The sequence below is a fragment of the Schistocerca nitens genome, chromosome 12, assembly GCF_023898315.1.
Source record: "Schistocerca nitens isolate TAMUIC-IGC-003100 chromosome 12, iqSchNite1.1, whole genome shotgun sequence".
Taxonomy (NCBI): domain Eukaryota; kingdom Metazoa; phylum Arthropoda; class Insecta; order Orthoptera; family Acrididae; genus Schistocerca; species Schistocerca nitens.
This window is the reverse complement of record NC_064625.1, coordinates 88,595,607-88,667,695: the sequence shown is the minus strand read 5'-3', so window position 1 is coordinate 88,667,695 and position 72,089 is coordinate 88,595,607.

Here is a 72,089-nt window from a genome sequence, read left to right as displayed (position 1 = left end):
CCGCTCGGTCGGCTCCGTGCCGTACCGGCTGGAGAAAAATGGCGGCCGACACATGACGGATGTCTCGCTATCCGTCTCTGTCGCGCCGCGCAGGGGAAATTGTCGGACGTGGAAAAATAACCAGTCCTGTTGCCCCACCACCACCACCATCACCACCCACCCAACACACGGCGCGGGGGTGGAAACGTTGGCGAGAGGAACTAGTGAGGGAAGTTGAATGAGGAGCGGGAAGTTGTGTGGGAGGGGGGGGGGGGCGCAGTTGGAAAGTAAGCGAAGAAACGGGAAATAAAATCTATATTATGACGTGTCCATCATAAGAAAAAAAAACGTTGTAAACATTTCACCATTCATAACTGTTTGCTGGAACATCATTGGATTTCGTTTCACGTGGAGAGGAATGTAAACACTCTGGAATACAGTCAGCCTCTATAGTAATAATACTTATGTACTGTGCGTGATGCGAAAGTCACCTGAGCGCTAATACGGGGGCCCAGCTAACTCGGACAAAACTGGCTAGCTACCTGGTCCAACTCACTTGCAGTGACGTGAGCAGTTGCAGCTAAGACGAAAACGGAGACGAGCAGAGAAGCAACATAGCTTTGAATGTAATTTAATTTTGAAAGAGAATTAAATAATATTCGGCAAAATTCCAGCAATATCGCACACGAGTATAACATGCTCTCGTTCTTACAGGGCGACAGTTATTGAACTGTATGAAAAAAACGTAAATTAGCTACGAACTACGGCGTTCACACAGTTTCATTCAACATGTAAACGACACTAAGATATTCGGATTTAGATTATGACATATTCGATATGCCTGCCATCATTATGACGAAGAGCGAAATTCTGCATGAGCCACGGAGGTGTCAGAACATCGATACCACTGAAGGCGCCGGCGATTAACAGTGTTCCATGTGCGTGTTTAACTATGAAGCAAGAAGCAGCGTCAGCCATTTTCACACCGCTTCTTAATCACGTGACAATCAGAGCACAACAGTAAAGAAACTGCGATTGCACATAGTTTTTTCAGATAATAACTATACTCCTAAAGAGTGTTTAAGAAAAACATTGATGGCCTTTAATACATGAGACTGTCGTTATGTATCATTTAGCATAACTTAGTAATAAGATACCTAGTACATAAATAAGAAGGAAACAACACCAGTGAACATGTTCTACGGCTTCTGACTAATCGTCGCGATTGTGTTTACATCAGGCTTATACTCACGTTCAAGAAGGTACAGCGCTTACGCTGCTGAGGCATTAGTTGACTACGTTGCGAAGAGGGCTCATACGTAGCCGCCATAGTTGTTGTGAGTCAACGAGGATTGCGCTCATTCAAATGTATGGCCGAAAGAGTCAGCCTACAGGAATTGTTAAACGAACCCTGTCGTCCAGGACCGAGTACCACGAAGGGCGCAGATTCACCACGAGGTGCGGAAACTCACAGGCGTCTATTGTCTATAGAGGCCTAAGCGCTGTAGTGTGCGAGTGACACAGACGACAAATTATGTCACAGGGAAACCCAGTAGAAGTCATTTGTGGCCAAGGAGACGTAGCAGTGTTAAATATGGCGGACCTAAAATCGTCTATAGTGGGAAACATTTATGGAAACTAATTCCGTAGTAATGCAGGGAATCAAGCCACGGTAATTTTAATCTGTTATCCATAAATTTTCATGGTGATCCCAATAAAACTAGAATATTGATCATGTCTATAGTAGTTCAGGATTTACTGTTAAAGTGAAAGTAACAAGTTTTGTAACAAAGACCTTGATGCGAAAATCTGAACACTTTGGTCGATTTTGACTTTTCATATAGAAGCGCATCATTAAAATGACAAATGTTGTAAATAGCAACGCTGTAACTTTATTTGTTTAAAAGATATAGTATATTTAAATTATGAGTATTTACTCATCAGACCATCATTGCCTCCACCACAAAAGACATTGAACGATGACAGCATGACACCTTATTGAATCATTAAATATTTGTTGTAAAGTTTAGTGCATAATTTTTACTTTTGTTCTTTATTTATTTATCAGAAAGCAAATTGGTGCTAGGCTGCTGCCCGTTGCATTCAAAGCTAAGAAGGAAATCGTATTGGTTTTATGTAAAATAGTTTAACGTTTATTATCTAATGGATACTATTGTTACTTTATTTAGAACATTAAAGTGGTCAAGCTTTGATTATTTAAATGTAGAATAATCTGTGGCCAATCTGATGGACGGCTTCAGGATAGGGAACTGCGCTACTCAGCTGAGAAGATGTTCGGCGGGCGGGAAACGAGGCCGGCGACGGGCAGAGGGACAGTAATGGTGCAGAGGCGAAAGCGGACAGTTCGGCTGAGGACACGAAAGGGACAGTTCGGGTTGATAACCGAAAGCGGACAGCCGGTCTTTAGGCAGCTAGGAAGTGAAACGACTTAGAAAATTTCGCGCTGTGTGGTATCGCGGTGCGCAGCCCTGTGCCGGCCGCTGTGGCCGAGCGGTTCTATGCGCTGCAGTCTGGAACCACGCGACTGCTACGGTCGCAAGTTCGATTCCCGCCTCGGGCTTGGATGTGTGTGATGTCCTTACGTTAGTTAGGTTTAAGCAGTTCTAAGTTGTAGGGGACTGATGACCTCAGAAGTTAAGTCCCATAGTGCTCAGAGCCATTTGAACCATTTGATAACGTGCTTAGGATCCTGGAAGAGCAGCTGGACTGCTCGGAGCCGGTGGAACGTCACTACCGTGGCCGTACTAATGGGTCTGTCCAAAACTGTCAACTTGCTATTGAGAAAGGCCACTGAAGACTGCCAGTAGTCGTAGACGGACCACCACACCGCAAGGAGGAACAGACGTCTCACTTCCTGGCATATCGCTACAGGCCTTGCAAATGCTGCCGATACACGTGTCTCTGCCGGAACTATTTCGTGCTGATAAAATTAGCTTGGTTTGTATGCTCGGAAGCCTTTTAAATGCACCCCACGTCAACCAAGCCATCGTCGGGAAAGAGTTCGTTGGTGTAGGGAACATGTTGGCTGGGGTCAGCAATAGTCATCCAGTGTGATGTTCTCCGGCGTATTCCGCTTCACTGTGGCAAGTGATTCTGGTCACCAGTTATTGTGGAGAAAGAGGGGAACATGTTACACGCCACAGAATGTTCACGAAAGTCATCGGTATGTTACGAAGTGGTCAGTCATTACGCGCAATGGCCGAACACCGCTGCATATCTTTGTGCAGCATGCGGCATTGCAGACACATTATTCAGCTTATGATCGCGACTTTCTGTTTATGGACTGCAATGCCTGCAAACACAGGTCTGATGAGGTGTCGGACGCAGTGAAAAGTGAATATATTGAACGTTTGGACTGGCCTGCATACTCCCCAGACTTCACAGCTCATGCCTCGGATGCTCTTGGTAGACGCGTTTCTCAACCAACACGCTCTTCTTGAACCGTGCAAGAGCTGAAAACCGCCTTGAAAGAGTATTGTAACGATATCCCCGAAACTCTGGAAGTCCATCTTTATACAGATGACTGCCGGTACTCGGCTCAAATCGAACTCCTTCAGCTGTCTAAATCTACAGTTGTTACTGAGCAACCAGTTTCACCGCTACATTACGCAGTCAAAAGCCCCGTATAGGAAGAAGCACCACTCTGGCCCAGTAAAAAGAGGCACCAACATTCAGTGACAAGTGTCCACAGACTTTTGACACAGCGATCGCTTGCCGGCAAGTGATGATCGAAGGAATCGCTCTGTCAAAAATCTGCGGATATCTGTCACTGAACGAGGAGTTGTTCTCCTGGAAAACGACGCCTTCGCGCCCTCCCATCGGCATGAAGAAGGTATCGGGATATATCAGACCATCCAGTGCTCTGCCACTGCGCCAACGTCCAGTGTTTATGGTCACGTGCCCATTTCTGTCGTAGTTGCCGATGTCATGGCGTTAACATTGGCACATGCATGGTCGTAGGCTGTGGAGTCCCATCGTTAGGACAGCTCGGTGCACTGTGTGTCCAGACACACTTGTGCTCTGCCCATCATTATAGATTTTAGTTCCGCCACAGTTCGCCGCCTTTCCTGCTTCACCAGTCTGTCCGGTCTACGACTTCCGACATCAGTAATGCGGGGCGATCGCCCAACCCCGAGACGTCTGGACGTGGTTCACCATGGTTTCGCCGCGTTTTGAAGACATTCACCACAGCACTCCCCAAACACCCTAAAAGTCGTGCAGTTTCCGAAAAGCTCGTACCGTGCCTCTGGGGCTCACAGTCTGCCCACAGTCCAACTCAGATAGATCGCCCGCCTTTCCCATTCTACATAGGGACAGCACGCTCACTGATTGCATGCATCTTGCGTGTGTCTGGCTGGCAGTCATTCCTCGTCAGGTGGAGCTGCTAACGCCTGGACGGTTATACACTCCTGGAAATTGAAATAAGAACACCGTGAATTCATTGTCCCAGGAAGGGGAAACTTTATTGACACATTCCTGGGGTCAGATACATCACATGATCACACTGACAGAACCACAGGCACATAGACACAGGCAACAGAGCATGCACAATGTCGGCACTAGTACAGTGTATATCCACCTTTCGCAGCAATGCAGGCTGCTATTCTCCCATGGAGACGATCGTAGAGATGCTGGATGTAGTCCTGTGGAACGGCTTGCCATGCCATTTCCACCTGGCGCCTCAGTTGGACCAGCGTTCGTGCTGGACGTGCAGACCGCGTGAGACGACGCTTCATCCAGTCCCAAACATGCTCAATGGGGGACAGATCCGGAGATCTTGCTGGCCAGGGTAGTTGACTTACACCTTCTAGAGCACGTTGGGTGGCACGGGATACATGCGGACGTGCATTGTCCTGTTGGAACAGCAAGTTCCCTTGCCGGTCTAGGAATGGTAGAACGATGGGTTCGATGACGGTTTGGATGTACCGTGCACTATTCAGTGTCCCCTCGACGATCACCAGTGGTGTACTGCCAGTGTAGGAGATCGCTCCCCACACCATGATGCCGGGTGTTGGCCCTGTGTGCCTCGGTCGTATGCAGTCCTGATTGTGGCGCTCACCTGCACGGCGCCAAACACGTATACGACCATCATTGGCACCAAGGCAGAAGCGACTCTCATCGCTGAAGACGACACGTCTCCATTCGTCCCTCCATTCACGCCTGTCGCGACACCACTGGAGGCGGGCTGCACGATGTTGGGGCGTGAACGGAAGACGGCCTAACGGTGTGCGGGACCGTAGCCCAGCTTCATGGAGACGGTTGCGAATGGTCCTCGCCGATACCCCAGGAGCAACAGTGTCCCTAATTTGCTGGGAAGTGGCGGTGCGGTCCCCTACGGCACTGCGTAGGATCCTACGGTCTTGGCGTGCATCCGTGCGTCGCTGCGGTCCGGTCCCAGGTCGACGGGCACGTGCACCTTCCGCCGACCACTGGCGACAACATCGATGTACAGTGGAGATTCACGCCCAACGTGTTGAGCAATTCGGCGGTACGTCCACCCGGCCTCCCGCATGCCCACTATACGCCCTCGCTCAGAGTCCGTCAACTGCACATACGGTTCACGTCCACGCTGTCGCGGCATGCTACCAGTGTTAAAGACTGCGATGGAGCTCCGTATGCCACGGCAAACTGGCTGACACTGACGGCGGCGGTGCACAAATGCTGCGCAGCTAGCGCCATTCGACGGCCAACACCGCGGTTCCTGGTGTGTCCGCTGTGCCGCGCGTGTGATCATTGCTTGTACAGCCCTCTCGCAGTGTCCGGAGCAAGTATGGGGGGGTCTGACACACCGGTGTCAATGTGTTCTTTTTTCCATTTCCAGGAGTGTATATCGATTGCAAGTCGCTGGTCGTAATGTTCTGGCTGATCAGTATATGTCTGCAGTAGCGACACCTAACGAATTTACAATACAAGCCTACACTGAAAAGCCAGAGAAACTGGTATAGGCATGCGTATTCAAACACAGAGAGATGTCAGCAGGCAGAATACGGCACGGCGGTCGGCAACACCTATATCAGACTTCAAGTGTCTGGCGCAGTTGTTACATCTGTTACGCTGCTACGATGGCAGGTTATCAAGATTTAAGTGAGTTTGAACGTGATGTTATAGTTGGCGCACGAGCGATGGGACACAGCATCTCCGAGGTAGCGATGCCGCGCAGATTATCCCGTACGACCATTTCACGAGTATACCTTGAATATCAGGAATCCGGTAAAACATCAAATCTCCGACATCGCTGCGGCCCGAAAAAGTCCCTGCAAGGATGGGACCAGCGACGACTGAAGAGAATCGTTCATCGTGACAGAAGTGCAAACCTACCGCAAATTCTTGCACATTTCAGTGCAGGGCCATCGACAACTGACAACGTCCGAATCATTCAACGAAACTTCATCGATATGGACTTTCTGACACGAAGGCCCACTCGTGTACCCTGGATGACTGCACGACACAAAGCTTTATGCCTCGTCTGGATCCGTCAACACCAACATTGGACTGTTGACGACTGGAAACATATTTCCTGGCGAAACGAGTCTCGTTTCAAATTATACCGAGCGGATGGACGTGTATGGATACGGAGACAACCAGATGAATCCATGGATCCTGCATGTCAGCAGGAAACTGTGAAAGCTGGTGGAGTCTCTGTAATGGTGTGGGGCGTCTGCAGTTGGAGGGATATGGGACCCCTGATACGTCTAGATACGACTCTGACAGGTGACACGTACGTAACCATCTTGTCCGATCACCTGCATCCATCGATGTGCATTGTGCATTCCGACAGGCAATTCCAGCAGGACAAAGCGTCACCCCACACGTCCAGAACTGCTGCAGAGTGGCTCCAGTAACACACTTCAGCTTATTTGGGATGTCCTGCAACTTGCTGTTCAGAAGAGATCTCCACCCTCTCGCAGTCTTACGGATTTATGGACAGCCCTGAAGGATTCATGATGTCAATGCCTTCCAGCACTGCTTCAGACATTAGTGGAGTCCATGGCACGTCGTGTTGCGCCACTTCTGCGTGCTCGCGGAGGCTCTACACGTTATTAGGCAGGTGTACCAGTTTCTTTGGCTCTACAGTGTATCTTGTTTGTGGCAGCTGTACCTAAGTTGGTTAGAACGATAGTGCCGCCCACATCATGACTGTGTCGGCACTGTGGCCCTGTTCGCATCATATTTATATACTGGACGATTCCTAAATAATTTTGTGTGTCTCTTGACAATGCCACAATGGCTTTTTTATATTAGGATATGTTTTAAACAAGTAGTCTTCGTCACATATACAGGGCTATTACAAATGATTGAAGCGATTTCATAAATTCACTGTAGCTCCATTCATTGACATATGGTCACGACACACTACAGATACGTAGAAAAACTCATAAAGTTTTGTTCGGCTGAAGCCGCACTTCAGGTTTCTGTCGCCAGAGCGCTCGAGAGCGCAGTGAGACAAAATGGCGACAGGAGCCGAGAAAGCGTATGTCGTGCTTGAAATGCACTCACATCAGTCAGTCATAACAGTGCAACGACACTTCAGGACGAAGTTCAACAAAGATCCACCAACTGCTAACTCCATTCGGCGATGGTATGCGCAGTTTAAAGCTTCTGGATGCCTCTGTAAGGAGAAATCAACGGGTCGGCCTGCAGTGAGCGAAGAAACGGTCGAGCGCGTGCGGGCAAGTTTCACGCATAGCCCGCGGAAGTCGACGAATAAAGCAAGCAGGGAGCTAAACGTACCACAGCCGACGGTTTGGAATATCTTACGGAAAAGGCTAAAACAGAAGCCTTAACGTTTACAATTGCTACAAGCCTTGACACCCGATGACAAAGTCAAACGCTTTGAATTTTCGGCACGGTTGCAACAGCTCATGGAAGAGAATGCGTTCAGTGCGAAACTTGTTTTCAGTGATGAAGCAACATTATTTCTTAGTGGTGATGTGAACAGACACAATGTGCGAATCTGGGCGGTAGAGAATCCTCACGCATTCGTGCAGCAAATTCGCAATTCACCAAAACTTAACGTGTTTTGTGCAATCTCACGGTTTAAAGTTTACGGCCCCTTTTTCTTCTGCAAAAAAAAAGGTTACAGGACACGTGTATCTGGACATGCTGGAAAATTGGCTCATGCCACATCTGGAGACCGACAGCGCCGACTTCATCTTTCAACAGGATGGTGCTCCACCACACTTCCATCATGATGTTCGGCATTTCTTAAACAGGAGATTGGAAAACCGATGGATCGGTCGTGGTGGAGATCATGATCAGCAATTCATGTCATGGCCTCCACGCTCTCCCGACTTAACCCCATGCGATTTCTTTCTGTGGGGTTATGTGAAAGATTCAGTGTTTAAACCTCTACCAAGAAACGTGCCAGAACTGCGAGCTCGCATCAACGATGCTTTCGAACACATTGATGGGGACATGCTGCGCCGAGTGTGGGAGGAACTTGATTATCGGCTTGATGTCTGCCGAATCACTAAAGGGGCACATATCGAACATTTGTGAATGCCTAAAAAAACTTTTTGAGTTTTTGTATGTGTGTGCAAAGCATTGTGAAAATATCTCAAATAATAAAGTTATTGTAGAGGTGTGAAATCGCTTCAATCATTTGTAATAACCCTGTATAACTGCAAGTATCCTGTATCCATTTGTTGTATTTGATTTCCCCATTTTGTGCAGATCTGAAGACACTGATCACTGACCAAAATCGATAGTCTCAAGACATTTTTGTGATCAAATACTGGAAGTTAAGAAGTAAATTCTACTGTCTCTTTTCGCCGTGGAGGTAGGAGTGTCTTGCACATCTATATCTACACCCTGCAAGCCACCTTATGCTGTGTGGTGGAGGGTACCTCGTGTACCATTGGGACTTCCTGCTTTACAAGTACTAGTCACATAATGGTTCGCGGGAAGACCGATGTTGATAAGGCTCGTGATGCCTCGAATATCTCTAATTTCATAATCATACCATGGCCTTTCTGGGAGATACTCTTAGGAGGAAGCAGAACACTGGTCGAGTCTTCTAGGAACGTGCGCTTCTGGAACTTTAACAGTAGACCATACCATGGTGCAGAACGCCTCTCCTGCAACTTCTGCCACTGTAGTTGTCTGAGAATCTCCTCGACACTTTCGCTCTTACTAAGGCGCTTCTCTTGTTTGGATCTTCTCTGTTTTCACTATCAGCCGGCCGCTGTGACCGAGCAGCTCTAGGCGCTTCAGTCCGGAACCGCGGGACTGCTACGGTCGCAGGTTCGAATCCTGTGTAGGGCATGGATGTGTGTGATGTCTTTAGGTTAGTTAGGTTTAAGTAGTTCTAAGTTCAAGGGACTGATGACCTTACATGTTAAGTCCCATAGTGCTCAGAGCCATTTGAACCATTCTTGTTTGCAGTATCAGCCCTATCTGGTACGGATCTCATACTGACGAGCAATATTAGAATATTTGTCGAACGAATGTTTTGTAAGCTGCTTCCTTTGTTACCATTCAATAATGGCTATTTTTGTCTATGTGTTCGCAATACGTTGAATCTGATGTTGAGTTTCAATTGCCACCCCCTGCACCGTCTAGCCTCAGCATTTCGCTGGGTCCTATGGATCCTCTACGTCTTTAGGTGAGTGAATCATTCCTAATGATTGGAAAAAGCACAAAGCACTATCGTTTTCAGGAAAAGTCGTAGAACAGACGCACAAAACGTCATCATCATCATCTTCTTCTTCATCATCTTCTTCTTCCTCTTATTTTTCTTTTTCTTCTTCACTTCAAGCAGTACGCTTACAACGAGTTCCATCTTCACAAATGTCACCTTTTCCTCGGTCTTCCTACATCATTCTTTCCTACCAAAAAAGGAAAGAAGATTACGGTTTAACATCCCGTCGACAACGTGGTCATTTCAGACGAAGCACAAGTTCTGATTAGGGAAGGATGGCGGAGGAAGTCGGCCGATCCTTTCGCAAAGGAACCATCCTTGCACTTGCCTGAAGCGATTTAAGGAAATCACGGAAAACCTACATCAGGGTGGCCGAACGCGGGTTTGAACCGTTGCCCTTCCGAATGCGAGTCCAGTGTGCTAAACACCCTTTCTTACAGGTGTGTAGTCTATTACATGTCTAACTATCATTCCCGTCCCCATTCTTTCAATATGCTTCGTCCATTTTGTTATCTCGTTTCCTATTCTTTCACAGCTGTATTACAAGCAAATGTGGGTCCAACCCCTTACTAATAAACGATACCTAAGTAAGTGCAGGTGTTCAAATTATTTTGCCTATCCGCTGTACTTGTAATCCTTCGGAATCCTTCTCCTGCTCGCTAAGTCGTTGCAGGAGTTTATAAGCCATCTCATGTGTGCCATGTAGATAATTTTCCATGTTTGATATCATTCTATCCCAATATTCTTGATCAACTTCTCTCACTATTTTCTTAACATATATAAGATTTCCTTTATACTGCGATAATGTGCCGTAGATATGTAATGTAAATTTTTTGTTTTTCTTTAGTTTCAATTTCTATATCTACAGTTTATATTTCGACACCCTGTGTCCTCCTAGATATCCTTTTTTCCCGATGCTTCCGTCGCCACTTGGATTACACATACTTTCAGTTTTCCTATTCTGTATTTAAACAATTTTCTGTATATTTATTTTGTAAGTAATGAGTGAGTAGTCGTGGAAATAGGCCTCTTATACTCTCTTTTCGCATAGGGTAGACTGTGCAAACTTGGAATTTACTATTCATAATATTTAGGCACAAAACTATAGGCCTATATTTGTGACACGGATCTGTTGTAGAATTTTGGAATGTGTTTTACGCTCGCGTATTGTGATATTTCTGGAGGATGAAAAACTCCTCCAATAACGTGGGTTCCGAAACAACGATCGTGTGAAACCCAGCGCGCTCCGTTCGTCTACGTTAACCAGAACGCAATAAATACAAGCGCGTAGGTAGATGCCGTGATCCTTGACTTCAGGAAGACCCAGGAGCAGCTCCACACTGCCGCGTACTGAGCAAAATACTCTGAAGCGCCAAATGAACTCATATAGGCATGCGTATTCAAATACAGAGACATGTAAACAGGCAGAATACGGCGCTGCGGTCGGCGACGCCTATACGAGCTGCATTCAATTTCTAAGGCCTCCGATTTTTTTTCTAATTAACTACTCACCCGAAATCGATGAAACTGGCGTTACTTCTCGACGTAATCGCCCAGCAGACGTACACATTTTTCACAACGCTGACGCCATGATTCCATGGCAGCGGTGAAGGCTTCTTTAGGAGTCTGTTTTGACCACTGGAAAATCGCTGAGGCAATAGCAGCACGGCTGGTGAATGTGCGGCCACGGAGAGTGTCTTTCATTGTTGGAAAAAGCCAAAAGTCACTAGGAGCCAGGTCAGGTGAGTAGGGAGCATGAGGAATCACTTCAAAGTTGTTATCACGAAGAAACTGTTGCGTAACGTTAGCTCGATGTGCAGGTGCGTTGTCTTGGTGAAACAGCACACGTGCAGCCCTTCCCGGACGTTTTTGTTGCAGTGCAGGAAGGAATTTGTTCTTCAAAACATTTTCGTAGGATGCACCTGTTACCGTAGTGCCCTTTGGAACGCAATGGGTAAGGATTACGCCCTCGCTGTCCCAGAACATGGACACCATCATTTTTTCAGCACTGGCGGTTACCCGAAATTCTTTGGTGGCGGTGAATCTGTGTGCTTCCATTAAGCTGACTGGCGCTTTGTTTCTGGATTGAAAAATGGCATCCACGTCTCATCCATTGTCACAACCGACGAAAAGAAAGTCCCATTCGTGCTGTCGTTGCGCGTCAATATTGCTTGGCAACATGCCACACGGGCAGCCATGCGGTCGTCCGTCAGCATTCGTGGCACCCACCTGGATGACATTTTTCGCATTTTCAGGTCGTCATGCAGGATTGTGTGCACATAACCCACAGAAGTGCCAACTCTGGAGGCGATCTGTTCAACAGTCATTCGGCGATCCCCCAAAACAATTCTCTCCACTGTGTCGATCATGTCGTCAGACCGGCTTGTGCGAACCCGAGGTTGTTTCGGTTTGTTGTCACACGATGTTCTGCCTTCATTAAACTGTCGCACCCACGAACGCACTTTCGACACATCCATAACTCCATCACCACATGTCTCCTTCAACTGTCGATGAATTTCAGTTGGTTTCACACCACGCAAATTCAGAAAACGAATGATTGCACGCTGTTCAAGTAACGAAAACGTCGCCATTTTAAGTATTTAAAACAGTTCTCATTCTCACCGCTGGCGGTAAAATTCCATCTGCCGTATGGTGCTGCCATCTCTGGGACGTATTGACAATGAACGCGGCCTCATTTTAAAACAATGCGCATGTTTCTATCTCTTTCCAGTCTGGAGGAAAAAAATCGGAGGCCTTAGAACTTGAATGCACCTCGTATAAGGCAAGAAGTGTCTGTCGCAGTTGTTAGATCGGTTACTGCTGCTACAGTGGCAGGTTATCAAGATTTAAGCGAGTTTGGACGTGGTGTCGTAGTCGGATCACGAGCGATGGGACACAGCATCTCCGAGGTAGCGATGAAGTGGGGATTTTCCCATACGACCATTTCATTCCATGGTTGTACAGTGAATATCAGGAATCCGGTAAAACATCAAATCTCCCACACCGCTGCGGCCCGAAAAAAGATCATGCAAGAACGGCAGCAAGGACGGATAAAGAGAAACGTTCGACGTGACAGAAGTGCAACCCACAAGCAAATTGATGCAGATTTCAATGCTGGGCCATCAACAAGTGCCAACGTGCGAACCATTCAAAAGAACATTATCGGTAAGGGCTTTCTGACCCGAACGCCAACTCGTGCATCCTTGATGACTGCACGACGTAAAACTTTATGCCTCGACTGGACCCATCAACAACGATATTGCACTATTGATGAGTGGAAACATGTTGTCTGTACTCGGGAGAGTCTCGTTTCAAATTGTATGAAGCCGATGGACGTGTACGGGTATGGGGACAACCTCATGAATTCATGGACCCTGCATGTCAAGCAGGAGACAGTTCAAGCTAGTGGAGGCAATGTAATGGTGTGGGCGTTTGTAGTTGGAGTGATGTGAGACCCCTGATACGTTTACATGTGACTCTGACAGGTGATACGTACGTAAGCATCCAGTCTGCTCGCCTGAATCCATTCATGTCCATTGTGCATTCTGACGGACTTGGTCAATTCCAGCAGGACAATGCGATACCCCAATTGGTCCAGAATTGTTCAGAGTGACTCCAGGCATACTCTTCCAAGTTTAAACACTTCCGCTGGCCACCAAACTCCCCAGACATGAACGTTATTGAGCATATCTGGGATGCCTGTTCAGAAGAGATTTCCAGGCCTCGTACTCTTACGGATTTGTGGACTGCCCTGCAGGATTCATGGTGTCAATTCCCTCCAGCACCACTTCAGGCATTAGCCGAGACTATGCCGCGGCGTGTTGCGGCACTTCTGCGTGCTTGCGGGGGTACTATACGTTATTAGGTAGGTGTATCAATTTCTTCGGCTCTTCAGTGTATCACAACCGAGTGTTTCTGTCGAAGAGTTTCTGACAACCGTAACACTGTACATCAGTCTATTTTCTCTGCAGCAGAGCGCTTGGCTCTAACGCAGTTGCTCATAAGGGAATGTTTCCTAGATTCAATTTCCCTACAGACTGTAGAGAAGAAATGTTGGACAGAAAACAACGACTAACAGCGCCCACTAAACATACTGCACAGAAACAGCGGCGCCAGCCATGCTTCACCCGGCAATGGTATCGCCTGGGCGCACACGCAGAGTTGCTTCTCCAGAGTGCTACAGTAGATTGCATTGCCCTGTGCCGCGTAGCCTTGGCGAGTTCCTGACAGATACCCGTTTAGATTTACTCCGGGGCGCCTCCCGGACGCGCCGCCGGGAAACGGGAAAACGCGTCGCCGGTCCCCCGGAATCCGTCAGCGCAGAACGGGACTCTTTTTAGTCGGCTCCCCGGTTGCGCGGGACCCGGTATTAATCCGTGCGGGGCAGACCTTTCCCGGACGGCCGCTAGCGCTGTTGACTGCCAACTCGCGCGCGCCGCCATTACTCAAACGTTCGAAGCGAACCGGCGGGAAATAAGGGATATTTATCGGAGCCGCGTTCGCCTCCGACGGACTGATTCATCTTGTCTGAGGCACCGCCGCCAGACGTCTTTCGTAAATAACCCCTCCTTCCCTTCTCCTCTCCTAACTTCTCCCCTGCTCCCCGCCAATTCCGGTCGCTCCTCCAGCTTCCTCTAACGCCAGCGCCACGCCTTATACTCGACTCTTTCATTCTGTTCCTTCCCTCCCACCACCTCCCCCAACCCCACCACCTTTCTTTCCTCTCCGCCAAACAGGCTAAAATAAATAAATAAATAAATAAAAATTACTTTGCGCAAACTGCATACCTTTGAATTACTATAGCGGAGCATGGAATAAAACAGGACTGATTTGTTTCGTTCAACAAGGTAGTGTTATAGGAGCTTTCCTATTCCTTCTCAATACAGGGCTTTTCCGCAAGAGCGTGCAAAAATGTAACAGGGCATAGAGAATGCTCCTGGGACCGGAGAAGCCAGTTTAAGGAGTTACGGACGTAACCTTGTTTGGCTTTGTATAGCGTTACTATTTTCCAACTTATTTACATCTAACAGGCATACAAGTTTATACATAGTGTGCTTATTTCTTGCTAGGAAAGAAGGAGGGCGAGCTTGATTACTGGGAAGCCATGACACAGGTTTTGTTTACTATACTTGTTCGTAAGGTTGAGCTGCTGTATTTACATTGCCCCCTTGACTGTTCGTGTATACTTCCGCAAGGCGTTTGATACAGTTGCCCACAGTCGTTTAACAAAGTAAGAGTATATGGACTATCAGACTAATTGTGTGATTGGATTGAAGAGTTCCTAGATAACAGAAGGCAGCATCTCATTCTCAATGGAGAGGAGCCTTCCGAAGTAAGAGTGATTTCAGGTGTGCCGCAGGGGAGTGTCGTAGGACCGTTACTATTCACTATATATATAAATGACCTTGTGGATGACATCGGAAGTTCACTGAGGCCTTTTGCGGATGATGCTGTAGTATATCGAGAGGTTGAAACAATGGAAAATTGTACTGAAATGCAGGAGGATCTGCAGCGAATTGACGCATGGTGCAGGGAATGGCAATTGCATCTCGATGTAGACAAGTGTAGTGTGCTGCGAATACATAGAGAGAAAGATCCTATATCATTTAGCTACAATATAGCAGGTCAGCAACTGGAAGCAGTTAATTCCATAAATTATCTGGGAGTAGGCAATAGGAGTGATTTAAAATGGAATGACCATATTAAATTAATCGTCGGTAAAGCAGATGCCAGACAGATTCATTGGAAGAGTCCTAAGGAAATGAAGTCCGAAAACAAAGGAAGTAGGCTACAGTACACTTGTTCGCCCACTGCTTGAATACTGCTCACCGGTGTGGGATCCGTACCAGATAGGGTTGATAGAAGAGATAGAGAAGATCCAACGGAGAGCAGCGCGCTTCGTTACAGGATCATTTAATAATCGCGAAAGCGTTACGGAGATGATAGATAAACTCCAGTGGAAGACTCTGCAAGAGAGACGCTCAGCACCACGGTACGGGCTTTTGTTGAAGTTTCGAGAACATACCTTCACCGAGGAGTCAAGCAGTATATTGCTCCCTCCTACGTGTATTTCGCGAAGAGACCATGAGGATAAAATCAGAGAGATTAGAGCCCACACAGAGGCATACCGACAATCCTTCTTTCCACGAACAATACGTGACTGGAATAAAAGGGTTAACCGATAGAGATACTCAAGGTACCCTCCGCCACACACCATCAGGTGGCTTGCGGAGTATGGATGTAGATGTAGATGTAACGGTGCACCGCCTCACTTCAGTAAGGATGTCTGCAACCATCTCAATGCTGTATTTCCCGGTCGCTGCATGGAAATGGGAGCTCCTATTCCATGGTCTGCGAGGTCCCCTGACCTAAATACACTTTATTATTTCCTATGGGGCCGGCCGAAGTGGCCGTGCGGTTCTGGGCGCTGCAGTCCGGAACCGCGAGACCGCTACGGTCGCAGGTTCGAATCCTGCCTCGGGCATGGATGTGTGTGATGTCCTTAGGTTGGTTAGGTTTAACTAGTTCTAAGTTCTAGGGGACTAATGACCTAAGCAGTTGAGTCCCATAGTGCTCAGAGCCATTTGAACCATTTCCTATGGGGATATCTAAAGTCACTTGTGTGTGAGACCCCTGTGGATACGTAGATGCGACTAGTTTCCAGAATTGTAGCAGTCCGTGATCTGATTCGAAACACAACAGGGAGATTTCTCAGGTTGCGTCAGAATCCTGTTCGCTGATATCATTCTCAGTATGATACGTACGTAAAGAAGTGTTAGCTTATTCACATTATTGCTAAAAGGAATCTGTTAAATATCGGTTACACGATAAATCAGTCAAATCTAAAGGCCGTGAATTCATCTAAATAACTTAGAATTATAGTTACGAACAACTTAAATTGGAAAGAACACAGACAATGTTCCGGGGAAGGCGAACCAAAGACTGCGTTTTATCGGCGCAACACTTATAACATACAACAGGTGTACTAAAGAGACTGCCTACACTACGCTTGTCCGTCCTCCTTTGTAACACTGCTGCGTGGTGTGGGATCCTTACCAAATAGGATTAAGGGGCTCCGGAAAGGCTCAAAATCATGAAAAGTTCAACTTTTACTTTTTTGCGTTTTCTGAATCTGCAGACTATTACCTTTTAATAGATATATAATTTATTCAATTCCGAAGACTACAACTATTTTAAAAATTTTTTTGAAATGTGTTCTACATGGGCGTGACCCACTGTGGCGCTGTTAAACTGCTGTCAAATGGTGTTATTATTAACGTCCGTGTTCATCAGGTACATTTTAGTGATGTGAGATAAAGTATGTGTAGTGGCTAACCTGTGATGGTTCAATATATATCGCTGGTGTGATTGTCGATTGTTTCATGTTTATTTACTCTGTCGTTATCTCGAAAATATTCGTAATTAATTCTGTTTCTTGAGTCTCTCTTTTGTTGAAGTATAATAATGAGTAAATGTAAAGTTATTAGAAATCCTCTGAAGGCTTTTAAGAAAAGGAGAAATGTTGGAAAGCCAAAGGTATGTGTTATTACTGTAAACAATAAAGACGATGAAAACATAGCTTGTGTCCCAGAGAAGAAGACAGTTGGTGTAAATATAACAAAGGATTGCTAACTGGTGAAGTGTACACTCATAAGCATAGTCTGCCTCATGCAATAATGGAGGTGATAAAACCTATTTTCAGAGACTTAGCAGCACCTGAACTGTTGAAAAAGTGTATTCACGGAAAAACTCAAAACCCCAATGAAAGTGTAAATAGTGTTACATGGTCGAGAATCCCCAAGACTGTATTTGTTGGAATAGAAAAACTTCACTTTGGTGTGTATGATGCTGTTGCGACTTTCAATGATGGCAACATTGTAAGGTGCAAGGTATTTAGAAATATGGGAATGAAGATAGGTTCTAACATGGTACGAGCGATGCTTGCTTTAGACAATGAACGCCTTCGGGCTGCAGACAGGGCTGTAAAGAGTCTAGAAATACAAGCAAGAGTAAACAGGAGGAGGAACAAGAGGAAGCTGGAGGAGGAGTTTGCAGAGGATGAAGATAATCCATCCTATGGACCTGGAATGCACTAAAAAGTTAATCCAATCTTTGTCGCTCGATTCCCAAAACTTTTATTTTCTCATACTAATTACATGTTTTCTAAGGATCTTCCAAACATATTTGTTTCAAACTTTCAGTAAATGTTACACAGTACCTTCTGCATAATTTAACACAGCTTTTTCCAAAAAAACTGTATATTTTTGAATATATAAATAAAAAATTGCAAAAAATGTTGTGAATTTTCATTACAATTGAAAAAAAAATCATCTTTAATAACTGAACTAAAATTTTGTAAAATCCCTGTGTTAAGTTGTAGCCCATATTCCAATAAAGAATCTGTAAAATGTTCAACTTCCTACCTCAAATACTTTGTGAGGAAAGATGTAATTTATAAGAGTTATTTTAACATTGCAAGTATAGGGCGTTCCGGAGCCCCTTAATGGAGTACATAGAGAAAATTCAAATCAGTGGAGCCCGTTTTGTATTATGGAGAAACTGGGAAGAGAGTGTCACGGACATGATTCAGGCTTGAGTGTGGTCATCACTAAAACGAAAGCAATTCTCATTGCGACGGGATCTTCTTGCGAAATTTCAACACCAACTTTCTCCTGCGAACGTGAAAATATTTTGGTGACGATGACATACAAAGGGAGAAAGACTCATCATAATAAAATAAGAGAAAGCAGAATTCACACGAGTGGAATAATACAGAATCAGTGTGAAGGTGGTTCCAATTAACACTCTGCGAGATACTTAACTGTGATTTGTACAGTAAGCACTTAGATATAGATTTAGACGTGAATAACTCTTATGCGACTGAAAAATGTAGCGAATTGCAGGAAAACCTGCGGGTGATTGGTGCAAGAACTGGCAGTTGATTCCGAAAGTAAGTAAATTAACGTATCACGTGCAAATACCCGAAGAAATTCTTTAGTGTGCGGTTAGCCTGTTGCTAAAAAATCACTTGAATCAGTAATAAGCGTAATATAGCAAGAAGAAACCATGAGGAAAGTGATTACAGTGGTCTCACCACATAAAACGAATAGTATGGAAAGCAGGTGCCTCGAAATATAATTTAGTCATGGATGAAGTGGCTTACAAAGTACTCTTCGACCGATTATTGAGAGTTGTTCGTCAGCTAGTGACCCGCATTTTATAGCACTTTGTAAAGCCTGTAGTTCTAAGACGATGATTGCGTCAGCATGGGGGGTGCTCCCTACTATGAAGCAGCATCTATGTGGCTACGTCTTATACACAATAACTTTACTGATATGGACTGAACTGTCCAGAATTCCGATCCAAACCCAGTCGAACACCTCTGAGATGAGTTAAAACGTCAAATTCGCTCTAGATGCCAGCGTCCGAGATCACTGCCTTCTGTGATTTCGGCTCTCGAGGAAAAATGGGCTGACATTCCTACATAGACATTCAGACATCTGATGTCCCCAGTAGAGTTCAAACCGTCCGAAAGGGAAAGGATAGATACATTCTGTATTAAAGTCCACGAATATAATAACAGTGATAATATTATTGGGAACTAAATTAACGACCCATAAATGATGTAGGCAACTCACTTGCGATTTGGTTAAAATAATGTTTATTCAGAAAGCAAACTAATAGGGAATGAGGTCGCATTTAGAGTTACTGTTACACTCGAGCACATATCCACACACTCGAGCATTATCCATTTGACACAGGTCGGTCATTCACAATATCATCGCGAAATACAAGTTGCCTACCCGAAATTAAGAGTTCACACCAGGCGCGCGGCTGCTCACCGTTCAGAGACACCACACAACGCGAACTTTTCTAAGTCGTTTCACTTCCTAGCTGCCTAAAGACCGACTGTCCGCTTTCGCGTCTGCACCCTTCGGTGTCTCCAGCCGAACTGTCATCTTTCGCGTCTCCATCAGAACTGTTCCCTTTGGTGTCTCGATCAGAACTGTCCCTCTCTGACCGTCTCCGACCGCGTTTTCCCGCGCGCCGAACATCTTCACTCGATTGACTAGCGCATTTTCCTTTCCTGAAGCCGTCCATCTGATTGGCTACAGCTTGTTTTTTATTTTAAGATATTTAAATAATCGAAGCTTGACCACTTCACGTTCTAAATAAAGTAGCAAAAATATCCGTTACGTAATAAACGTTGAAGTTTTTTTACATAAAACCAATACAATTTTCTTCTTAACTTTAAATGTCACGGCCACTAGCCTTGCACCAGTGTGCTTTCTGATAAACAAATAAAGAACAAAAGTAACTATTATGCGCTAAACTTTACAACAAATTTTCTATTACGTAATGATTCAATAAGGTGTCATGCTATCATCATTCAATGTGTTTTGTGTGGGGGAAATGATGATCTGACGCTTAACTGAAAATAAGTTAAACTTACTACATCTTTTAAACAAATAAAGTTACAGGGTTGATATTTACTACATTTGTCATTTTAATGATGCGCTTCTATATGAAAAGTCGATCGTTAATATCGACCAAAGCGTTCAGAGTTTAGCATTCCCGTCTTTCTTACAAAAATTGTTAATTTCACTTTAACAGTAAATCCTAAACTATTATAGATATGATCAATATTCAAGTTTTATTGGGATGACCATGAAATTTTATGGAGGATGGCTTCATTCCCTGCACTACTACAGAATTAAATAGTTTTCATAAATGTTTATCTTTATGGTCGATCTTAGGTCCGCCATATTTAACACTGCTACGCCTCCTTGGCCACAAAAGCCTTCTACTGGGTTTCCGTATGACGTAGGTTCTCGTCTGTCTCACTCGCTCACTACAGCGCTTAGGCCTCAATAGACAACAGACGCCTGTGAGTTTCCCCATCTCGTGGTGAATCTGCGCCCTTTGTGGCATACGGTCCTGGACGACAGGGTTAGTTTCACAATTCCTGAAGACTGACTCTTTCGGTCTTATATTTAAATGAGAGCGCAATGCTCGTTAACTCACAATGTGTCGTGAAATGACCAAGAGGAGAAAATCAGAAAAACTGCCATAAATAATTTTATCGAGGGTAGTTTTTTCCATGCACCATTCGCGAATCAAACAGGGAAGAAGGAAACGTACGAAGTCTGTTCGAAAACATTCAGACCTTCGTACACAAAATTTTTATAAACTTACCTTTTACTTATTGTGCATGGTCTCCTTTGTAATACTCCGCTCCATAATTCATACACCGCTCTCAATACCGCTTCCACTTCCTAAAGCAGACTTGGTGCACCTCTTGCTGGATCACGCGAAACGGCGTCTGCGAATTTCCTTTTATTTCGTCCATCGTTGCAAATCTTCGTCTTTTCAACGGGCTTTTCGACTTTGTAAATTATAAAAAGTCAGCCGGGGCCAGATATGAAGAGTACAGAGGATGAGGGAGAACAGTGATTTCGTTTTTTGTGCAATACTCACTCACTAACAGGTACGAATGTGCGGGTGCGTTAACGTGATGATTGGTTTCGCCACATTTCAGGCCGTTTACTTCTCACATTTCCTCGCATGCACCACAAGAAATCCCGATAGTGACATCCACTAAAATTTAGTCCCTGTCGCACGAACTCATGATGAACTAATCCTTCAAAGTCAAAGAAAACTATCAGCACGGGTTTCACATTCGACCTGACCTGACAAGCTTTTTTGGTCTTGGAGAACCTTTCCTGACCCATTGTGAAGATTGAACCTCGGTCTCAATATCATAACCCTAGACGCACGCCTCATCATTACGATTCCTTCAAGGAACATCTCGTTCTCATTTGGGCGATCCAAAAGCTCTTCACAGACTGTGAATCGAAGGCCTTTCTGGTCTTGACTCATGATCCATGGGACGAACTTGGCGGCAACACGGTGAATTCCAAGATGCAGTGTTGGGATTTCATGACGTGATGCAACTGAAATGTTACATTCTTCTGCAATCTCTCGATCAGTCAGTTTTCGACTGGCACCAACAATTTTGGTGACTTTCCTGACGAGAGCGTTGTAGGTAGATGTCGATGGACGTCCTGAACGAGGCTCATCTTTAACATCCGTCCGAACATTTTGAAACTGTTTCAACCATTCGTAACAGCAAATGCGGCGTAAGCACTCATCATCGCAGGATTCCTGCATCATTTGCTGTGTCTCTGCAAAGGTTTGAGTTCCACCCAAAATTTAATGCAGACATGTTACTCCCCTAATGCTGCCATCTCGATATTCGTAAACTGTGAGACACAACGTTTTACTCAATCCAGCACGGAAAAATACCTTACAGACATACAGCAATGAAAGTTCTTGCAGTTACACGCCAAACACAGGAGTGGGCAGGGAAGCCAACCGCATTTCGCTCTAACGCATCAATGGTGCGAAATTACCAATGTTCCGGAATTTTCTGAAGTGACGTCGTATGGTGGTACTGTTCATGGGGCCCACACCTCCTCCCCACTTGGGGAGTGTAGATGAAGTTTTAGATCTGTGAATCGACTCCATCTCCAGACATCTCATTGTCGACGGCGCGTTAAAGCCCAATCTTTATTTCACGACAGATTGCCCGGTAAGTGTCTCGAAGCGTCTCGAAATTCAGAGCCACAACCAAAGCTGAGGAAGTACACGGACCTTGCTTTGAACAGGGAATGTGGCGCCCGAAGTAATCTTGTCGCTGATGGCTGTTTAATTTAGTCACAGCATAACAGCCCACTCGACACCATGTACTGTACTCCACAGTCTTTTTTTTTTTAACCTGGGAGGTAATTCCTCTGTCCCGCCCCACCCCTCGCGCGCTGGGAAAACTGTGGAAAGATCACGGGCCAGGAGTGCCAACACAGCGGCGTCGAATTCCGTTCCGGCAGCACAAAGGCACCGCCCCCTTATGAAGCCGTTGGCTGCCCCACGTGTTCTCGCAGCGGGGAATCCAGGACAAAAAGGTCTCCAGGAGAGGAGAGGGGTTGAGAGGACCTGGAGAGAGACGCACGCACTCACGCATCCGCTGACGCAGGGCTCACGCACCGCCGTCTCGCCGCTGAGTGATGGCCGCCAATCAGGAAGCGGCGCGGTTGGTGCTTGCTCTCCGGCCCGGAATTGAGCTGTCACTCTGGTCGTCCCTTTCGTCCTTATGAGCCGGCGCGGCTCCTTTGATCTCCCTCCACTCGCTCCCAGTGGGGGCGGGAGGAACGGTGTATCGTTCGCCAGCTCGTAGCAACCGAAACAGAACGCCCCTCCGGTGTTGGCTCCGAGCACCAATTAACGGGGTGGCAGCACTCAGTTTCATCCCGCCATTTGCGTAATTTTTCCTGAACACCTGCGAAAAAGGCTTAAGGTTCTCTAGCGTCTTGCGTCAATAAGTGAGCTTTAATTAGATAGGTATACCTTGTAGACCTTGGTACCATCAGAGGGTTAAAAAATTTTTTTTTTTTTTAATTTTGTCTAATTTGGTCAGTCTTGCTCTGTAATTCTATAACTTTCGTAAAAAAAAAAGGAAAAGTCCGCATAAGGGCGAGTAGGTCTCACGCACCGAGGGTTGTGTACAAAATTAATTACGTATATAGTTCATGGCCAACGGCCTTGTCACAGTGTTAACACTGCTTCCCGTGAGATCACCGAAGTTAAGCGCTGTCGAGCTTGGCTAACACTTGCATGGGTGACCGTCCGGTTTGCCGAACGCTGCTGGCAAGCGGGGTGGACTCAGCCCTCGTGAGGCAAAATGACTAGGTACTTGAAGTTAAAATCTTCTGGGTTATTAGGCCACGTCATGTTTCTTCTAAAATGATCGATGTTTCGACCCCTCTGCTGAGATCTTCCTCATGATCTTCTGGTGTCCACTACCGCTAGAACACTGGAGGAGGTACTTCATTGAGAAGTAGCGGCTCTGGTCTCGTAAACTGACACAAAGCCGGGAGAGTGGTGTTCTGACCACACGGCCCTCCATATCCGCTTTCGGTGACGCCTGTAGGCTAAGGATGACACGGCGGTCGGTCGGTACCTTTTGGGCCTTCTGAGGCCTGTTCGAATGGAGTTAAGTTTTAAATTTTATAGATAATTCATCCATCCTGGAACTCGAAACTATCGACAATTTTTGCTTTTCATCGATATCGATACTTGCAAAATATGCGTCTACCTGTTCCTGAGAAGAAAGACAAACAGATGGATAACAAAAGACAAAAAGTTTTTTTCGTGTGATCTAATTACAAATTGACTATTTTATGATTTATTTCCTTTTGTTGTAGTGTGAAGCCCTAGAAGTTGTGACGAGCGAGTCTGTGGCATAAATGGACGTATCTTTTGATTGCGCTGAATTAGACGCTTCAATTTTCGACACCGCCAAGGGACTGTAGACTCTAGTATGCGACGTAAATCCGGCCGGAGTGGCCGAGCGCTTCTAGGCGCTACAGTCTGGAACCGCGCGACCACTACGGTCGCAGGTTCGAATCCTGCCTCGGGCATGGATGTGTGTGATGTGATTAGGTTAGTTAGGTTTAAGTAGTTCTAAGTTCTAGGGGACTGATGACCTCAGAAGTGCTCAGATCCATTTGAACCATTTTGTGACGTAAACGTCCTTTCCGGAGAAAAAAAGAGGTCTTAACAGACGGACTGACTGACAGACAACATATTTTTAAAAAAATATTTTTTTCCTGTAATATAATTATAAATTGACAGTTTTGGATTTCTTTGCTTTACTTGCACTCTGAAAGCTTGCTTCTTCCCAAACTTCATGACTCTAGGAAAAGGGGAAGTCCCCTATAGTACTATTTTCGAGTATCCGAACACGATACATAAATGACGTGTAACTGCGTTTATCTAGAAGCCTACATCTATTACACGCTCAAGAGTTTTGGAAATTTGTTGTTAGATCTTATGGTACCAAACTGCTATGGTCATCAGTCCCTAAGCTTACACACTACTTAAACTAACTTACGCTAAGGACAACACAAACCCCCATGCCCGAAGGAGGATTCGTACCTCCGACGGGGGCAGTCACGCGGACCGTAACAACACGCCCTAGACCGTCTGGCTACCCCGCGCGGCATCAAGTGTCTGTAGGTCTTAGTATCCGACATAAATTTCACCTTTGTGTGTCCATCCGTTCATGAGAGGAATGGGTCTTAACAGACGGTCTGAAAGACAGATGGATAACTTTCTTCTTCTGTAGTGGTCAATCCAAGGATTGGTTTGCAACAGCTACAATGGCAGCTTGTTTCCATTCTGTGCGACTTTCAGCTTTTCTCTTCATTTCTTTATAGGTGTTACATCCCACATCTTTCACGATTTGATCCATGTACCTCAGTCGTGGTCTTCCTCTTGGTCTTTTTCCCTCGACATATCCCTCTATGATTGTGTTCAGGAGTCCTTTATGTCTTAATACACTCCTGGAAATGGAAAAAAGAACACATTGACACCGGTGTGTCAGACCCACCATACTTGCTCCGGACACTGCGAGAGGGCTGTACAAGCAATGATCACACGCACGGCACAGCGGACACACCAGGAACCGCGGTGTTGGCCGTCGAATGGCGCTAGCTGCGCAGCATTTGTGCACCGCCGCCGTCAGTGTCAGCCAGTTTGCCGTGGCATACGGAGGTCCATCGCAGTCTTTAACACTGGTAGCATGCCGCGACAGCGTGGACGTGAACCGTATGTGCGGTTGACGGACTTTGAGCGAGGGCGTATAGTGGGCATGCGGGAGGCCGGGTGGACGTACCGCCGAATTGCTCAACACGTGGGGCGTGAGGTCTCCACAGTACATCGATGTTGTCGCCAGTGGTCGGCGGAAGGTGCACGTGCCCGTCGACCTGGGACCGGACCGCAGCGACGCACGGATGCACGCCAAGACCGTAGGATCCTACGCAGTGCCGTAGGGGACCGCACCGCCACTTCCCAGCAAATTAGGGACACTGTTGCTCCTGGGGTATCGGCGAGGACCATTCGCAACCGTCTCCATGAAGCTGGGCTACGGTCCCGCGCACCGTTAGGCCGTCTTCCGCTCACGTCCCAACATCGTGCAGCCCGCCTCCAGTGGTGTCGCGACAGGCGTGAATGGAGGGACGAATGGAGACGTGTCGTCTTCAGCGATAAGAGTCGCTTCTGCCTTGGTGCCAATGATAGTCGTATGCGTGTTTGGCGCCGTGCAGGTGAGCGCCACAATCAGGACTGCATACGACCGAGGCACACAGGGCCAACACCCGGCATCATGGTGTGGGGAGCGATCTCCTACACTGGCCATACACCACTGGTGATCGTCGAGGGGACACTGAATAGTGCACGGTACATCCAAACCGTCATCGAACCCATCGTTCTACCATTCCTAGACCGGCAAGGGAACTTGCTGTTCCAACAGGACAATGCACGTCCGCATGTATCCCGTGCCACCCAACGTGCTCTAGAAGGTGTAAGTCAACTACCCTGGCCAGCAAGATCTCCGGATCTGTCCCCCATTGAGCATGTTTGGGACTGGATGAAGCGTCGTCTCACGCGGTCTGCACGTCCAGCACGAACGCTGGTCCAACTGAGGCGGCAGGTGGAAATGGCATGGCAAGCCGTTCCACAGGACTACATCCAGCATCTCTACGATCGTCTCCATGGGAGAATAGCAGCCTGCATTGCTGCGAAAGGTGGATACACACTGTACTAGTGCCGACATTGTGCATGCTCTGTTGCCTGTGTCTATGTGCCTGTGGTTCTGTCAGTGTGATCATGTGATGTATCTGACCCCAGGAATGTGTCAATAAAGTTTCCCCTTCCTGGGACAATGAATTCACGGTGTTCTTATTTCAATTTCCAGGAGTGTAGATGGCCTGTAAATTGCACTCTTCTTTTAACAATGAAACTCCAGAAGCTTCTCTTCTCTCCTGCTCTTTCCAGAACCACTTCGTTTGTGACCTTGTCGATCCATTTTATTTTGAGCATGCGTCTATAGCACCACATTTCAAAAGAATTTAGCTTCTGCTGTTCCTCTGTCCCGAGAGTCCATGTTTCACACCCATAGCATGCCACACTCCACACACATGATTTCAAAAATATTTTCCTGGTTTCAAGGCTGATGCTCTTAGATGTTAATATGTTTTTCTTAGACGGATAACTAGGGGGAAAAATCTTCGCTTGATTTACGGGGTGTTCAAACAGTCTCTCCGCAGTGCCGTATGATTGTTCGTCTGCCTGGGTTACTTCCCTACAAGTGGACTCTCCCAACATTCCACTGTTTCGTTTATCTCAGCCAGCGTCAGTAGTATCGTTGGTGTGTGTCGTTACGCGTTGACGTGAACGTTCAAGTTTAGTTCCTTTGTTCGTTTGTTTGGTTTTTGTCACTGTTAAAATCATTGAAGAACGTGTGTTTTTAGTCGAACAAGTGTTCAAAGTACACAGTTTCAGTTCGTCAAACATTTAATTCAGTTTTCCCGGAGACAACACTCCCACATCGCGATACTGTGCGCAATTTGATTAACAAATTTCGAAATACGTCTTCAGTGACAGATGCACCGAGAAGTGGTGGTTCTAGCGTTTTGTCTGAGGATAAACTATTCGATATTTCCGATAAAATGTCCATGAGTCCGAACAAGTCAGTAAGAACACTCGCCCAGGAAATCGATGTTAGTGTCGGAGCGGCCCACACTGCTCTAAGGGAAAAATTAGAGCAGGTTCGAAACCTGCCTCGGGCATGGATGTGTGTGACGTACTTAGGTTAGTTTGGTTTAAGTAGTTCTAAGTTCTAGGGGACTGATGACCTCATAAGTTAAGTCCCTTAGTGCTCAGAGCCATTTGAACCATTCCATTGAGTATTCATGAGGAACTGCTTCGTTCTCTGAAAACAGGAGTTTGGATTGCAATTTATAGACGTCGGATTGTGGGTTCGATATTTTTTAACGAAACAATAAAGGCTCAACGACACTGCAGTGATATTCCGTACCCATTCATGGGAGAACTTGTGTTAAGTGAAATACTGAACGGTTATTTTCAACAAGATGGTGCCAACGCGCATACAGCTCGCCTTTCAGTGTCACTGCTTGCCGATGTTTTTGGTGATCGCATAATTTCACAGCGACTTTGGCCTCCACGATCGCCTGGCCTAACACCACCTGACTTTTTCTTCTGGGGTCTACCCCGTCTTCTGACTATAAAAACCTTCCAAATTCCATCGATGAATTGAAAACCGCAATATCCACTTTCACTGCTTCTGTTACAGAAGAAAAGTTAAATGTGTTTGGAAACATGATCAGACGAATTGAATTGTGTACTCAACTACAGGGGGGTCACTTTCAACATTAAATGTGAAAATTTGTAATTAAAAATAAATATTCAATAAATTAATAACTTGTATTTCACTGAGTTTCATTTCGGTATATTCACTGTCGCATACGGCACGCGTGGCTAACAATCATACGACACTCTGTGTAAGTAGTATAACAGAGGCGAATGCAGTATCATTCTATTGATTCTATCGACGATACGGACCGCAAATGGGGAAACCCACTGAAATAAGTGATAAATCGTCATGGCCTGGTGAATGGGAATGAACATATCGCAAATGGAGACACAGTGGAAAGTGGTTGTGAATGGCGAAACCATGACTAAGCGACAAGATACTGCACGTCCGTGGTTCATCAGAGAACGCTTGAACGGTCCCCGAAGCAGTATAGGCAGCGATGTGTGACAGATCTGACGAGAGATTTGAGTACTGGTGCAGATACAAGTGCTTCGGAGCGCACCGTGGAACATACAGCCCCAAAGGAAACGAATCTTACGTGTTACCAAGTTGACCCAGTGGCTGCAGCGAACACGGAAAGAATCGAGATTGGACAATGGAAGAGAGCATGACAGCTGTACAGTAGGTGAACATGTTTCGGACCACCTGAATAATCACGTCTGGTTTTTCCCTGATAGCGAAGGTATTTTCCAACAGGATAACTCTCCGTATCATAGGCCCAGAAACGTGATATAGGGATTTGAGGAACGTGATGATGTACTCACGTTGTTGTCTTGACCGCCAAATTCGGCTGGTCTGAGCCTGACTAAATACATCTGGGACGCTATCATAAACCACCGGCCACTAATTTACGGGAAATGATTGATTTTCTCGGAGTCATCTGGCACCACATGCATCCGGAAACCTACATAAGACTTGCCGATTCCAAGCCACACGGAGTCACTGCTTCGTTTCGTTCAATAGTTGCACCAACACGGTACTAAGCAGCTCTACCTCCCTCCCTCCCTCCCTCCCTTCCTCCCTCCCTCTCTCTGTACAAACAACTCTCTGAAAGTCCAAAGATACCACAGTTATACTCAGTCGATAGGCCTCACAGGACTTTGGTATGAAGGTGTGTGTGGTTAGCGCACCGCTCTCCCGGTCGTTGGCAGTTTCCATGACTGGAGCCGCTACTTTCCAGTCAAGTTGCTCAACTGGAATCACGAAGGCTGACTGCGGCCCGCTTGCCAATAGCGCCTGGCAGACTTGGACGGTCACCCTCCCAAGCCCGACAGCGCTGAACTTCGGTGATCTGAAGGGGTATTACCATTGCCCCCCCTCCCCCGCCCCCATGAACCATGGACCTTGCCGTTGGTGGGGAGGCTTGCATGCCTCAGTGATACAGATAGCCGTACCGTAGGTGCAACCACAACGGAGGGGCATCTGTTGAGAGGCCAGACAAACGTGTGGTTCCTGAAGAGGGGCAGCAGCCTTTTCAGTAGTTGCAGGGGCAACAGTCTGGATGACTGACTGATCCGGCCCTATAACACTAACCAAATCGGCCTTGCTGTGCTGGTACTGCGAACGGCTGAAAGCAAGGGAAAACCACAGCCCGAGGGCATGCAGCTTTATATGAGAGCTGCATCAAACCAGTCTCTGCACTGAAGACCACAACAATAACAACACCACTGCGGCAAGACCGTTGGCCTACTAAGAAGGCGCTTAGTAGTTTTTGCACTTCAGTTGTCTGTCACGGTATAACTATAGCCAGATGTCTCCGAAAAAACTTCAGCTAACAGTGGCTGGAGACATTCAAACCATCTAGAATAATGGACAAGAAGAAATTAAGTCTGTGAAGGATCTACTTGTAAAAGCTGTAAAATAAGACAAGGTATATGGGTGGAACCTGACTGGAAGTAAACAATTATCTTTCAATCACTAGATTAATGGAATACTTCCAAGTGGACAAATTCAGAAATTTACAAATTTTTGAAGCGACAGGGTTAAATCAGGAAGCTAAGAAAGAATTCTTCTTCCATGCAGGGCCCGAAGCTTTGATGAGGTAGTAATATAACTTCTTTATACTTGTGACAGAACAAGCTACTAATTTTTTATTTCTTGTTGATTACATAAGTTCACGATAAGTTGTTTCGGCATATGTGCCATTATCAAGTGTTCCTGTTACATTACATTTATACCTCATTTTATTCTACATCTGTGTATACCACCGCGAGTTTTTATCTTATGTTCATATTCAGATGGGGTAACGTACTTTGGTGTTAACATAGGGCACACATTTACTTTCTATAGAAATTTCCTGTTTTTTTCAGATAAATTTTATGTTTGATGTCCGTCTGTTCGTTCAGGATGTCATTAGGATGTCTGTGTGTGCGTAAATTTCTAGTTCTTCCAAAATCTTCATGGTTTGACCATTCGGTATCCCATATGACATTTCCAAAATATTTTGATTAGGTTCCCTGTATCATTTCAATTTTTAAAATGTAGGGAAAAACTTGATTCCTTTTCGAAATCTCTCGCCTGTTGTTTAACTCTGACACTGAAACATCGTCCTGTTTGTCCGATGTAAAAACTGTTGCAGTCGACACCAACAATTTTGGGTACACCTCAGACTGCGAAAGCAGCAATTCAAGTTTTTACATTGATTTTAAAAATAAAAATCTTTTTGTTGCTAAATTTGTCAAAAGTATGTAAAAACAATTGCTGAACTCGAAATGGGCAAACCAACTCGTTTTGAAAAAATACAATAAAAAGTCTCTAACACAGAACAGAACACGACCAAATCATTATATAGTTATTAAACCGGAACTACTTAACACAACGATCCGATCGCGTCCGTATTATTACTTTCCGCCAGGAAGTGTCCATGCGTCTCGGAGTGAACCAAAGCGATGTTGTTCGGACATGGAGGAGATACAGAGAGACAGAAACTGTCAATGACATGCCTCGCTCAGGCAGCCCAAGGGCTACTACTGCAGTGCATGACCGCTACCTACGGATTATGGCTCGGAGGAACCCTGACAGCAACGCCACCATGTTGAATAATGCTTTTCGTGCAGCTACAATACGTTGTGTTACGACTCGGACGTTGAGCAATAGGCTGCATGATGCGCAATTTCACTCCCGACGTCCAGGGCGAGGTCCATTTTTGCAACCACGACACCATGCAGCGTGGTACAGATGGGCCAACAACATGGCGAATGGACCGCTCAAGACTGGCATCACGTTCTCTTCACCGATGACTGTCGCATGCGCCTTCAACCAGACAATCGTCACAGACGTGTTTGGAGACCTTAGACACACCGTCCAGCGAGTGCAACCAGGTGGTTCCCTGCTGTTTTGGGATGGCCTTATGTGGGGCCGACGTACGCCGCTGGTGGTCATGGAAGGCGTCGTAACGGCTGTACGATACCTGAATGCCAACCTCCGACCGATAGTGCAACCATATCGGCAGCATATTGGCGAGGCATTCATCTTCATGGACAAAAATACGCGCCCCAGTCGTGCACATCTTGCAAATGACACCCTTCAGGATGGCGATATCGCTCGACTAGGCAGCATCTTCTCCAGGCATGTATCCTATCGAACATGTCTGGGATTGATTCAAAAGGTCCATCATTTACTCTGAGGAATCTACACCGAATCACCCCTTGAGGAGTGGGACAATCTGGACCAACAGTGCCTTGATGAACTCGTTGATAGTATGCCACGACGAATACAGGCATGCATCAATGCAAGAGGAGGTGCTACTGAGTATTAGAGGTACCGTTGTGTACAGCAATTTGGTCCACCACCTCTGAAGGCCTCAGTTGTGTTGTGGTACAATGTGTGGTTTTTATGAGCAATAAAAAGGGCAGAAACGATATTTATGTTAATCTCTATTCCAATTTTCTGTACAGGTTCTGGAACTCTCGGAACCGAGATGATGCGAACCTTTTGTTGATGTGTGTACTTCTTAAGAAAATTTCACTGCCTTGAATTCTACTCTCCTATCTTATAGTCATTGCTCAGGCCTCCGATGCATTTGTCAATATGGGTGTAAAGTACGACTCATGCAACACTTCTTTAAACTTCATTGGCCAGTCCCTGCCACAGATGAAGCCTCTCAGACACTGCTAAAATACAATGCCCTGTTTTACCCTTTTGTTAACTTCTGCCTCCATTCTTGCCTTTTCCATTATCATTTTTCCTAGGTATTTAAAATCCAATGTTGCAGCATCGGACCTTTAATGTCCAAGGATAAAAATCACAGATACGACAAGGTGACAAAATTGTAGCGAAATCTCAGAAGTACAGTGTCTGCCCTGACTCGCAAGGGAGCCAGCCGCTTGCTGGAGGAAGTTCACGGCCCTTCTTAGTTGCGCCGCCATGCTGTTCAGATCGTTCAAATGGCTCTAAGCACTTTGGGACTTAACATCTGAGGTCATCAAGTCCCCGAGACTTAGAACTACGTAAACCTAACTAACCCAAGGACATCACACACATCCATGCACGAGGCAGGATTCGAACCTGCGACCGTAGCAGCCGCCTGGTTCTAGACTGAAGCGCCTAGAACCACCATTCTGTCATCACGGTCGCAACTGGAGACCTCACTGACGGTAGCATTCGAGTGACACCACGCTCGGTCCTGCTATTTGCGCTGTCAGCAATGCCAGACATCTATTATTTCGCATGAGAGACAACTGGATGCCTGCAGCAAACCGTTCCTGATATACTACAGGTGAGGGTTGGAATAAAGAAATTAACTGAACAAATCTGCTGTCATCCTGATGTCTCACTTCCCTCTGCATGGGTGGCCGGACGGAGTGACCGAGCGGTTCTAGGCGCTACAGTCTGGAACCGCGCGACCGCTACGGTCGCAGGTTCGAATCCTGCCTCGGGCATGGACGTGTGTGATGTCCTTAGGTTAGTTAGGTTTAAGTAGTTCTAAGTCTAGGGGACTGATGTCCTTAGAAGTTAGGTCCCATAGTGCTCAGAGCCATTTTTTTTTTTTTTTTGCTAAGTGCTAATGCAGCTGTCGTTTTACTGCCAACAAAACACAATTTAATTAAATTCTTATAACACAAAAGAGCCCAGCCAACTTATCAGATTAAAAGAAAAGAATGTGTTTTTCGTAATAGTACTTGTATTATATTGGAAACATCGTCACAGTTCGACTTCAGGTCAATGAGCTGGAATCTGACGATAGCTATTGCAATGTAAAGGGTCACCTCATCAGAACGTTGCGGGAGGAAATGATGGAGTGAAAAAAATTTATGTTCAAAATACTAATTTATTTCTTCTCAATCAATACACAAACAGAAGGACTGGACGTGATGAAAGCTGAAAGAGCAGTAAGACTCGTTCACACAGTGAAAGTAAAAGTATAGTCTACTACTATTTCAAAGGAACAACTTCAAATATTTATCGAAAATTGCGAAAAAAATATAACATAAAACAAAAATACCGGCACTCGATATACCCATTTCGATATCGATGTATCGGTAAAAATATTTCGCCGATGTATTTCGATACCTCTTGTAAAAAGTTCCAATACCTCGACATTTTATCAACAGCTTTATCTTGATCCCAGTATGTTAGACAACAAAAGACAATTAGCAATCAAAAGCTGCGAAACAGAGTCATTGATTGAGAGCTGTACAGTGCAAAGACAATGCAAAAGTTATGTGCGACACTTGCTGCAAAGCTGCTGAAGAAGCTCCGAGCTGTGTCCAAGCACCCAACAGCGACTCTCCAACGACGAGACACCAAGAGCCATAGTGTACTCTCCCCAAAGACCCTACTAACAGACTCGCTGCTCTCACACACTCCTCAAAATTACCACAGTGGCCACTGAAAATTGCCCTCTCCCGCTCTCCCTGCGTGCAGGGAAAGTCTGCAGAATTTCCTCCTCCAGCGCTTGTGTTCTTTGTTAACGAACTGAAGATTAGCAGTAGACTGGTCTCCGCCCTATGACTGGCGGAAACATTTCTGAGCATGAAAATGCAGTTCGCTTCCCACGCTACGAGGTGCGGCTAGAAAAAAATCGGACTGATGCTGGAAAAAACATTTATTTACAATTATTTACAATTTCATGTTATCTCCTTCAATGTACTCTCCTCCTCGGTCTCTACACCGCTCCATACGAATTTTCCACTCTTCATAGCAATGCTGCAGATCATTTTCGGTAAGTCCATACATTACTTCCGTCGCTTTTTCTTTTACTGCTTCAACAGTCTCAAATCTAGTTCCTTTCAAAGCTGACTTGACTTTAGGGAAAAGAAAAAATTCACAGGGGGCCAAATCAGGTGAGTAGGGTGGTTGATCTAAGATGGGAATGTTGTGTTTTGCCAAAAACGTCTTCACTGACAACGCACTGTGAGCTGGGGCATTGTCTTGGTGAAGGATCCATGACTTTTTTCTCCACAAATCGTTCCGTTTTCTCCGTACTCGCTCACGTAGGGTAGCCAGGACGTTCACTGTTTGTCCCTCTGGTACCCAATCAATGTGCACAATCCCTTTGATGTCAAAAAAAAAAAACAATCATCATTGCCTTGAATTTCGATTTTGACATTCGTGCTTTTTTTTTTGTCGTGGAGAACCAGGAGTTTTCCAATACATCGATTGGCGTTTAGTTTCGGGATCGTAAGTAAAAAACCACGATTCATCGCAAGTAATAACATTTTGTAAGAAGGTGGGATCACTTTCAATGTTTTCCAGGATGTCAGAACAAATCATTCTTCGGCGTTCCTTCTGTTCAATTGTGAGACACTTTGGAACCATTTTTGAACACACTTTGTTCATGTTGAAACTTTCATGAAGAATCTGCCTAACACTTTCCTTGTCAACTCCTGTTAACTCACACTGCTCTGATTGTTAAACGGCGATCTTGTCGAACAAGTTTACCGATTTTTTCAATGTTTGCATCAGTTTTTGCTGACAATGGTCTGCCAGTGCGAGTGTCATCACTGGTGTCTTCGCGGCCATCTTTAAATCGTTTAAACCACTCAAACACTTGTGTTCGCGATAAACAATCATCGCCGTACACTTGTTGTAACATTACAAACGTTTCACTTGCAGATTTTCCTAGTTTGAAACAAAATTTGATGTTAACACGCTGTTCTTTCTGTACACTCAACATTTTCCGACGCACAGACAAAACGTCAACTACTTAAAACAGACGCCACGTGCAGACTGAGTGCAGGAGGCAGATGAAACTCGAGCAGTAGGCGGAGCGAGAGTCACGTGACAGGGCACGCGACTTTCAGCCTTATTGCATTCGTTTTATTGTTTCACCAGTACTAGTCCGGTTCTTTTCTAGCCACACCTCGTATTTACGGAAACATAGCGACGGCTGCTTCTTTGCATCCATTTCCACCAAAAACCTGCGGGCTTTTCTGCAATCCTCTTCGGGACTAAAGTGGCTCGCACTGCTTTAAAAGGCACTTGTGAAGTACTCTGGCTTCGGAGATAACCAAAGAAGCTTACTCGCATGTCCACGCCAGTGGGACTCCCAGATGGCAAGCCTCCCAAATTTACGCTATTCTCTGCGCAACACCTAAAGCTTGCAGCTAGTCCTTTTACCCACTTTGCAACAAGAGAGAAAAACATGTACTAAAATGCAACAATTCAGAGGTGCTCCTTTTCCATTCAGAAAGTTTACTGGATTACAACGTAAAATTATTATCCGGGCACGTTTGGCCGGGACACGCTGGCTGTCTCTACGCGGTGTCGGAGTGTGTGGCGCTGTTCCCATTGCTACGAGATCCGCGTCTCACTGATCCTGGACACGAAAGTTGAGTTTCGATTTAACCTACCAGCAAGTCAAGACTGTTCACATTGTGTCATTTGAAGTTCGTTGTCGACTGCTGGGATATTCCCGCGAGCAACAACGTGGGATCGGAAATTCTCGCCACTAAAAAAATTGTTCAAATGGCTCTGAGCACTATGGCGCTGAACAGCCCAGATCATCAGTCCCCTAGAACTTAGAACTGTAGGAACCAGCACGGGTTTCGGAAAAAGACGATCGTGTGAAACCCAGTTCGCACTATTCGTCCACGAGACTCAGAGGGCCATAGACACGGGTTCACAGGTAGATGCCGTGTTTCTTGACTTCCGCAAGGCGTTCGATATAGTTCCCCACAGTCGTTTAAAGAACAAAGTAAGAGTATATGGACTATCAGACCAATTGTGTGATTGGATTGAAGACTTCCTAGATAACAGAACGCAGCATGTCATTCTCAATGGAGAGAAGTCTTCCGAAGTAAGAGTGATTTCAGGTGTGCCGCAGGGGAGTGTCGTAGGTCCGTTGCTATTCACAATATACATAAATGACCTTGTGGATGACATCGGAAGTTCACTGAGGTCTTTTGCAGACGATGCTGTGGTGTATCGAGAGGTTGTAACAATGGAAAATTATACTCAAATGCAGGAGGATCTGCAACGAATTGACGCATGGTGCAGGGAATGGCAATTCAATCTCAATGTAGACAAGTGTAATGTGCTGCGAATACATAGAAAGATAGATCCCCTATCATTTAGCTACAAAATAGCAGGTCAGCAACTGGAAGCAGTTAATTCCATAAATTATCTGGGAGTACGCATTAGGAGTGATTTAAAATGGAATGATCGTATAAAGTTGATCGTCGGTAAAGCAGATGCCAGACTGAGATTCATTGGAAAAATCCTAAGGAAATGCAATCCGAAAACAAAGGATGTAGGTTACAGTACGCTTGTTCGCCCACTGCTTGAATATTGCTCACCAGTGTGGGATCCGTACCAGATAGGGTTGATAAAAGAGATAGAGAAGATCCAACGGAGAGCAGCGCGCTTCGTTACAGGATCATTTAGTAATCGCGAAAGCGTTACGGAGATGATAGATAAACTCCAGTGGAAGACTCTGCAAGAGAGACGCTCAGTAGCTCGGTACAGGCTTTTGTTAAAGTTTCGAGAACATACCTTCACCGAGGAGTCAAGCAGTATATTGCTGCCTCCCACGAATATCTCGCGAAGAGACCATGAGGATAAAATCAGAGAGATTAGAGCCCACACAGAGGCATACCGACAATCCTTCTTTCCACGAACAATACGAGACTGTAATAGAAGGGAGAACCGATAGAGGTACTCAGGGTACCCTCCGCCACACACCGTCAGGTGGCTTGCGGAGTACGGATGTAGATGTAGATGTAGAAGTAATTAAACCTAACTAACCTAAGGACATCACATACATCCATGCCCGAGGCAGGATTCGAACCTGCGACCGTAGCTGTCGCGCGGTTCCAGACTGTAGCGCCTTGAACCGCTCGGCCACTCTCGTCGGCTCTAATCACCCTACGGTGGAGTTTCACTGTATTTGGTTATTTGAACTGAAGTGCACCAGCGGAATCTTCTACCTTGTGGCCGTTACCGTTCCGGTTACCATCCATGGGCTTTGCCGTAAATTTCAGGCAGTGTAGTTTTCTCATCGTGTTGTTGCTGTCCAGCACGGTGTGTTGTTTGACAGCTCGGTGTATGATTGGTTGTGGGCGCCAGTATCTTCTGCGTTGTTCTGTTGAATTCCCCGTTGTGCCCTGGTCGGGTGAAGTGGAAATTATCTTGTCCGTGGGTCCGCTGACTGTCGGTCGGTTGGGTTGTCGTCGGATTGTGAATGGTTGGCCCGACTCCCTGTCTCAGCTAAGCGAGCGTTAGCGTTTGAATTACAGGCCGACCCTCGAACATCTGGGCTTCCTTCTGGCGACTGCGTTATTTTTTTTTGTTCTTGTTGTTGGTACTTGTATGCCTTCTACCCGGTTTTTGTGCTTTAAATTAGAGTTGTTTTAAGGCCTTCAGCCTAATTTATAGAACTGTTTCACGTAAGGACTTTGCTATTTAAAAAAAAAATTATGTTTTGGAGTTTTAAGTGTTCGGCCTTCAGCCGGTTTGAGTTTCAGTTTTGTTCTTAAGGTCTTCAGCCTAAATTAAAGAACTTTCTCACGTAAGGACATTGGTTTTTAAAAAAATTAATGTTTTGGAGTTTTAAGTGTTCGGCCTTCAGCCGATTTGAATTTAACTTGTTCACTTCGGCCTAACTAAAGAACTGTTTTAAGATAAGGCTTGCCTTTTAAATTTCTGATTATGCTATCGTTTCAAGTTATTGGCCTTCAGTCGTTTTTAAATTAAAGTGGCTTTCAGCCGGTAATTAAATCCCAAAGATTAAAACTGTGCGCAAAAAAAATTTTTTTTGGGCTCTTGTAATGTTTGATCAAATACTAGAGTTGTATGGGCAAGTGTAACTGACAGCCCCTTATTTTGGCCCCTTTCCACAATTTATTCTATCTGTCCTGTCCTGCGGGTTAAGCATGGCGTTTCAGCGCGCTTTCTGCGATAAACATGTGTTTACAGAAGGTGTTCAACGTGGCGTCTATTCATGACAATGCACGGCTGCGCGCTCCGGCATAAGGAATGAAGCATCGTTTAAAGTATACCCGGTTGTTGTTGTACGGGTGGCACGCACTGAAGACGCGACGATGTAGCGTGCGCACGTCGATGATTGGCGTGGCGTAGACGAATTATTTTAAGTGCACCCATACCCAAAAATGTAAGCCACTGAGGTATGGGGAACGAGCAGGTCATGGATACGTGTGCCCTCAGGCGCTGGAAAAGTCTGCTGAATAGCTTATCAGACGGCACTCTGCACTGTGGATGATTTTCAGCGTAGAGAGCACGGGCTCACAGCCTACGTCCATTTGCTAAAGGCTCTGAGCACTATGGAACTTAACTTCTGAGGCCATCGGTCCCGTAGAACTTAGAACTACTCAAACCTAACTAACCTAAGGACATCACACATATTGATGCCCGACGCAGGATTCGAACCTGCGACCGTAGTGTCGCGCGGTTCCAGACTGTAGCGCCTAGAGCCGCTCGGCCACAGCGGCCGGTCCATTTGCTAAAGCACAACAGAGCATGATATCCGTCACTTCACTTGTCTAGAAGCTGGCTCCCACTGGTAACAAGTTGTGGAAGAGAGAAAATGTAAATGTACTACATCATTTCTACGTACAATCAGCGCAATAGCAGTAAACACGCAAGTACTCCTAGTTTAGAAGAAGGTAAGAAAACACCATGATACATACTTAGGTTTGACAGTACTGTACAATATGAACACGATGAAAATTAACGTGGCCTACAACACGACTCGAACCACACAACTTGTAACGACTCTTTAGAAAAAACTTTATAAATGAAAGTGCTGGAAAACCTCTACGTTATTTGATTTTCAAACAGCTGAGCAAAACTGAACGTACTCAGACATTTCTCTCTTTACTTATTCTGATCAAAACTAAACTAACACACAATATTTTCAGCGCAACGCAATCTGACTTTCAATAATCCCTACAAAAGAATGGCCCTGACTAACAATAACCTACACCTTTCATGAATCACTTACCTCACAAAAATCTTCGTTACTCGAACTACTGCAATACAGCGAGCGCTAATACTGCCAGCTAAATAAAAGATTCTAACTACTGACGGCACTAACTGTAAGATGGCAAGAACTATGCCCCTTACATGAAGTCAATAAAGATCACCTAACTCACGTTGAGCGAACAGTAGGGCTGAACAAAAATGACTGACAAGGCACAATGCATCTTGTAGAGGGTATAGTATGGACATACTGGAATAATTAATGTCGGGTGATGGTTTTAAAGTAATTCACACGAAATGAAAACTTTGTGGAAATGCGTCGATTTACTGGAGGCTAGGGCAATACTCAGAATTGACCGCGGCCGCTGGAGGAGCGGCTGAGGGAAGCGACAATAGGCAGCTTAGGGCGGCTCAAGTTCTGAGAAAGCGGTAATGGTGTGCGGCCTCCAGCTGCCGTAAGATGAGTGACAGTGAGTGGGTTGTTGACCCCGGGAAACAGACGGAGAACTTTACGCCTGTTGATAAATGTCCGTCGTCCCGTTTTCTGTGAAACATGCGAGAAAGCCGCGCAAGCTTCGGTGGAGCGGTCAACAGAGGTCAAAATATGCGTGTTCATGACTCTAGCAACTTCACGCTGAATTCATGGTGCACAGAGCCTGAAGTAAATCAGGTGAAGAACGACAGCATGAAATACGCCGGCCTCCGATGGGAACGTAGGACCAAGGAATTTTAAGTAATCTCCTGGGAGTCAGAAATCCAGAAAACTTGGTGTTGGTGTTTGTGCAGACGCTAACCTTGATTGGCCTGGGAGGAGTTAAATAGAAGAAGTTGAGTGGAAGGGAAATTTTGTGGGAATTTGTTCACTTCCCAGAGCAGGCATTGGTTAGCACTGGGAAGCGATGCATAATTAACGCGACTTGAGCTGCAATTGGCGTAAGTGATTTTGTTGGAGGGGAAACCGAGGTGAAGGGCGGACTGGCAGAAGTCTCACAAGGGAACCTCCCCATCGCACCCCCCTCAGATTTAGTTATAAGTTGGCACAGTGGATAGGCCTTGATAAACTGAACACAGATCAATTGAGAAAACAGGAAGAAGTTGTGTGGAACTGTGAAAAAATTAGCAAAATATACAAACTGAGTAGTCCATGGGCCACATAAGCAACATAATGGACAATATGAGCTTAGGAGCGCCGTGGTCCCGTGATAGCGTGAGCAGCTGCAGAAAGAGAGGTGCTTCGTTCAAGTCTTCCCTCGACTGAAAATTTTACTTTCTTTATTTTTGCATAGTTATTATCTGTCCGTTCGTTCATTGACATCTCTGTTCACTGTAATAAGTTTAGTGTCTGTGTTTTGCGACTGCATCGCAAAACCGTGCGATTAGTAGACAAAAGGACGTGCCTCTCCAAGGGGAACAGAAAACATTTGATCGCAAGGTCATTGGTCAACCGATTCCTCCACAGGAAAACACATCTGATATATTCTATACGACACTGGTGACGGCATGTGCGTCACATGACAGGAATATGTTGTCGACCCACCTAACTTGTACACTTGGCGAATGGGTAAAAAGATTCTTCTACCTTGCCTGATTTAGGTTTTCTTGTGGATGTGATAATCACTCCCAAAACGTGATGAAAACATAAGAGTTTGTCACATAAACTGAAAATAAAAAATTAAACTTTTCACTCGATGGAAGATTTGAACCAAGGACCTTTCGTTCCGCAGCTGCTCACGTTACCACGAGACCACGGCGCTCCTGCGTTCCCATCATCCTTAATGTTGCCTATGTTCCCTTGAACTACTCAGTTTGTATATTTTGCTTATTTTTTCAGAGTTCCACACAACTTCTTCCTGTTTTCGCAATTGATCTGTGTTCAGTTTTTCAAGGCCTATCCACTGTGCCAACTTATAACTAAATCTGAGGGGGGTGCGATGGGGAGGTTCCCTTGTCAGTAGAGGTCTTCCGTTCCCAACTTGCCTAGAGTGCGGATGTGGCGTTCGTGACTCAGCTTGGCTGAGAAAGAGTGACATCTCTGCAGTTTAGGACTTAGCAAAGGGAGCGATTGAGCGTGGAGATAGAAAGTTTTGGTTCAGCTATGTAGTGAGCAAGATAGCTAGGAGTGAATAGGCGAGCGCAGCCTTGCAGCACCACGAGGTCGTCCGACGTCCAAACGACGACGACGCTCCGCCACGCTGAATTCGGTGATATTGCGCCCGCTCCGGCCACTGATTAATTTGTTGGATCACGTCGACAAAGTTTCCACGAGGGTTTCATGGGCCGTGTACTGTAGAATTCTTCTCGCAATTCGCATTACGCCTGGGTCAGTCGATAGGAATTACTTTTGAGTTATCGAGCTTTACTCCACGCAAACGCAATTTATTACCACTGCCTGGTAGGAGAGTCATGTAATGTGATGGTTGAAGGTCGTGAGTTAAAATAAATTTGTGATAATCGACTGCATCTGTTTTCGATCAAGTAGTGGAAATCCCAAGTCACGTTCCTAATTAATTTTATGTTCAAAATTTGCATCTAGTGTTCAATAGCTGCATATAACATCAATGTGCACCCCTTTTTAATTAAAAGTGATCAATTCTGAATCAATTAATGTCAACACTGCCACCGCTGTTCAATCAGGAGTCACAGCGCCTTATTACTTTCTTTGCGTTATCCGATATTGCGGCAGTTTTGCACTCTCTGTTGATTAACAGAGGGTGGGGTGAACACACGCCAAAACCAGATAAGTGACGGGTGGGGTTTTACATAACTACTGACAGGCATAGTTAGCAAATGAAAGATTCTGATAGAGAACAAACAATGTGTTTACCTTAATAATGTTGAAAAGTCATATATATCAGTTCATGATATCCAGTATAGCAAATTTACTCTTTCTGACGGACACACGTCCAGATCGTCCGCTCTCAAAATTCTGCCATCTCTCTCCCCACATCCACCACTACTGGCGGCTCACCTCCAACTGCACTAGAGTTGTGGCGATTCGTGAATGAGTCGTTCATTTGAACGACTCTAAATAAAGAATCGAAAGAATCGAATCGTGATACGGACGAATCGCTGTTCAAAAGAATAGTAAGAACGATTTTGTGTTTCCGAGTCGTGACGATTCCAATGATTCGTCGATTCTTAGTACGCTATGCTTCGAAGGCAGCTTCCGAATCATGCCGAGTCGTGCCGAATGATACGACCGCCAGATGGCAGTCAAGTGGAGGATGCGTGTGAACAAAGGAAGCTCGGAACGAACAAACGAAGTTCGTAGGCCGTAATATTACTCATGAAAACCAAGCTGACACTTGGCGGTGTCGTCTTCTCACGCAAATGCACGTAGTAGTGACAGCGGAAAGTTCTCAGACAAATTAAAAGCAAAATACCTATGCTTTGTATTTAGAAGAAATGAAAGTTAAGTTAAATTTGCCTTGTGGGAGGGCTGTCAGCTGCGTTATGAATTACAAGGGTGATGTGGACTTAAAGACATCTTAGCACAGAAAAGCATAGGATGATATGAGCCAAACCACGTCTGCCTCACTGCTAGATTTTGTTACTATAAAACAGACGTCAGACCAAACTGGCATACCACGTAATTTTCCACCACCTTTCGCACAAATCGACTCACCTTTCCTGGCATACTGAAATAAAACAATAGACGCAATCAAATCAAACGTGACCTTTCATCAAGGCATTACACGTATAAATCGAGAATCACGTCATATGCATGTTTACTGATAAATAAACTATTTCTGACATATCTTATCATGACAGTTCGATTCTAACCCCATTGACAATTTTAGACATGTCCTGCCATCTGTGAGTAAGATGTAGAACGTTTCGCATTCCGTAAGAATCGTGCCATCGCAGACTAGAATGAATCGTGAACGAATCGTAGGAATCGATTCGCAATGTGAGATTGAATCGTAGGAATCGAATCGAGAACAAGAATCGTGTTGCCCAACTCTACTGCACAACGCTACGCGCTGTTGACATCCAACTGCCCGACACTACAATGGCGAATATTCCAACAATGCCAACCAGCCACAGACTGCACACAGCACAGTCAGTGATTTTCATACAGGGCGCTACGTGGCGTTACCAACATAAAAACCTAAACAGCCCACTTACAAAGTGACTGCAGGTAGGTAGAGTACTGTCAGACATCATAATAACCTGCCGACACATTTGACGGAGCGGCAGTGCAACGACTGCGCTAATAACTGCAACCAACCGTAGCGCAGTCAGTGTTTATCTCGAAAAGTACGCGTTTACGAACCCATGTTTATTGGACTTATTTATCTTATTTCGATGAGTACTAGCACCTCTCAATGTATTCGACACTTGTTGATGGACATCCACGCTGCCCTCGCGCCAGAGGTTCGAGTCCTCCCTCGGATGTGGGTGGGTGAGTTCTTCTTAGCATGAGTTAGTTCTTAACTAGTGTGTAAGTCTAGGGACTGATGACCTCAGCAGTTTGGTTCCTTAGGAATTCACACACATTTGAACACACATTTTTTAATGAAGATCCTGTTCTGTCGCTTAGCGACGTGCAACAAGCAAGTGTCGTCACAGCACATAACGTGAGATAAGTAATGGCGTTTGTGTATGTTTTAACTCGAGAAAGATCTCGCTGTTAAATTCTTAAAGAATTACTGTAAAGTATCTGGAGATTGACTTAGGAGATTCATCGCTGGAAAGGAGTGTACTTAGTAAAGTGAAACTCAGAAGGCAGTATTTCATTTCTATTGTTTTCCTTGTATATTGCTACACTAGTAGGCGTAATAGTAAGGTTTTTTTTTTAAAATTCTGGTTAAAATAAGCATGTAAGGCGAAACAGGTTACCGTGTTAACATGTAATGCATATCACGGCAGTTTGTTAGCAAATGGGCAGCGCGGGCAACGAGTATCAGAACTGCGGCGAAGGGGTGAAGAAAGATTAACGAGGCAAGAGCTTCTGAAGCGAAACCTGTGAGCTCCAATACACTACTGGCCATTAAAATTGCTATACCAAAAAGAAATGCAGATGATAGACGGGTATTCATTGGACAAATATATTATACTAGAACTGACATGTGATTACATTTTCAAGCAATTTGGGTGCATAGATCCTGAGAAATCAGTACCCAGAACAACAACCTCTGGCCGTAATAACGGCCTTCATGCGCCTGGGCATTGAGTCAAACAGAGCTCGGATGCCGAGTACAGGTACAGATGCCCATGCAGCTTCAACACGATACCACAGTTCATCAAAGGTAGTGACTGGCGTATTGTGACGAGCCAGTTGCTCGGCCACCATTAACCAGACGTTTTCAATTGGTGAGAGATCTGGAGAATGTGCTGGCCAAGGCAGCAGTCGAACATTGTCTGCATCCAGAAAGGCCCGTTCAGGACCTGCAACGTGCGGTCGTGCATCATCCTGCTGAAATGTACGGTTTCGCAGGGATCGAATGAAGGGTAGAGCGACGGGCTGTAACACATCTGAAATGTCACGTCCACTGTTCGAAGTGCCGTCAATGCGAACAAAAGGTGACCGAGACGTGTAAGCAATGGAACCCCATACCATCACGCCGGGTGATACGTCAATATGGAAATGACGAATACACGCTTCCAATGTGCGTTCACGGCGATGTCGCCAAACACGGATGTGACCATCATGAAGCTGTGAACAGAACCTGGATTCATCCGAAATAATGACGTTTTGCCATTCGTGCACCCAGGTTCGTCGTTGACTACACCATCGCAGGCGCTCCTGTCTGTGATGCAGCGTCAAGGGTAACGGTCTCCGAGCTGATAGTCCATGCTGCTGTAAACGTCGTCGAACTGTTCGTGCAGATGGTTCTTGTCTTGCAAACGTCCCCACCTGTTGACTCAGGGATCGAGACGTGGCTGCACGATCCGTTACAGCCATGCGGATAAGATGCCTGTCATCTCGACTGCTAGTGATACGAGGCCGTTGGGATCCAGCACGGTGTTCCGTATTACCCTCCTGAACCCACCGATTCCATATTCTGCTAACAGTCATTGGATCTCGACCAATGCGAGCAGTAATGTCGCGATACGATAAACCGCAATCGTGGTAGGCTACAATCCGACCTTTATCAAAGTCTGAAACGTGGTGGTACGCATTTCTCCTCCTTACACGAGGCATCACAACAACGTTTCGCCAGGCAACGCCGTTCAACTGCTGTTTGTGTATCAGAAATCGGTTAGCAACTTTCCTCATGTCAGTACGTTGTAGGTGTCGCCACCGGCGTGTGAATGCTCTGAAAAGCTAATCATTTGCATTGAAAGGTCTCTGTTGGATTCCTTTCATGTTAATTTCTTAAATGTGTTGTCATTTACGGCATGAATTCCTCTTATAAATTTACTGTGGTGTTTCTGACTATCTGGGAGGAGACTGAGTAGTGGAACGTGTTACTTTTACACATAAACAAGAACGATCTGTCACACTACTACACTTTAAAACACAGTTTATATGTAATTCATGTCACACAGTCTGATACGGAACCTACATCCGCTTTCTTTTATATACTGTATATGATAAGATACTGTCATCCGCCTTCCCTTCTGTGTGAAAGAATGAATGAGCAAATGTATTTCTAGCTGCATGCTTGATGGTAGCACACAAGCCTGTCTGCTAGAGAACAGTAGGACCAACGTCGGAACAGGTAGCTACGCTTTCTAAAAGCAGAGAGGTTTCTATTCATAATATGGTCCTGTCCGTCCCTTGTCATGTTGGTATAGGAAGCTGCCTCTCTGGCCACTTCCGTTTGTATTTGTGAGCCACCCTCAGGAAGGGACCACGGCAGTCTGTCCGCGGCGAGCGTCTGAAGTGGTAAGATCTCCGGCTAAGCGCGTGTCTGCTAAGTCCGCAGGACAATGGATTTCTAAAGTTCAGCCTAACTGAAAATTTAATCACCTTTATTTCAGGTTTAGCTCTAAAATGTCTAATGTTATCTTAAATTGTAACGCAGTGTAATTCGAGTGTGAAGTTCAGAATATGTTCCGGTAGCTGCTTTGTCACTACTTTGTGAGTAAAGTGGAACCACGTGTTGATCAGTAACTCTAACTAAGATCGTCAATCTTAAATGCGAATGTGCGTGAGATTATAACGTCTCGTCTTGACAATATTTTTCAATATAGCAACTTTTCTTTATGTTCAACCCACGTGGGGTGTACTTTGTGAGACCAGTACCACGTGCTTATACAATAGTTTGACCCATCAGGTTAATAGCAAGACGATAGTAACCAGTTCGAGGTTTTTCTTTTGTAAATTGCTTTTCGATCTAATTTATTTTAATTATCAAAATTACTGTGGAGTTACACTCTTTGTGTAAACCAAGTTGACCACGTGAAGCATGTGGTGTAATCATCAAAGTAGCCCTCAGCTATTCTTTTCGGGAAGATTTCACAGAGAGTTAGTATGAATTTAATATACCAGTGTGTGGTAATTACATGACGGACAGGATTGTGCTACGAACGTAACTTCTTTGGGTGAAAATTGAATCGGTTGGTTGTGGTTAATTTCCTCTTGCATATGTTTCAACGTTCTTCGTGTGTTATTTTATGAATGCAGTGTTGTATGCAGTGTCCCGATCTTGACTCCATATTTAATGCGTGCCGTAAGATTACAAACTCACATTTTCACAGTCCTAAATAAGGCACCAGCTTAGTTATGATTCAAGTATAATATGCTGAAATTTCAATGATCAATGTTAAAATAAATTTCCAAATGTAAATTGATTTATTTCTTTTTATTGAAATATATATATATATATATATATATATATATATATATATATATATCACCAGTTGTCGTATGACTATTAAAAGATTATAATTAATGTTAGTCTGGTTGGGAATTTGGTAAGCTAGACTGGATACTTGGTGAAACAGTTGCTCAGAATTGCAAGGTTAACTTCCCCAGACAGCTCACAGCTTTTAACCCACTTTTATGGTCTTGTCTAGCAGCACCGCTTTCATAACAAATCAAAGAACAACGTTACAGCATATCACAGAATCTTCTTCCTCTCGGATAAATTTCGCGTCAGTAGCACATCTTCATGGTGTAGCAATTTTAATGGCCAGTAGTGTACATTGTACGTGTTCACAGAAATCTTGATACGAAACGCTGCACATCCGTCTCCGCATGTTTTGTTGGCTCAGTGGCAACGCCGAGCTGTTTGTTACTGGTTAGGTGGGGAAGGTAGGCATTGAGAGAGTAACGCGATGTTTGTCTCAGGCGGGTCGGGAGGAACGATGCAGAGGCGAGATGAGCGAATATCAAGTAAGGAGCTAAGGGAAGAGGGGCTGAGGAAGGGGGGGGAGGGAGGCGGGGGTTGCGGTACACGTCCGCCTGATCATTGTTTCGCCGCCGACGCTCGGAATAAATCAGAAATACTCGGCGCGAGAAATGGTCGCATAGTCGTGGCTCGAAGGCAGATATTTCTCCGCGCTTGCCGACGTTTTTCACCGTCCAACAGTGAAGGTGCCGACGGCTGGGGCGGAAAGCGTGTTTGCCCGTGCAGTCTACGTCTGCGTCACTAGCGACGCGGCCGGCCGGGATGGCCGTGCGGTTCTAGGCGCTTCAGTCTGGAACCGCCTGACCGCTACGGTCGCAGGTTCGAATCTTGCCTCGGGCATGGATGTGTGTATGATGTCCTTAGGTTAGTTAGGCTTAAGTAGTTCTGAGTTCTAGGGGCTGATGACCACAGATGTTAAGTCCCATAGTGCTCAGAGCCATATGAACCATTTTGAACTAGTGAGGCGATTCTCGCATGCACGAAACGGTGGCTTCTTGTAAAAACCTCCGAGAAGTATACTACCGAATATCAATTTAAATTTTGACTGAGATTTTCACTCTGCTGCAGAGTGTGCGATGATATGAAACTTCCAGGCAGATTAAAACTGTCTGCCGGACCGAAGCTCGAACTCGGGACCTTTGCATTTCACGGGCAAGTGCTCTACCATCTGAGCTATCCAAGCACTACCTCACGCCCCGTTCTCACAGCTTTATTTCCTTTCTTTCAGGAGTGAAAGGCAAAGGTCCCGAGTTCGAGTCTCGGTCCGGCACACAGTTTTAACCTGCCAGGAAGTTTCAATTTAAATCTTGCTTTTTTTAAAAAATTTACTTCTCTTATGCTTCATCATCTTCCTTTTCGAGAAATATGACCCTTGCGATTTATTTCTTATAGGTTAAGAGAACAACAACTCCGTAAGAGCCGCCCGAAGTTCTTGGCCTAGGGGATAGCGTTTCTGCCTCTGGATCACGGGGTCCAGGGCTCGATTCCCGGCTGGATTGAGGATTTTCTCGCCCGGGGCCCGGGTTTGCTGTCCTCATCATTTCATCATCATTCGTGACAGTGGCTAGATTGGATTGCTTTTAAAATTGGACTGTGTCACAATTGGGACTTTGTACGGGCGCTGATGACCATGCAGTTGAGCTCCCCACAAACCAATCATCATCATCATCCGTAGGAGTCGACCTGGAAAAAGAGTTAGACAAGTAAAATGGTGCAAGATGATAGAAATTTCAGAACAGTAGATGTAAGGTATATGGAATGACGGACAAAACTCCACGTGCCACGAAGGAGTTATGCGGATGGGACGAAAGTCAGTAGACGTGACGCACGTGCACAGATAAGCAAATGATTACAATCTCAGAAAATTTCGACGATGTATTCGAGAGAAAGAACACCACGAGTGGAGCAAGTCAATAACTCGGTTTGGCATTGACTGGTATAGTTGTTGGATGTCCTCCTAAGGAATATTGTTCCAAATTCAATTATGATGTTAGACCTTTAAAATCTCCAGTTGGTTGGACGGCACAGCGTATAATGCTCCAGACGTTCTCAAACGAGGAGAGATACGGCGAAGAAGCCGGCAAAGGTAGGATATAGCAAACTCAAAGACAGGCATACAAACTCTCGAGGTGTGCGAGCAAGGATCATCTGGCTGAAAGATAAGCCCAGGATGGCTGGTCATGAGCGGCAACAAAACGGGACGTAGAATATAGTCGACGTACTGCTGTGCTCTAATGCAATGGATGAGAACGAGAGGGTTCTTGCTATGGAAAGAAATGGCAACTCTGACATTTGGGCTTTATGGGGTTAGCGTCTTTGATTCATAATGAAAAACGTCTTTGGTCCCGGGTTCGATCCCCGCCACTGCCTAAATTTTGATAAATAATCAGCATTGGCGGCCGAAGACTTCCGGCATAAGAAGTCAGCCTCATTTTGCCAACGGCCTTGTCAAAGAGGGCGGAGGAGCGGTTAGAGGTTCAGGGCACTCTCTTGTCCTAGGGGTGGGAAATTGCCCCTAAAGGCGGAAGAATCAGCAATGATCAACGACATGAGGATGCAGAAGGCAATGGAAACCACTGCATTAAAGACACGTAACGTGTATCCACAGGACATGTGGACTGTAATTAAAGAAGTGTCATGATGATCTCTCCATTGGCAAAAGATTCCGGAATAGTCCCCCTTCGGATCTCCGCGAGGGGACTGCCAAGGGGGAGGTAACCATGAGAAAAAGATTGAATAATCAACGAAAGGATAACGTTCTACGAGTCGGGGCGTGGAATGTCAGAAGCTTGAATGTGGTAGGGAAACTAGAAAATCTGAAAGGGGAACTGCAAAGGCTCAGTCTAGATATAATAGGGGTCAGTGAAGTGAAGTGGAAAGAAGACAAGGATTTCTGGTCAGATGGGTATCGGGTAATATCAACAGCAGCAGAAAATGGTATAACAGGTGTAGGATTCGTTATGAATAGGAAGGTAGGGCAGAGGGTGTGTTACTGTGAACAGTTCAGTGACCGGGTTGCTCTAATCAGAATCGACAGCAGACCAACACCGACAACGATAGTTCAGGTATACATGCCGACGTCGCAAGCTGAAGATGAACAGATAGAGAAAGTGTATGAGGATATTGAAAGGGTAATGCAGTATGTAAAGGGGGACGAAAATTTAATAGTCATGGGCGACTGGAATGCAGTTGTAGGGGAAGGAGTAGAAGAAAAGGTTACAGGAGAATATGCGCTTGGGACAAGGAATGAAAGAGGAGTTCTGTAACAAGTTTCAGCTAGTAATAGCGAATACCCTGTTCAAGAATCACAAGAGGAGGAGGTATACTTGGAAAAGGCCGGGAGATACGGGAAGATTTAAATTAGATTACATCATGGTCAGACAGAGATTCCGAAATCTGATACTGGATTGTAAGGCGTACCCAGGAGCAGATATAGACTCAGATCACAATATAGTAGTGATGAAGACTAGGCTGAAGTTCAAGACATTAGTCAGGAAGAATCAATACGCAAAGAAATGGGATACGGAAGTACTAAGGAATGACGAGATACGTTTGAAGTTCTCTAACGCTATAGATACAGCAATAAGGAATAGCGCAGTAGGCAGTACAGTTGAAGAGGAATGGAAATCTCTAAAAAGGGCCATCACAGAAGTTGGGATGGAAAAAATAGGTACAAAGAAGGTAGCTGCGAAGAAACCATGGGTAACAGAAGAAATACTTCAGTTGATTGATGAAAGGAGGAAGTACAAACATGTTCCGGGAAAATCAGGAATACAGAAATACAAGTCGCTGAGGAATGAAATAAATAGGAAGTGCAGGGAAGCTAAGAAGAAATGGGTGCAGGAAAAATGTGAAATCGAAAAAGATATGATTGTCGGAAGGACAGACTCAGCATACAGGAAAGTCAAAACAACCTTTGGTGACATTAAAATCAACGGTGGTAACATTAAGAGTGCAACGGGAATTCCACTGTTAAATGCAGAGGAGAGAGCAGACAGGTGGAAAGCATTGAAAGCCTCTATGAGGGTGAAGATTTGTCTGATGTGATAGAAGAAGAAACAGGAGTCGATTTAGAAGAGATAGGGGATCCAGTATTAGAATCGGAATTTAAAAGAGCTTTGGAGGACTTACGGTCCAATAAGGCAGAAGGGATAGATAATATTCCATCAGAATTTATAAAATCATTGGGGGAAGTGGCAACAAAACGACTATTCACGTTGGTGTGTAGAATATATGAGTGTGGCAACATACATCTGACTTTCGGAAAAGCATCATCCACACAATTCCAAAGACGGCAAGAGCTGACAAGTGCGAGAATTATCGCACAATCAGCTTAACAGCTCATGCATCGAAGCTGCTTACAAGAATAATATACAGAAGAATGGAAAAGAAAATTGAGAATGCGCTAGGTGACGATCAGTTTGGCTTTAGGAAAAGTAAAGGGACGAGAGAGGCAATTCTGACGTTACGGCTAATAATGGAAGCAAGGCTAAAGAAAAATCAAGACACTTTCATAGGATTTGTCGACCTGGAAAAAGCGTTCGACAATATAAAATGGTGCAAGCTGTTCGAGATTCTGAAAAAAGTAGGGGTAAGCTATAGGGAGAGACGGGTCATATACAATATGTACAACAACCAAGAGGGAATAATAAGAGTGGACGATCAAGAACGAAGTGCTCGTATTAAGAAGGGTGTAAGACAAGACTGTAGCCTTTCGCCCCTACTCTTCAATCTGTACATCGAGGAAGCAATGATGGAAATAAAAGAAAGGTCCAGGAGTGGAATTAAAATACAAGGTGAAAGGATATCAATGATACGATTCGCTGATGACATTGCTATCCAGAGTGAAAGTGAAGAAAAATGATCTGCTGAACGGAATGAACAGTCTAATGAATACACAGTATGGTTTGAGAGTAAATCGGAGAAAGACGAAGGTAATGAGAAGTAGTAGAAATGAGAACAGCGAGAAACTTAACATCAGAATTGATGGTCACGAAGTCAATGAAGTTAAGGAATTCTGCTACCTAGGCAGTAAAATAACCAATGACGGACGGAGCAAGGAGGACATCAAAAGCAGACTCGCTATGGCAAAAAAGGCATTTCTGGCCAAGAGAAGTCTACTAATATCAAATACCGGCCTTAATTTGAGGAAGAAATTTCTGAGGATGTACGTCTGGAGTACAGCATTGTATGGTAGTGAAACATGGACTGTGGGAAAACCGGAACAGAAGAGAATCGAAGCATTTGAGATGTGGTGCTATAGACGAATGTTGAAAATTAGGTGGACTGATAAGGTAAGGAATGAGGAGGTTCTACGCACAATCGGAAAGGAATATGTGGAAAACACTGATAAGGAGAAGGGACAGGATGTTAGGACATCTGCTAAGACATGAGGGAATGACTTCCATGGTACTAGAGGGAGCTGTAGAGGGCAAAAACTGTAGAGGAAGACAGAGATTGGAATACGTCAAGCAAATAATTGAGGACGTAGGTTACAAGCGCTACTCTGAGATGAAGAGGTTAGCACAGGAAAGGAATTCGTGGCGGGCCGCATCAAACCAGTCGGTAGACTGATGACACACAAAAAAAAAAAAAAAAAAAAAAAAAAAAACAAGGGGGCGACAGTCAGATTGGTTCTCCACGGCTGTTAGAGGTGTCTACAGACACGGCTTCAGTCTGGTTCAAATGGTTCAAATGGCTCTGAGCACTATGGGACTTAACGTCTATGGTCATCAGTCCCCTAGAACTTAGAACTACTTAAACCTAACTAACCTAAGGACATCACACACATCCATTCGAACCTGCGACCGTAGCACTCTCCGTCTTCAGTCTGGAATCTTATTGATTGCACGAGAATAGTTTTCATTTATTAGTCCCACTTCCAAATGGGTCCCAATTTTCTGGGAAGACAATTTTTTCCTTCCACTACACCATTTTGTAGGCTGGGAAAGAAGAATGTGTGCTGTCGCTTTTATGACCAAGATGTAAAAGTTATCTTGTCATGATAGGGTTTCGCAGCCACGAAGACAAGCAAGAGAAGCCTTCGTCGTGTGCGAGCGAGCAGGCATTATCTTGTTGGAATGTTAGCCTAGGATGGATTGTCAAGAAGGGCACGTCTGCAGACACATCTTCGCTAGCCATATGGCTCAAAAATGGCTCTGAGCACCATGAGACTTAACATCTGTCATTAGTCCCCTAGAACTTAGAACAACTTAAACCTAACTAACATAAGGACATCACACACATCCATGCCCGAGGCAGGATTCGAACCTGCAACCGTAGCGGTCACGCGGTTCCAGACTGAAGCGCCTAGAACCGCTCGGCCACACCGGCCGGCCTAGCCATCTGGGCGCACTTCGAAATGTGACTCATCACTGAAGACAATTCTACTCCAGTCGATGAGATTCCAGTCCCGTACGGCGGTGGGATACTAACCAGACTGCCACCTACCTACAGCCCGACAACCAGCCACTGCACCCTTACAGCACTATGGTATATCGACGATGTTATACACCTCGTTGTGTCCCACAGACTGGCAAGCCATGCGAGATAAGAATTTGGTTTAGGGCATAAATGAACATTTTTGGCAGAATGTTAGGCACAGTTTTCAGTTAGTAAAAATTCGTGTACATCTACATCTACATGGATACTCTGCAAATCACATTTAAGTACCTGGGAGAGGGTTCATCGAACCACCTTCTCAAATCTCTATTATTCCAATCTCATGTAGCGCGCGGAAAGAATGAATACCTATATCTTTGCGTACGAGCTCTGATTTCCCTTATTTTATCTAATGGTTCAAATGGCTCTGAGCACTGTGGGACTTCACATCTGAGGTCATCAGTGGCCTAGAACTTAGAACTACTTAAACCTAACTAACCTAAGGACATCACACATACCTATGCCCGAGGCAGGATTCGAACCTGCGACCGTAGCGGTCGCGCGGTTCCAGACTGTAGCGGCTAGAACTGCTCGGCCACCCCGCCGGCCCTTATTTTATCTTCATGATCGTTCCACCCTGTGTAGGTCGGTGTCAACAATATATTTTCGCATTCGGAGGAGAAAGCTAGTGATTGGAATTTCGTGAGAAGATTCCGTCACAACGGAAAACGCCTTTCTTTTCACGATTTCCAGCCCAAATCCTGTATCATTTCTGTGACACTCTCCCCATACCTTACAAGGGAACCTCCCCATCGCACCCCCCTCAGATTTAGTTATAAGTTGGCACAGGGATAGGCCATGAAAAACTGAACACAGATCAATCGAGAAAACAGGAAGAAGTTGTATGGAACTATGAAAAAAATAAGCAAAATATACAAACTGAGTAGTCCGTGTGCAAGATATGTCACATTATGGTACCTGTTCACTGAGGAGCGCCGTGGTCCCGTGGTTACCGTGAGCAGCTACGGAACGAAAGGTCCCTGGTTCAACCCTCCCTCGAGTGAAAAGTTTTAATTTTTTATTTTCAGACAATATCAAAGTTCATGCACTCACACATGATCAACTTTGCTCTCCAAAATTCCAGGACATGTTCAGATTTGCTTGGACACATGCAGGATTTGACGGTCTACACACGGAAAACTTGAAAACGTTAAAAACGTTTGTTTTGACAGAGCACAGGGAAAACTGTGCGACAGTGAAACTGTTACATTCATTTGTTGCCGTTTATGCGACAAACTCAATGTTTTCATCACTTTTTTGGGAGTGATTATCACATCCACAAGAAAACCTAAATCGGGCAAGGTAGAAGAATCTTTTTACCCATTCGCCAAGTGTGCAAGTTAGGTGGGTCGACAACATATTACTGTAATGTGACGCACATGCCGTCACCAGTGTCGTATAGAATATTTCAGACGTGTTTTCCTGTGGAGGAATCGGTTGACCTATGAATTTGCGATCAAATGTTTTCGGTTCCCATTGGAGAGGCACGTCCTTTCGTCTACTAATCGCACGGTTTTGTGGTGCGGTCGCAAAACACAGACACTATACTTATTACAGTGAACAGAGACGTCAATGAATGAACGGTCAGATCGTAACTTTGCGAAAATAAAGTAAGTAAAAGTTCCACTCGAGGGAGGACTCGAACCAAGGACCTCTCGTTTGGCAGTTGCTCTCTCTAACCACGGGACCACGGCGCTCTCCGTGTTTTATAGTCCTAGATGTTGGATATGTTACACTTGGACTACTTTGTTTTTATATTTTGTTTATTTTTTCATAGTTCCACACAACTTCTTCCTGTTTTCTTGATTGATCTGTGTTCAGTTTTTCAAGGCCTATCCACTGTGTCAATTTATAACTAAATCTGAGGGGGGTGCGATGGGGAGGTTCCCTTGTTAGCAACACCTGTGGTATACAAAATTCCATGCAGTTGTGGACAAGTATATATTGGATCAACGAAAAGAAGTGTAAACACCCGCTTAGCCGAACATAAAAGAAACTGTCGCTTAGGACACATCGAAAAATCGGCCGTAGCTGAGCATGTTTTTCGAGATGGGAACCACGAAATTAAATTCAAGGAGACAAGCGTTCTAGCACGAAAATCCCATTATCATGCGCGCATGTATAGAGAAGCAATATAAATTCACAAACACCATAACAATTTTAATAGACAGTCCTATCTGGTAAGGATCCCACACCGCGCAGCAGTATTCTAAAAGAGGACGGATAAGTGTAATGTATGCAGTCTCCTTAGTAGGTCTGTTACATTTTCTAAGTGTCCTGCCAATAAAACGCAGTCTTTGGTTAGCCTTCCCCACAACATTTTCTATGTGTACCTTCCAGTTTAAGTTGTTCGTAACTCTAATACCTAGGTATTTAGTTGAATTTACGGCTTTTAGATTAGACTGATTTATCGTGTAACCGAAGTTTAACGAGTTCCTTTTACCACTCGTGTGCATGACCTCACACTTTTTGTTATTCAGGGTCAACTGCCACTTTTCGCATCATTCAGATATATTTTTTTAAAATCGTGTTGCTGTTTATTTTGATCTACTGATGACTTTATTAGTCGATAAACGACAGCGACATCTGCAAACAACAGAAGACCGCTGCTCAGATTGTCTCCCAAATCGTTTATCTAGATAAGGATTAGCAAAGGGCCTATAACACTATCTTGGGCAACGCCAGAAGAAACTTCTGTTTTACCCGATAACTTTCCGTCAGTTACTACGAACTGTGACCTCTCTGACATGAAATCACATAACTGAGACGATATTCCATAAGCACGCCATTTCAATACGAGCCGCTTGTGTGGTAGAGTGTCGAAAGCCTTCCGGAAATCCAGATATACGGATTCGATCTGAAATCCCTTGTCAATAGCACTCAACACTTCATGTGAATAAAGAGCTAGTTGTGTATCGCAGGAACGATATTTTCTAAACCCATGTTGACTGTGTGTCAATAGTTTTCTTCGAGGTAATTCATAATGTTCGAACACAATATATGTCCTAAAATCCTGCTACATATCGACGTTAACGATATGGGCCTGTAATTTAGTGGATTACTCCTACTACCTTTCTTGAATATTGGTGTGACCTGTGCAACTTTCCAGTCTTTGGGTACGGATCTTTCGCCGAGCGAACGGTTGTATATGATTGTTAAGTATGGTGCTAATGCACCAGCATACTCAGAAAGGAAGCTAATTGCTATACAGTCTAGACCACAAGACTTGCTTTTATTAAGTGATTTGAGTTGCTTCACTACTCCGAGGACATTTACTTCTACGTTACTCATGTTGGCAGCTGTTCTTGATTGGAATACTGGAATATTTACTTCGTCTTCTTTTGTGAAGGCATTTCTGAAGACTATGTTTAGTGACTCTGCTTTGGCAGCACTGTCTTCGATAGTATCTCCATTGCTATCGCCCAGAGAAGGCACTGATTGTTTCTTGACGCTAACATACTTCGCTGCCATGTTTCGAGACAACGTTTCGTTGTGGAAACTGTTATAGACATCTCGCGTTGAAGTCCGCGCTAAATTTCGAGCTTCTGTAAAAGATCGCCAATCTTAGGGATTCTGCGTCTGTTTAAATTTGTCATGTTTGTTTCATTGTTTCTGCAACAGTGTTCTAATCCGTTTTGTGTACCAAGGAGGATCAACTCCGTTGTTTGTTAATTTATTTGGTATAATAGGACATATTTAAATTAAGTATCTGCTAAACATACTGAGTATTCTTGTGAATAATTCACCCAGTTTGTAGTGTTGTACCATAGTAAACAAGGGAGAGGATGTTATGGATGGCAGGTATCCACTTTCCACAACAACAACAAAAATGGTTCAAATGGTTCTGAGCACTATGGGAGTTAACATCTGTGGTCATTAGTCCCCTAGAACTTAGAATTACTTAAACCTAAATAACCTAAGGACATCACACACATCCATGCCCGAGGCAGGATTCGAACCTGCGACCGTAGCAGTCGCGCGGTTCCGGACTGCGCGCCTAGAACCGCTAGACCACCGCGGCCGGCTTCCACAACACAAATGCACACTTGCATTAACAGGGTTCTGTATTTACATGAACAGGAAGCTACTTATCTTCAACAGAGTCGATGTCTTGATGTACAGGCTAAGTAATAATAATAATCCTCTTGCAGCCAATATCGGTACTCTTGCTACTACCAACTTTAATCTCGCCGCTAGCCTGGATCCGATCGCTTTACACTCTCGTAGCCGGTGATGTGGACTGACAGACGCCAACTGGAATGCGAGTTAGTGACTGAGCGACTGAGTTAGCGACTGAGACCCTCCTGTGAGCGGCGGCGGCCTAAGTACTTGCGGTCTAGAGGGCGTTGGCGGCCCGTTGCTTGCTAATGTGTCTCTGGCCCCTCTCCTGATGGACACACGTGATTCAGCACCTACTACCGATGTTTGCGCCACATATTTGCCAGCCGGTGAGCTGGCGACAGCTTACTCAATCATACAATTTACAGATAGCTAGATGCATTTCAGATTAATTAAAATCACATTCCTAAAAACTAATCTCCATCAATAAGTTCATGTTCAAAAATAGGGTAGTTACGCAGATTCCATCGGAATCTAGAAATCATGCAGTTTTCAGATTGTTAGTGAGAAGTTCAGTTACACACAACTTCAGCATACAATTTTCAACAAACAAACAACTTTAAATGTGTGTTCATCATTTTGCAGGGACATCTGGAAGTACTAGAAACAGGAGGGTGTCTTAAAAGATCGTCTCATGATGCCTTGCTAAGAAATTGCAAGTACCAATTTTGTGACCTGATGCTGACCAACATCATAAAAAAATTTGGACTAAGCCTTTTGCGTCTCTTTTTTAAAGGAACACATAGTCATTTGACAGTTTTATTGTTTTATTGTTTATTTATGTACAACAGCCAAGATGAAGTAGTAAGATTGGACGACCAAGAACGAAGTGCTCGTATTAAAAAGAGTGCACGAGAAGGATGTAGCCTTCCGCCCCTACTGTACATCGAGGAAGCAATGATGGAAATAAAAGAAAGGTTCAGGAGTGGTATTAAAATTCATGGTGAAAGGATATCAATGATACGATTCTGTGATGGCATTACTATCCTGAGTGAAAATGAAGAAGAATTACATGATCTCCTGAAAGGAATGAGCAGTCTAATGAGTATAGAGTATGGATTGAGAGTAAATCGGAGAAAGACGAAGTTGATGAGAAGTAGTAGAACTGAGAACAGCGAGAAGCTTCACATCAGGACTGATGATCACGAAGTAGATGAAGTTAAGGAATTCTGCTACTTAGGCAGTAAAATAACCAATGATGGATGGAGCAAGGAGGACATCAAAAGCAGATTAGCCATGGCAAAAAGGGCATTCCTTGCCAAGAGAAGTCTACTAATGTCAAATATCGGCCTTAATTTGAGGAAGAAATTTCTGAGAATGTACGTCTGGAGTACAGCATTGTATGGTAGTGAACGATGGGCTGTGGGAAATCCCGAAGAGAATCGAAGCATTTGAGATGTGGTGCTACAGACGAATGTTGAATATTAGGTGGAATGATAAGGTAAGGAATGAGGAGGTTCTATGCAGAATCGGGAAGGAAAGCAACATGTGGAAAACATTGATAACGAGAAGGGACTCTTCTATGGTACTAGAGGGAGCTGTAGAGGGCAAAAACTGTAAAGGAAGACAGAGATTGGAATACATCCAGCAAATAAGTGAGGGCGTAGGTTGCAAGTGCTATTTTGAGATGAAGAGGTTAGAACAGGAGAGGAATTCGTGGCGGGCCGCATCAAACCAGTCAGAAGACTAATAACAAAAAATAAATAAAAAAAATAATAAATTGTTTTATGGGTTAAAAGGCCGAAATCCGCGTTGTAGCTAAACAAACCATAAAACAATCAAGTGGCGGTGTGTTACTTTTAAAAAATATTGTGTGACTGTGGCTCAGAAACATCGAAAAGTGTTTTTTTGTTTCTGTTACGGAGAAGAAATCTCTCAGAAGAAGAAGACGTCACGCTGTCTTGTCCTGAGACGCCGCTGCATCGCCGGCGGGCCGCTGTGAGAATCGCATCGCTTGTAGAATCGTGGGATCGACATTCCTGTCCTACGTGGAAAGTTGTGGCAGCGTTTTTGCAGCGCCTGCGATTCCAGTCCGCGCACGTACGCGATGCCACACACACACACACACACACACACACACACACACACACACACACATCGGGAGACTCTTCTCACGGTAAGCGCGCCGTGACATACTGTACTTGTCTACAACGGCCCTGGTACGTGCTCGTCTTACAACTGCGTGCTTTTATTGCCGCATGCAATACGCCCTAAGACTTGTGACGGCGTACATGTTCTCCCACACTACATCAGAAAATGGTAAGAAGAATGAGTGCAACTTTGGATGTGCTCCTCGGATGGGCAGGAAATAACGTCGCTAGGGGCAGAAAGATCTCCGCTTGCCTCTACGCATTCCCGGAGTTTTTAAAGATATTTCCAAAGCATGCGAAACGTGAACTTGTGCAATAGGTCGTTCTGCATCCAGCGATGTAATCCGGCACGACACCAGTAGTGAAAACGCTAGACGGCTACAACTCCGCACGAATTTCGTAAACCACACCATAGTCACTTTTGGCTGCAAATTTATCTGCATTATTAAGAAATCGGTCGATTGGTCATTACCAAATTATAAACTAAGGTGGCAGTAGTCGTGGGATAGCGATATGCACATATACAGATGGCATTAGAACCGCATACGAGAGGCATAAAAGGGCAGTGCATTTGCGGAGTTGTCATTTGTACTCAAGTGGTTCACATGAAAAAGCTTACGACGTGATTATAACCGCACGACGGCAATTTACAGACTTTGAACGCGGAATGGTTGTTGGAGCTAGAATCATGGGATATTCCATTTCGGAAATCGTTGGGGAATTCAATATACTGAGATCTACAGTCATAAGAGTGTGCTGAAAATTCCAAATTTCAGGCATTACCTCTCGCCACGGAGAAAGCACTGTCCGACAGCCTTCACTTAACGACCGAGAACAGCGACGTCTGCGTAGAATTGTCAGTGCTAACAGACAAGCATCAGTACATGAAATTACGGGAGATATCGGAGTCTCACGTACGACGGACGTATCCGTTAGGGCACTGCGGCGAAATGTGGCATAAACGGGCTGTGGCAGCAGACGACCGACCCCAGTGCCTTTGCTAAGAGTACGACATCTACATCTACATCTACATCTACATCTACATCTACATCTACATCTACATCTACATGACTACTCTGCAATTCACATTTAAGTGCTTGGCAGAGGGTTCGTCGAACCACAATCATACTATCTCTCTACCATTCCACTCCCGAACAGCGCGCGGGAAAAACGAACACCTAAATCTTTCTGTTCGAGCTTTGATTTCTCTTATTTTATTTTGATGATCATTCCTACCTATGTAGGTTGGGCTCAACAAAATATTTTCGCATTCGGAAGAGAAAGTTGGTGACTGAAATTTCGTAAATAGATCTCGCCGCGACGAAAAACGTCTTTGCTGTAATGACTTCCATCCCAATTCGCGTATCATATCTGCCACACTCTCTCCCCTACTACGTGATAATACAAAACGAGCTGCCCTTTTTTGCACCCTTTCGATGTCCTCCGTCAATCCCACCTGGTAAGGATCCCACACTGCGCAGCAATATTCTAACAGAGGACGAACGAGTGTAGTGTAAGCTGTCTCTTTAGTGGACTTGTTGCATCTTCTAAGTGTCCTGCCAATGAAACGCAACCTTTGGCTCGCCTTCCCCACAATATTATCTATGTGGTCTTTCCAACTGAAGTTGTTCGTAATTTTAACCCCAGGTACTTGTTGAATTAACAGCCTTGAGAATTGTACTATTTATCGAATTCCAGCGGATTTCTTTTGGAACTCATGTGGATCACCTCACACTTTTCGTTATTTAGCGTCAACTGTCACCTGCACACACCATACAGCAATCTTTTCTAAATCGCTTTGCAACTGATACTGGTCTTCGGATGACCTTACTAGACGGCAAATTACAGCATCATCTGCGAACAACCTAAGAGAACTGCTCAGATTGTCACCCAGGTCATTTATATAGATCAGGAACAGCAGAGGTCCCAGGACGCTTCCCTGGGGAACACCTGATGTCACTTCAGTTTTACTCGATGATTTGCGGTCTATTACTACGAACTGCGACCTTCCTGACAGGAAGCCTGCAGCGCTTCTCCTGGGACATGACAATACTGATTGGGTCCTGGACGACTCGAAACCGTGGCCAGGTCACATGAGTCTCGGCATGAGGAGCCGATAGCAGGGTTCGCGTGTGGAGTAGGCCCTACGAAACCTTGGACCCAATTTGTCAACAAGGCACCATGCAAGCTGGTGGTGGCTCTATAACGGCGTGGGCTTTGTTTACATAGCATGGACTGTGTCCTCTGGCCAAGCTGAACCTATAACTGATTATAAATGGTTATGTTCGACTTCTTAGATACCTTTACCAGACATTCATGTACACGATGTTCCCAAACAAGCAGGCAATTTTTATGGATAACAGTTCGTCATTTCACCGGTCTACAACAGTTCGCGATTTGTTTGAAGAACGTTCTAGAGAATACGTGCGAATTATCTGGCCACTGGCTATTAAAATTGCTACACCACGAAGATGACCTGCTACAGACGCGAAATTTAACCGACAGGAAGAGGATGTTGTGATATGCAAATGATTAGCTTTTCAGAGCATTCACACAAGGTTGGCTACGGTGGCGACTGTGGTGTCACCGCCAGACACCACACTTGCTAGGTGGTAGCTTAAATCGGCCGCGGTCCATTAGTACATGTCGGACCCGCGTGTCGCCACTGTGTGATCGCAGACCGAGCGCCACCACATGGCACGTCTAGAGAGACGTACGAGCACTCGCCCCAGTTGTACGACGACGTTGCTAGCGACTACACTGACGAAGCCTTTCTCTCATTTGCCGAGAGACAGTTAGAATAGCCTTCAGCTAAGTTAATGGCTACGACCTAGCAAGGCGCCATTAACCATTTGTAACGTTGCATGTACCTCAAGATAGAGTCTCACTTGTATCATCAAGAATGCTGTATACCAAAGGACGATATAAAAGTTAAGTGTTCTAGTAGCTACGTTCTTTTCTTTATCACATTCATTACGAATCCTGTTCCAGACTTAACGCCAGACGGCGTGAGTTGACGCGTGCCCTTTCGGCTACTTCACTGTGGACTGGCTGCCTTAACAGTCCACTACAAAGACAGTTACAACTGACATGAGGAAAGTTTCCAACCGATTTGTCATACACAAACAGCAGTTGACCGGCGTTGCCTGGTGAAACGTTGTTCTGATGCCTCGTGTAAGGAGGAGAAATGCGTACCATCACGTTTCCGTCTTTGATAAAGGTCGGATTCTAGCCTATCGCAATTGCGGTTTAACGTATCGCGACATTGCTGCTCGCGTTGGTCGAGATCCAATGACTGTTAGCAGAATATGGAATCGGTGGGTTCAGGAGGGTAATACGGAACGCCGTGCTGGATCCCAACGGCCTCGTATCACTAGCAGTCGAGGTGACAGGCATCTTATCCACATGGCTGTAATGGATCGTGCAGCCACGTCTCGATCCCTGAGTCAACAGATGTGGACGTTTGCAAGACAACAACCATTTGCACGGACAGTTCAACGACGTTTGCAGCAGCATGGGCTACAAGCTAGGAGACCGTGGCTGCGGCTATCCTTGACGCTGCATTGGTCTTACAATTTTAATGGCCAGTAGTGTACATCCGAAGATGCCGCAAACTCTACGAGCAGTCTCTGTTGCATTCGCCAGTTCTGTAATGGGTTTTTACAGTGCTAGCACGATCCTCCTTTGTGAACCGCTCCATTGCAACTGAGATCTTGAAATACACAAACAACGATTGATCAAGCAATCGGAATGACAGTCGATATTAAAAGTAATAAATACAATGCGCAGATTTGAAAACAAAATTTTAATACACTTATTACGCCGGGAAAGCCTACGTAATCAATGTTACTGTTACACAATCTTTGTTGTAGCATAGTGTTTGCGTTTCCACAGTCTGATACATTTTTAGTTGACATGTGGCAGGTGATGGACTCCCGTATTCAGTAGTGCTGTGTTGACTTGCGATTGTATCTGTTCGATGAAGAAAGATTTATTGTATAGGGCAGCAAAGATGAAGGCTCTTTATTGTTACACACAGATACTAACTGCTCCTCCATTAAATTCTGGATTGAAACAGAAGCACAGTTTCTGCGAGCAGTTTTTACATTGTTATTTATTTTCCTGCGATTATTAGGGAGCCGGCCGCGGTGGTCTAGCGGTTCTAGGCGCTCAGTCCGGAGCCGCGCGACTGCTACGGTCGCAGGTTCGAATCCTCCCTCGGGCATGGATGTGTGTGATGTCCTTAGGTTAGTTAGGTTTAAGTGGTTCTAAGTTCTATGGGACTGATGACCACAGATGTTAAGTCCCATAGTGCTCAGAGCCATTTGAACCATTTTTTTTTTTATTATTAGGGATACTACTGAGACTCGCTAGGCAGAAGCACGCAATTTGTTCTGGCAGCGCCGAGTCTTAGTTATGTTAGCATTACTATTTTTGCCACCCACAATCACCAGCTTCCAACAACCGCGACATAAACACCGCAGTGGACAATGCGAGACTTAAGGTTACTCCCATGCATAAACACCATTGGTGAGCGGTGAATCGTTTTGCCTGCAAAGTGAAAAGATGTAGCACAGTGCACCATTCACTGAAACATAACTTCATTAATTACATAACACAACATTCACTTTTAGCCTGGGATCACAAACTCGTCCATTTGCTGGAGTCATAAGAAAACAAATTAAAACCAAGTAAAAACACACAAAAGTGACTTTGACTCTCCTGTACCATTGCCCAGGGGTAGAACATTCAAAGGTGGTCAAAGAGGTGACTCTGGACACCGATAAACTGGTGCACTCGTTGAATGAAAGAATTATTTACTGCTTCCAGTGATGCCTGCTGAAGAGAATTACAAGCAAGCACGATACGTTCCTGCATGTCCTCTGGAGTTGTTGGAATATCGCGATAGCCAATGTCTTTAATGCATCCCCAAAGAAAAAAGTCAAGAGGATTTAAATCAGGAGACCTAGCAGGCCAATTAACTGTTCCTCCTCGACCAATCAACCTGGCAGGATACCTTCGGTTCAGAACACGACCTGCACGCAAGGCATTACGTGCTGGACATCCGTCGTGTTGATACCACATAAGCATTCTGGTTCTTAGCGGCACTTCATCCAGAAGAGGACGAAGAATTCGTCTGAGGAAGTTGGCATACGCTATGCCGTTTAGACTACGTTGATGAAATAAGGGCCAATAATTGAAGTACAAAGCATCCCACACCAGACGTTAACTCTCCATTGACGCTGATGTTCCACCTCTCTAAGCCATCGTGGGTTGTCGCTGGACTAATGATGTATGTTCCTCGTATTTACCTGTCCTTTGTTTGAGAAGGAACATTCATCGGTAAATAGAACATTAGAGAAGAAGTTCTGGTTGCCGAGGATTTGCTGCTGTGCATACTGACAGAACTGTTCACAATTCTGGAAATCACTCCCATCCAATTCTTGATGTAGGTGTTCATGGTAAGGGTGGAACCGGTGACGTGTAAGAATACGATGTACACTGGTTTTAGGAATGCCAATCTCGTGTTCAAGCTGTCGCATGCTCACACGTGGATTCATAACAACGGAAGCGAGAACAGTAACTTCGGCAGCTTCGTCTGTGAGAGTGCTACGACGATTGCGTTGCCGTGGGTTGAAACTTCCCGTTTCCTGAAGCGTCGCACCAGGACGAGAACACATCCGTCAGGATATCGCTCTCTGTACAGTTCTGCATTTAGCCTATCTTCAACAACAAAAACAATAAAAGAAACGTTATGACGATGCAGTTCGTAGGAACGACAACCTTTTCTGTATGCCTGCTTGACACAACAGTGTTTAAAAGCACTAAACTGCGGTATTAAATGTACCCGTACATAAGAAAACAGTATTGTAATTACATAGATGAGTAGCATTTCTACTCACACAGCCCGCCCGGTTAGCCCGCCGTGTCCTTTTGTCGAGGTCCGGTGGGCCGGCCAATCTGTGGATGGTTTTAGGCGGTTTTCCATCTGCCACGGCGAATGCGGGCTGGTTCCCCTTAGTCCGCCTCAGCTACACTATGTCGGCGATTGCTGCGCACACAAGTTCTCCACGTACGCGTACACCGCCATTACTCTACCACGCAAACATAGGGGTTACACTCGTCTGGTGTGAGACGTTCCCTGGGGAGGTCCACTGGGGGCGAACCGCACGATAACCCTGGGTTCGGTGTGTGGCGGCGGAGGGGTGAAGTGGACTGCGGTAGTCGTCGTGGGGTTGCGAATCACGGTGGCTGCGGCGGGGACGGAGCCTCTAGGCCCCCGGTTAACATACAACACAATACAATACTCACACAACTCTTCAATTGACGATGGTTGACGGAAGGACTGGTGTGAATTCTACTTATGTTCACATTTGTCCTCTGTCAACTTCTGCACGTGGATGTGTTCCATTATCCCAAGAACCTACACTAAGCGCTGGGAGCGTCAACGATAATGTTGTGTTCTGTAATTAATAACGTTGTGTTTTAGTGAATGGTACATTATCATACATTTCTGAAAAGGTCTTTAAGAGAGGAAATGAAATACCGAATAAAAAATTCAGGGTGCCACTTAAAAAAGTCGTACCGCTATTCATATCTTTGTAAAAAACAAAGCTACAACGAAGGCAATCATGCTGATTGATGTCCCCCTGACGGCTAAAGAACATTTGCTTGAAGCACTTTCAATTTTCACCTGGACAAAGAGTTATTTAGGGTGGTCAAGATAAATGGGACAACATTATATACAGGGTGAGTCACCTAACGTTACCGCTGGAAATATTTCGTAAACCACATCAAATGCTGACGAACCGATTCCACAGACCGAACGTGAGGAGAGGGGCTAGTGTAATTGCTTAATACAAAGCATAAAAAAAATGCACGGAAGTATGTTTTTTTAACACAAACCTACGTTTTTTTAAATGGAACCACGTTAGTTTTGTTAGCAAATCTGAACATATAAACAAATACGTAATCAGTGCCGTTTGTTGCATTGTAAAATGTTAATTACGTCCGGAGATATTGTAACCTGAAGTTGACGCTTGAAACCTCCGACGTTCAGTTGCGTGTTGTAACAAACACGGGCCACGGGCGTTTCATAGGACGTGGAGGACGCATAAATTGGCCAGCCCGTTCTCCTGATCTTACACCTCTGGACTTCTTTCTGTGGGGTACGTTAAAGGAGAATGTGTACCGTGATGTGCCTACAACCCCAGAGGATATGAAACAACGTATTGTGGCAGCCTGCGGCGACATTACACCAGATGTCCTGCGGCGTGTACGACATTCATTACGCCAGAGATTGCAATTGTGTGCAGCAAATGATGGCCACCACATTGAACATCTATTGGCCTGACATGCCGGGACACACTCTATTCCACTCCGTAATTGAAAACGGAAACCACGTGTGTACGTGTACCTCAGCCCTCATGGTAATGTACATGTGCGTCAGTGGAAAAGACCAATAAAAAGGTGTTAGCATGTGGACGTAATGTGCTGTTCCAGTCTCTTCTGTACCTAAGGTCCACCACCGTTCCCTTTGGATCCCTACGTAATTCGGTGCTCTCCGATACACACGATCGAACAGCGGAGGAGTGGTACTGAAGCGTCAACTTTAGGTTACAATATCTCCGGATGTAATTAACATTTTACAATGCAACAAACGGCACTGATTACGTATTTGTTTATATGTTCAGATGTGCTAACAAAACTAACGGGGTTCTATTTTAAAAAAACGTAGGTTTGTGTTAAAAAACATACTTCCGTGCCTTTTTTTATGGTTTGTATTAATCAATTACACTAGCCCCTCTCCTCACGTTCGGTCTGTGGAATCGGTTCGTCAGTATTTGATGTGGTTTACGAAATATATCCAGGGGTAATGTTAGGTGACTCACCCTGTATATATGGTCCATCTAAGTTTCGAATGAGATTATCTCGAAAACTATACTCGGGTGAAAATAATGGGTAAGACAAGTTCGTAAGCTCAAGAGGGGGGGGCAACTTTTAAATCTTAAATGGAAAACGCCATTTTTTATTGCAGATCCGGATTCTCCATATAAAAGTAATCAAGTTTTGTCTGAAACATTTTTTTAAACTATTGACAGGTGGCGCTGAAATCGAGAAAAAGTAAAATTGGGGAAGAAGTATTCACTGTACACCAATGTGCAAGTAACGTCATCAGTACGGTTGGAGCTGCAAATTAATTTTTGAAGAATAAATCTCTCTATCTCTCCAACCGCGCTGATGAGGTTATTTACACTGAGAAATTGTTAGTAAGAAATTCAGTATCACTCAATTCATCACGAAATGCTAATTACAAGTTTTAGTTACTTTCAGTTTGCGAGGAGGTAATACATGAATCTATGTGCAAAATCCGATCTCGTGTAAAGAGGGAACAGTCTGTTGAAAAATTTCCTGGGATGACGTACTTAGTACGATGTTGTGTTAATCCAGTGCAATCTACGAAAGGTTTTCGGGGTGGCAACACACATACTACTGTGTGAAGTGCAACTCCTCATAAAGACGGAATTAATTGTTAAAATGGCCTCGGAAAACACTTTTGTACGATCTCATGTTTATTCTAAGACGGTGTAAAGCATTTTTGTGACTTTTTTCTGTGCTCTAAAACTAGTAATTAATGACCTGGAATATTGTTACAAATATTAATGATAGACTAGCTCTAGAAATCGTTTAACTAATTTTGCGATTAATGAAATAAAACAAAATTAGTTGGCATTCCGACGTTTTTCGATACTTGTTAAGCTTAGCATGTAAACCTGCCCACTTTATCACATTATTGTGCAATGTTTGAAAGGGTACAGTACCGCCCGACATTGAAAATAGGTACAACATACCTCATTATTTTTGTCAGAACAACTTATTTTTTCTAATAACAACTCAATTTCAATTAATACAGTGAAGCCGGATATCAGTGTGGGAAAGAATGACAATTTATTTATTTAATTGATCACACGTGCACTCCCACAAAATAAATCCCTACATCCAGTTTGGTGAGATCTGTGAAATGAATGAATGTATGGTCGTCTGCTAACCGCAGATAATGAATGTGCAATATATGATCATCTTTGAGACGACCCTTTGGCCACCTTTGGTGGGACCAAAGAGATGAAATTTACCTGAGCTTTGAGCGCCTGAAATGTGGCTGACCAATACGGTAGCAAGGTGCTCCCCCACTTCAGCAGAGGTGCGAGATGACCTGAAGAACGACCATGTTTCGGCACTCTGCCGCTGGATCTTGTGCTGTTAAGACCTGTTTTACTTGTGCTCCGTAAAGACAAAAGAGTGGAGACATGGTATGCATGTGGAATATTTAAGAGTAGTTTGAAATAATAATTTCTCTATTTCAGGAACTTTTGTGGGGAGAATTAAATGTCAGGCAGGTAATATTAATGGGATTGTAGTAATCTTCGGAAGTGACCAACGGTCACAATGAAACCACGTGTAGCAATAAGTTGAAATATTTCCGTGTGCTTAAGTTAAGCTGAATTACTAGCGTGTGTACAATAAGTTGAAATATTTAAGAAATAGCGTGTGTACCATAAGTTGAAATATTTAAGAAATGGCGTGTGCAGGACTTGAAATTAGAGACGAGTACATCCACGTGGTGAGTACTGTGTGAGTCTCAATCTGTGTATGAGACAAAGGATAAAGAGAAGTACTCGTCCATGGTATCAGTTGAGGACTCGCGTGTGTGATGAATACGTTCTTAATATTACTTTGCGTGATATGATTCCGTGTGACGCTAGATTCAAACTCTGAGAGAGAAGCAAGGTGAGTCGGCCGTCTATCCAGCAACGCCACTTGGCTTGCATTGCACAGGAAGACGTGCAAATATCTTCAGAGTTCATAGTAGGAAAGTAGAATTACGAAGTGGGGCAGTGTCGTGTGAAACTGGGATAAATACTAATTGAAGTGGGATAGCTGAAAGTGATAGTGTTGTGACTATTTAGTGTATTGTATTCCATGTTGTAGTGTGGTGTATGTCATGTAATTTGGGTATGTGTGGTTTGCATGGGAGAGTAGCAAGGTAGTTTCAAAAGATTAGTGGGTTATGCTTGTTCCTTCTGTACCGCTCGATCTGGAGGAAAGTTTCGTGATGATGATTGTGAGAGTCGAAGTGTGAGATATAATAAAAGATCCACCATCCTATCCAGAAAGTGCACTGTAGCGTTAAATAATTACGAGACCGTAATATAGAGATTCACCAATGTAAAGCCTTGCCCACTGGGCGGAATTTCTCATGTGTTATTGTTGTAGGTTATAGAATTTGTGTGTTTAGGTTATAGAATTGATCGGAATAAAAAAGATAGTGAAAAGAAAAATATTGGTGGCCTTTTTCTTCGAATAGTGTGTTGTCATGATATCCAGAATTTATAATGTGTGCGCCATTCATATGCAGTGCGATGGCCACGTGTTGATCAAAGCCGTTAAATAAGAAAGAAAATGTGGTATTGCCAGTGCGTAGTGTACAGTCAGAGTTCTGTAAATCACTGATAGTCAGATATGCGTTTCCGTTGCGTATTAATCATACAGCAGGATAATTTGTAACTTAATTGTGAGTACGAGAGTTCATGTTACTCGATAAATAAGAATGAATCCACTCGCTTGGCAGACCACTCATCTTGCAGGCCTGACTGCTTGATGCCACAGTATGAGCAAGGCATGTGGGTGCCTCTCATGTTTATCGCACAAACGTTAGAGTTCGCGACCGACGGAGAAGAAACCAAACGGTACAATGGTTACGGGGCATATTCAGAAGACGTGACGTAAGCAGGTTGCAGTTGTGCTGGGGAAAATGATTGCAGAGATTTCTTGCTAAACTCCTCCGTGTTTGCTAATCTCGACACATCTTTAAGGTGGGAAGTTTCATTTACTGTAATCCACTGTGTAGCTTATGGCAGCCAATTTGCGTTTACTGGCAGACTACATTTTACCACCGACCGTGATATTCGTTACAATGATAATTTATTTAAGTGTTTATTTATTCTTCATAATTACAGCCTATTATCTGAAAAGCTAAAATATGCGATTAAAATCACATTTCCTTGGATAGTAATAAATTTGGTATGAATTAAAACACTCTCCTGGAAACTGAAATAAGAACACCGTGAATTCATTGTCCCAGGAAGGGGAAACTTTATTGACACATTCCGGGGGTCCGATACATCACATAATCACACTGACAGAACCACAGGCACATAGACACAGGCAACAGAGCATGCACAATGTCGGCACTAGTACAGTGTATATCCACCTTTCGCAGCAATGCAGGCTGCTATTCTCCCATGGAGACGATCGTAGAGATGCTGGATGTAGTCCTGTGGAACGGCTTGCCATGCCATTTCCACCTGGCGCCTCAGTTGGACCAGCGTTCGTGCTGGACGTGCAGACCGCGTGAGACGACGCTTCATCCAGTCCCAAACATGCTCAATGGGGGACAGATCCGGAGATCTTGCTGGCCAGGGTAGTTGACTTACACCTTCTAGAGCACGTTGGGTGGCACGGGATACATGCGGACGTGCATTGTCCTGTTGGAACAGCAAGTTCCCTTGCCGGTCTAGGAATGGTAGAACGATGGGTTCGATGACGCTTTGGATGTACCGTGCACTATTCAGTGTCCCCTCGACGATCACCAGTGGTGTACGGCCAGTGTAGGAGATCGCTCCCCACACCATGAAGCCGGGTGTTGGCCCTGTGTGCCTCGGTCGTATGCAGTCCTGATTGTGGCGCTCACCTGCACGGCGCCAAACACGCATACGACCATCATTGGCACCAAGGCAGAAGCGACTCTCATCGCTGAAGACGACACGTCTCCATTCGTCCCTCCATTCACGCCTGTCGCGACACCACTGGAGGCGGGCTGCACGATGTTGGGGCGTGAGCGGAAGACGGCCTAACGGTGTGCGGGACCGTAGCCCAGCTTCATGGAGACGGTTGCGAATGGTCCTCGCCGATACCCCAGGAGCAACAGTGTCCCTAATTTGCTGGGAAGTGGCGGTGCGGTCCCCTACGGCACTGCGTAGGATCCTACGGTCTTGGCGTGCATCCGTGCGTCGCTGCGGTCCGGTCCCAGGTCGACGGGCACGTGCACCTTCCGCCGACCACTGGCGACAACATCGATGTACTGTGGAGACCTCACGCCCCACGTGTTGAGCAATTCGGCGGTACGTCCACCTGGCCTCCCGCATGCCCACTATACGCCCTCGCTCAAAGTCCGTCAACTGCACATACGGTTCACGTCCACGCTGTCGCGGCATGCTACCAGTGTTAAAGACTGCGATGGAGCTCCGTATGCCACGGCAAACTGGCTGACACTGACGGCGGCGGTGCACAAATGCTGCGCAGCTAGCGCCATTCGACGGCCAACA